Genomic DNA, 70,976 nt, shown 5'->3' with positions numbered 1-70,976 from the left:
ACGGGCGGGCAGGCACCAGGGCACCAGATGGCGGTGCCGGCCAAGGTCCCACCTGGGATGCCACCAAGCGGTTCTGGGTCCACGGCAGCGGGAAAGCGGACCCTCTGCACTGCGGCCGGTCTGCATCCACCAGCATGGGCACCGACGATAACGAGGATAACGAGGGCGCCATCTGCCCCGGGCTTCTCATTTGCACAGGAAGCTCGGCTCCTGCAAGTTCTTGAAACTCCCCTTCGTTTCATTCTGTATTTTTCATTTTCTCCTCAATGAAAGGCTGGTTTTGCATGTTTTGGCTTGCAGCTCTGTAACACATACACATAAGTGTGATCCAAATTAGTACTCACAAATGTCATCTTAATTACTTGTTCTGCTGAGCAAAACAGGAAACAATTATTCAAAACATAAAGAAACTTGTGAATACCTTTCTCTCCTGTCACTGACAGTCAGGTTCCTTTGACTGCATTCTTGTTTCAGCCTTAAAGAGACAGCAAAGAAAAGGAGGCTCGGGGGCACAAGGCTGCAGGCCGCCCCCCCTCCCGCCTCCCCCTGGGCTCCTTCCCAAGGTGCTGGGGGTGGGGCTGGGGACCAGAGTCCCCTCCTCCCTCACTCTGAGTGGGTGCCAGAAGTGCCAGCCTGCGCGGCGGGGGGGTGGGGGGTGGGGGGGTGGGGGGGGGTGGGGAGGGCCGCCTCCCCAGGGCCGGCTCCCCAGGCCCTACAACCTGGGGAGAAATTGTTTCATGTTTGTGTTTCGAATCAGAAGCAGGAACCGCATTCTCTCCAGATGTATGCCAATTATTGTCAGGCCGCCTTTTAAGGTCTTTCAAGCTTTTAAAGATTATTCAAAGCACTTGAAATGGGCTTCCGTCTAATGCCTCATTTCATTGCATTAAACAGCCTAGTTAATAAAGAATCAATATATTCAAAGGGCAAGGTTATCTTTTGTCTATAAGGGGTGGTGTCATTCTGAACCTTTTATAGTTCAAATGCTGAAAAAGGCCTCGCGAAATCCATACTCATCAAGTGGGTCACTGAGAGCAATAGAGAGGGCCCCTGAAAGGAAAGACGGGCCACTCTCCTTTAAAACAACTCAGCCTTATCTCCTCGCTCGGAGCGCCCAGAGAAGTCCTCCGAAAATGTCAATTTCTCATCAAGACAAGAGGCCGTGATGATCATTTTTTTCCAGAGAATACACACAATTAGGAGAATGCAGAGGGGCGGCTGGGGTGGCGATTTGTAGCGGCTTCTGTCCCCCCGAGCCGCGAGCCCCCTCCCAGCAGATAAGAGGAGTTGTTGATAACTCAAGTGCCAATATGCCAAAGAGCGAGTTTTGAATGTGAGTCCTTGTGCTCCGAGCGCGCCCGGCCGATCCCGGGCCCTGATAACAGCACAGCTTCTAACAGACATGGCAGGTTGGCCCTCACAATTAATGCGATGAATACATCACACAAAAGAGTCGGGAGGCTTTATGCTCGGTGAGACAATCCCCTGTTTTACCCTTCAAGGATTCCTTTTATGTTGGAATAAGGTTGCTTTTAATGAAATTTAAACTCATCAGAGGAAATCAGAAACCTCCAATCAGATTACAAATTGATTTTTTGGTCATTTGTCATTTCCCAGTTTCACAGAGAGCAAGTTGCCAGTCCGGCGCTGGGAGCCAGTGTGCACACAGCTCCCAGCCCCTGGCCCGGGGACAGACGGGAGCAGACTCACGCCGTTCTGACTCTGCCCCCGCCCAGGTCTGGCGAAGGGAACCCCCGACAGGAGCCGGCACCGCTGAACTTGGAAGCCAGCTGTGGCTTAACCTGGGGACTCACGGTGATTTCTAGGTCTGCACTCGTGAGCCACCCATGGCCCACGAGACACTTTCTCTTGGCAGCGTAGGAAGTTTTGGTTCGTACCCACCCACGTTCCGAACCGGCTCTGGGCCACCCCTGCACGGCGCCCCAGGGAGTGTCCAGGCCTTATCCACCAACAGCTGGTGATCTGGGGCCACGGTGATACCTGGCCAATTCCTACTCAGCCATCCGTTCTGAGCCCAAATGCTCGCTCCAGGGCGAGGTCTCCCCTTTCTCTCAGGCCAGTTGAGGGAGGCCTGCCCCCTGTGCCCCCCCCAACCTGGGAGCTACCCAAGGCCACCTGCTGCTGGCCTCCCAGGGGCTCTCCCATCATACGCTGGGTGGACTTCGAGGTTCCTGAGGACAAGACACAGCCGCGCCCTCCTCAACCTCTCCTCCTACGCTGGGCACCAGGCCCGGCCCAGGCCAAGGTCAGGGTAGGCACAACTTCAGGAGGAAAGTGAACATCCTTCCTGACTCAAGATTCCTTGGAGATACCCTTTTAAAATGTAATCTCTGAAGTGAGTTGAGTATGCCACACATTTCTGGACAGCACACAAGCACCGTCCCCCCCCACAACACCTGCTGGACCTCGGGGTTTGTAGGTCATTTTAGCAATCCCACGGGGCCAGTTCCTCCTCTTAGGTGACAAAACTGTGGTCTGGAGAGATGACATGACCAGCCTGAAGTCACAGGGCTGGAAGGACCAGGGCCAGATCTAAAGAAGTTTCTAGTCTCCAAACCCTGCTCTTTCCACTAACTGAGGTTGCCGACACCTGCAGGGAGGGAGTGGGGGCAGAAAGCGAGAGAGACACTGACCATCTGGAGGGAAGAGAGCCACTGTGCCCCCTGGGGAGTTCCAACCTCGGGAAGGACATGTGCTGCACCCAGGGCTTGACCCAACCAGGCCAGAAGCTGGGAAGCGGCCTGTCCGGCCCCTGTCCCCTGAGGCTCAGATGTCTCTGTGCACACTGGGTGCCCCTGGGGAGTTCCAACCTCGGGAAGGACATGTGCTGCACCCAGGGCTTGACCCAACCAGGCCAGAAGCTGGGAAGCGGCCTGTCCGGCCCCTGTCCCCTGAGGCTCAGATGTCTCTGTGCACACTGGGTGCCCCTGGGGTCCACACGGCATCTGTGGTGTAACTAGGGGCAGAGGGGCTGAGTGCAGGAGTCATTCACGTGGTGCAGGGACAGGAGGGGGACAGGAAGGGGCACTGAGGCCGGCCCCCAGGAGGCAGGGCCAGAGGACTGGGCTGTAAGGCTCGAGTCCTCGGCCAACTCCCCCACCCCAGCCTGGGCTTAGCAAAAGCTTCTGTTATGGGCGACTGAGGAGCAGGATGAGGGAGCAGAGGGAAAGACGGTCCCTAATGGTTTGGCTAGCAGGGTCCGAATGAGCCACAATGAAGTTGGAGGTGTTGGCCAGAAAAGAAATGAATGTCAGAGGGGACCATGGGCATCCCCCGCCCCCGCCCCGTCAGACCACACCCACTGCTGTGCTGATACTGGGACCGTGGACAGACCCTCACTCAGACCCTGACAGTGGGGTGCGACTCACTAGCTCTGATGAAGCCGGAAACTTGTGTTTCCATCCACGAGACACCGAGCCCTGCACTGGTACTATGGGCCAGCAGAGCCGAGGCTGGTGCGGGCCCGGGGCCACCAGTAGAGACAGAGAGAAACTTGCAACAATTACAACAAAGGGTTTACATCTCAATATACAACGAGCTTCTGCAAATCAATAAGACTAGATACCCTGAAGAAAAACAGGTGAAATTCACAGTCGGTTCACAAGGGAACAACACAAGTGATGGATAAGCTTAGGAAAATATAGTCAACCTGACCCAAAAATGCACATCAAAATAATGAGAAGAATTTTTTTTCATCTATTAAATGAGAAAGGATTTTACTTACAAGCTAATCTCAATCCTACTGGTGGAGAAATGGGCATTCTCAGAGTTGTCGATAGAGGAGTGAGTGGGTACAACCCTCTGGAAATCAATTCGACGTTATATCAATTCGACGTTATATCAAGAGACTTAACAATGTTCATATCCTTTGACTCACTAATTCCACTGGTAGGAATCAATCTTAAGGAAATAATCAGAGATGAGGCACGACTTTAAGCACAAGCTTATTCGCTGCAGTAAATATGTACTTAAAAACCCAGGAAGGACCCAAATACCTAAAAATAACAATCGTTAACTGAATTATGATATAGCCGTATAATGAATATTATATATTCTACTAAGCCATTAAGATCACGCTGTTAAAGTATATTTAATGAAATGGTATAAACTAAACTAATGGCATAAAATTAAGGTGAAGCAGACAGATAATAATGTACATATAACATAATTCAAAATTGCCAATTTCTAGATCAAGAGAAGGCAAGAAAGCAAATGTATAATATATATAATATTATACAATAATACATATTTGGAAAAAAATAGTAAAGTTCTAGAGGGACCAACGGTCGGTGCAGGTGGGGGGAGGAAGTGTGCACACCACACTGGAGGTCCCGGGGTCAACCGTGTCGCAAAGCTCCACGGAAGTACAGCTGAGACTGATGCCACAGGTGGTCAGAGACCCAGAAGCTGGCCGACGATCAGAGAGGGCCGGGTTGAGGACAGGTGCCCAGAGGTGTGCGGCCCAGTGCCACAGGCTCGCAGGGAGGTGGAGCCCGAGGGAGAGATTTCCACAAAGTCCGGCTGGACTCCCTGCTCCTGGCTTTCCCAGCATCCCCTGGGCCTGATTCTGACCTCACTTTTATTTGAACTCCCTCGAAGGGATTTCTGCTGCTAGCAACCAAACAATTTCTGACCAAATGAGGGAGAAAACTTATTTTAAAATCAGCGTCATAAGAAAATCCAAAAGAACTTAAAAAGCATTAAATTCAGTGAGTGAAATTTAGCATGACTGATGAATGCAAGGTCAACGTAACAACCATATTTCTACAACCATCACAGTTAACGGAACTTTAAAAACTAATACCATTTATATTACCATAAAAAATGCCAAATACCCAAGAAGAAAGCTACCAATGTTGTACAAGATGTCTGCCCAGGAAACCACATAATTGTTGAGAAATTTCTAAAATCTTCCTAAGTGGAGGCACATAACATATCCATGGATTGTTAGATCACGTGTTGCAAAGATGCCAATTCTCCCTAAAATGGCCAAAGACTCAGTCTCAATGTCAAATTCCAGTAGGCTCTTTACTTGAAGCTGATAAGCTGATTCTGAAGTTTACGCAGGAACGCAAATGACCCAAGAGGAGCCAAGGCGACGGGGAGGGAGTGGGAAGCTTGAACACTCACAGTTCTGGAGGCTGCGTGTCTAAGAACAAGGTGCCGATAGGTGTGGTTGTTGGTGAGGGCCCTCTTCCTGGCTTGTGGGCAGCTGCCCTCTCCCTGTGCTCACATACAGACAGCAGAAGGGCTTTCAGCTCGTATAGGGCATGACTCCCATCACAGGGGACTCACCCCCATGATCTCATTTAAACCTAATCACCTCCCAAAGGTCCAGCTCCAAATATCATCACACTGCTGGGGGTGGGGGGGGGGGCAGGAGGGCTTCAACATATGGATCTGGGGAGACAAGTATTCAGAGTCCCTAACACTACCCAGACAAGGTCTCTTAGGCCATAGTAAGTAATACAGTTTGGTATGAAGGCAAGACGAGACAAATAACTTCATGAGATACAGTCCGGAAACAGATCCATATGTGTGTGGCCACCTGATCTGTAACACAGGTGCCACAGCAATGCAGGAAGCTGAGCTGAGAGCAGTGGACATACGTGTGCTATATCAAGTGACTCCCTCTTACACATGTAGGAGCGCCAGTCAGGATGGCAGGGCACGCTGAGGCAGGACTCCCTGGCTGCGACCAGGGGCTGCTTAAAACCAACGTCAGGAGAACACCCAGGCCCTCTGAACCAAAGGAGCAAGGAGATGGGGTGACGAGCACCCATCTGCCTGGGCAGGCTGCTGAGGGCCGAGGCCCGCAGGAGGCAGGAGGCTGCTGTGGGGTAGAACAGAACCCAAACCTGCTCCCCTCCGCCAAACTGCTGGACGGGGTGGGGCCTCTGCACTTTGCTCTCACAGGGAGTTGGTAGAGGAGGCATTCTGAGAAGATCAGCTGTTCTGATGCACTCAAGCGGCTTTCAAAAAGACCTGTGGTTTTATTATCGGAAGGAATTAAAGACCTAAATACATGGGAAAACACCGCATGTTCACCATTGGAAGACAGTATTGTCAGGATGACAATGTTTCCCAGCTGCAGATTCAATGGTCTACAGATTCGAGGCAACCCCTGTCAGAACCACCACTGGCTTTTTCTAGAAACCAACCAGCGGATCCTAAAATTCATATGGTACTGGCACAGGACCCAGAACAACCAGACCCTCTCATAAAAGAAGAACAGAGTTGGAGGACTCCACTTCCTGATTTCAAAACTGAAAGAAAGAAAGAAAGAAAGAAAGAAAGAAAGAAAGAAAAGAAAAAAAGAAAGAAAAAGAAAGAAAGGAAAGAAAGAAAAGAAAGAAAGAAAGAAAAGAAAGAAAGGAAAGAAAGAAAGGAAGAAGGAAAGAAAGGAAGAAAGAAAGAAAGAAAGGAAAGAAAGAAAAGAAAGAAAAAAGAAAAAAAAGAAAGAAAAGAAAGAAAGGAAGAAAGGAAGGAAAGAAAGGAAAGAAAGAAAAGAAAGAAAGAAAAGAAAGGAAAGAAAGAAAAGAAAGAAAGAAAGAAAAGAAAGAAAGGAAAGAAAGAAAGAAGAGAAGGAAAGAAAGGAAGAAAGAAAGGAAAGAAAGAAAAGAAAGAAAAAAGAAAAAAAAAGAAAGAAAAGAAAGAAAGGAAGAAAGGAAGGAAAGAAAGGAAAGAAAGGAAAGAAGGAAAGAAAGGAAAGAAAGGAAGAAAGAAAGAAGGAAAGAAAGGAAGGAAAGAAAGAAAAGAAAGAAAGAAAGATAGAAAAGAAAGAAAGAAAATAGAAAAGAAAGAAAGAAAGGAAGAAAGGAAGGAAAGAAAGGAAGAAAGAAAGAAAGAAAGGAAAGAAAGAAAAGAAAGAAAGAAAGAAAAGAAAGAAAGAAAGAGAGAAAGGAAGGAAAGAAAGGAAAGAAAGGAAGGAAAGAAAGAAAAAAAAAGAAAGAAAGAAAAGAAAGAAAGAAAGGAAAGAAAGGAAAGAAAAAAAGAAAGAAAGAAAGAAAAGAAAGAAAGAAAGAAAGGAAGGAAAGAAAGGAAAGAAAGGAAGAAAGAAAGAAAGGAAAGAAAGAAAAGAAAGAAAGAAAAAAGAAAGAAAGAAAGAAAAGAAAGAAAGAGAGAAAGAAAGGAAGGAAAGAAAGGAAGGAAAGAAAGAAAAGAAAGAAAAAAAAAAAGAAAAGAAAGAAAGAAAGGAAAGAAAGGAGGGAAGAAAGAAAGGAGGAAAGAAAGAAAGACAGAAAGAAAGAAAAGAAAAGAAAGAAAGAAAGGAAGGAAAGAAAGGAAAGAAAGGAAGAAAGAAAGGAAAGAAAGGAAGAAAGAAAGGAAGAAAGAAAGAAAAGAAAGAAAAGAAAGAAAAAAGAAAAAGAAAGAAAGAAAAGAAAGAAAGGAAGGAAAGAAAGGAAAGAAGGAAAGAAAGGAAGAAAGAAAGAAAGAAAGAAAGAAAGAAAGAAAGAAAGGAAGAAAGGAAGGAAAGAAAGGAAAGAAAGAAAAAAAAGAAAGAAAGAAGGAAAGAAAGAAAGAAAGAAAAGAAAGAAAGAAAGGAAGAAAGGAAGGAAAGAAAGGAGTAAAGAAAGGAAGAAAGGAAGAAAGGAAGAAAGAAAAGAAAAACAAAGAAAGAAAAGAAAGAAAGGAAGGAAGGAAAGAAAGGAAGGAAAGAAAGGAAAGAAAGAAAGAAAGAAAGAAAGAAAAGAAAGAAAAAAAAGAAAGAAAAGAAAGAAAGAGAGAAAGAAGGAAAGGAAGGAAAGAAAGAAAAGAAAGTAAAAAAGAAAGAAAGAAAGAAAGAAAAGAAAGGAAGGAAGGAAAGAAAGGAAAGAAAGGAGGGAAGAAAGAAAGGAGGGAAGAAAGAAAGAAAGAAAGAAAGGAAAGAAAGGAAAGAAAGGAGGAAAGAAAGGAAGGAAGGAAGGAAGGAAGGGAGGAAGAAAGAAAGAAAGGAAGGAAAGAAAGGAGGAAAGAAAGGAAGAAAGGAAGAAAGGAAGAAAGAAAAGAAAGAAAAGAAAGAAAGAAAGAAAGAAAGGAAAGAAAGGAGGGAAGAAAGAAAGGAGGGAAGAAAGAAAGAAAGAAAGGAAGAAAGGAAGGAAAGAAAGGAAAGAAAGGAGGAAAGAAAGGACGAAAGAAAGAAAAGAAAGAAAGAAAGGAAGAAAGGAAGGAAAGAAAGGAGGAAAGAAAGGAAGAAAGAAAGATAGAAAAGAAAGAAAGAAAGGAAGAAAGGAAGGAAAGAAAGGAGGAAAAAAAGGAAGAAAGAAAGAAAGAAAGAAAGACAGAAAGAAATCAAGCCAGTGTAGCAGTGGATGCACGTCCAGATCAGTGGAGTACAACTGGGAGTCCAGAGATAACCCTGTGTATTTACGGTCAACTGATTTTCGACAAGGGTGCCAGGGCCATTCAAGGGGAAAAGAACGGTCTCTTCAGCAAACAGTGCTGGACGACTGGAGAGCCACACACAGAGACAGAAGTGGATGTCACCTCACATCGTACACAAAAAGTAACTCCAAAGCAGACCAAAGACCTACGCGTAAGAGCCAAGACCGTGAAGCCCTGAGAAGAACACACAGGGGCGTCTTCAGGGCTTCAGATTTGACAACGGCTGTCATGCGAAGTGGCAACTGTGTGCACGATGCAGTGCACGTGGTGTGCATCTTAGATGTGACACCGAAACCACGAATCACGGAAGTAACAACAGATACACTGAACTTCGACTCAACGGAAAATATCCGTGTTTCAAAGACATCATCAAGACCGCGAAAAGACAGCCCACGGGATGGGAGAAACTACTTGAAAATCATGTATCTGAAGAGGCGCCTGCATCCAGACTGTGTGAAGAATGCTTTCAAACACAGGCAGTAAAAGGACGAGTGACTCCGTCTGAAAGGGCAAATGATCAGGAACGGGCATGTCTTTCCAGAAGACACACCGATGGCCAACAAGCACACGCAACGAGGCTCGACATCACCAGTCACCAGGGAAATGCAAGTCAAAACCACAAGGAGGCGCCCCTTCACGCCCACCGGGACAGCCAGGATCACAAAGTCCCAGGGCAGCCTGGCCCCTCACGCTGCTGGTGTGGGTTCAGAAACTGGGGCGGCCGCTTTCCACAGACCAGCACCTTCTCAGAGGGGTAAGCCCTCCCCCTGTGGCCCAGTATTCCCATTCCTAGTTACATACCCGAGGGACACGAACTCTGCGTTGACACACAGACTGTGCACGCGAATGTTTACAACAGCATAACCGTAATAGCCAAAAGGTAGAAATAACCCAAAAGTCCGTTACGGATGGATTTTAAAATTGTGGTGTGCCCACACATTGGAACGTGATTCAGTTGTAAAGGGGACACAGATGAACTTTGAAAACATGATGTTTCTTATTATTTTTTTAATGTTTGCTCATTTTTGAAAGAGAGACAGAGTATAAGTGGGGGAGGAGCAGAGAGAGGAGACACAGAATCCGAAGCAGGCTCCAGGCCCCGAGCTGTCAGCATAGATCCCGATGCAGGGCTAGAACCCACAAACCGTGAGATCATGACTGAGCCGAAGCCAGACGCTCGATCGACTGAGTCTCCCAGGCGCCCCTGAAAACATTATGCTTAAGTGCAGGAAGCTGATCCCCAAAAACCAAGTTTCCATTTATATGCAACATCCAGAGTAGGCAAATCACAGAAACAGAAAATAGATTAGTGACTGCTGAGAGCGGGAAACACAGGGCGAGAGGGGGTGATGAGCCAAAGAAACATGAGGGCAGATTCTTTCTGAGGTGACAAAATGTTCTAAAATTGACTGTGGTCAAAACCACTGAATTGTACATTTTATTTATTTTTTATGTCTTTTGAGACAGAGTTAGAGAGAGAGAGAGAGAACGCGTGCACACCAGTGGGGGAGGGGCAGAGAGACAGGGAGAGAGAATCTTAAACAGACTCTATGCTCAGCGTGGAGCCCAATGCAGGGCTCGGTCCCATGACCCTGGGATCCTGATCTGAGTCAAAATCAAGAGTCAGGCTTAAGAGACTGAGCCACCCAGGTGCACCTTAATCGTACCCTTTAAATGGGAAATTAAAAAAAAATTTTTTTAATGTTTATTTATTTTTGAGAGAGACAGAGACAGAGAAAGACAGACTGTGAACAGGGGAAGGGCAGACAGAGAGGGAGACACAGCATCCGAAGCAGGCTCCAGGCTCTGAGCTGTCAGCACAGAGCCCAATGCAGGGCTCGAACCCATGAACTGTGAGATCAAGACCTGAGCCAAAGTCTGACGCTTAACTGACCGAGCCCCCCAGGTACCCCTAAATGGGTAAATTTTAAGGTACGTGAATGATCTCTCAATAAAGCTGTCATAAAGAAGTCCTGTGGTTTTATCAAAGCAGAAGAAGAAAAATCAACCTTCCATGGAGAATTAGTCTTCAGGCTTTTGGTTTTTTGAGGAAACTGCATTTCCTCGAGGATGTTGCTGGGACTTGAATCCCAGCTGAGTGTGAGAGCCACTGGTGCTGCACACATGCCCTCGTCTTCCTCCCACCTGCTGCTCCCCAGGACTTAGTGTCCACAAGCTGTAGGAGGCAAGGTGTCACAGGGGCCCCTACTCTGCATCTCCAGGCCACACAGGCCAGATCACAGCCTGGGTCCTACCTGGGGTGAGGTGATGCCTCACGTGACCCCCGGTGAGCCAGCCCGCCCCAGCCCAGCTCTGCCTGGGCTGTTCTGAGGCTGCCCTTGGTCCCCCGTGGAGCATACACACTGGGTTCCTCATCGAAGGTAATTTCCAGAAGTTACATTTTCTTGAAGAGAAAAAGCAGCCTTCAAAAGGGTGGCTTTTTAAAATGGCTTCATTGGGCGTGCCTGGGTGGCTCAGTCGGTTGCGTGTCCGACTTCAGCTCAGGTCATGATCTCACAGTTTGTGGGTTCAAGCCCCGTGTGGGGCTCCGTGCTGGCAGCTCGGAGCCTGGAGCCTGCTTCGGATTCTGTGTCTCCCTCTCTCTCTCTCTCTGCCCCTCCCCCCACTCGCACTCTGTCTCTCTCTCAAAGATGAATAAAAACATTAAAAAAAAATGGTTTTATTATTTTCTGAACATTCCAGAATACTCCTACTTTTTAAACGCCACAGTCCTGTGTATTAAATTTCCTCAAAACTTATGTTATTAAGCTGGATATCCAAAATCTCAACTGATCCCACTTCTCCACCCTGGTCTGAGCCACACCTGTGCTGCCCTGGCTCGAGGTACTAGTGGCCTGATATGTCCCTCTGCTTTTCCTCCCCCCCCCCCCCCATCTTTCTCAGCACAGCAGCCAGAGCATCTCCTAAATTCGGGGCAGACCACCTTCACCGCATTCTGTCTGGAGTTCTCCCAGTGGCCTCGAGGATGTACACAGTCAGCCCCACAGACCCCTCCTCTCCACCCCCCCCCCCCCCGCCAAGTGCCCCAGCTCCAGGGTATGGATTACAAGCATTTGCTGTGCTCCCCCAACTCAGGTCTTGCACCCTTTACCCCAGGGAGGTGTCCTTGCCTGCTCTGAAATTAACACCCCTACCCTAACCACCACCCACATGCCTTCTCCCCCTTTCTTTTACTCAGTGTTTCTCCCTACTACCCACACATTCAACTGGCTTCCATACTGTCATCCATTAGAGCATAAGCCCCTTGAGGAGGGGGGGCTTGTCTGCTTGGATCATCACTGTAGCCCCAGCACCCTCAGCGCTCGCAAACCAAACTTTCCAGGACCCTTGGACTGAGGCACCTGCTTCTATGCTCAGGATATGTGGTTTAGTATCTCTCCCTGTTGGCCCTTGAGAGCCCAGGTTTTGTCATCCAGTGTGGTTTTGCTCTGAACACATATTTTTTTTGTGTTAGTTTGTGGTATACACTCTTCAAAGTGACAGGACAGGAAAACAACTCCTGCTGGGGCACCTGGGTGGCTCAGTCGGTTAAGCACCTGACTTCGACTCAGGTCGTGATCTTGCAGTTCGTGAGTTCGAGCCCCGCGTCGGGCTCTGTGCTGATGGCTCACAGCCTGGAGCCTCCTTCAGATTCTGTCTCCCTCTCTCTCTGCCCCTCCCCCACTCATGCTCTGTTTCTCTCAGCGATAAATTAAAAAACATAAAAAATTAAAAAAAAAAAAAAAAAGAACAGAAGGCCTGCAAGAGACCCACGGCCCCCCAGAGGCCAAGGAAACTCCAGAACATCAGCTCTGTTGGAGTATTTGTGGTGGTCTCACCGTGGGCTGGGCCAGGTCCTGGGCCAACAGCAAGAGAGGGATTAAGCAGGTAAGAATCCATTTTCACTTGCTCTTGTAACCCAAGCTTGTTGTAAAAATCAAAGCCATGCACATGGAGACGAAGGAAGAGAGAATTCTCCTCCACCCCAGCTCTGCCTGAAGTCCTCTTCCCTGGTGATACACTGTTACCAAACAGCTGTCAGTCCTTCTAGACCTTGTTCAAAGGACTTCACAAGATACCCATTTCCATATAGTTAAAAAACTGCAACACCGAGCATGGCTTGTATATGTTCTGCATCATGTTTCCCCAATAATCTTCCCCTTGTTGGTACACGGGGTCCACTCCCTTTATTCTACTGGCTGTAGAGAAGGAAGTGCATTTATTTAATCTGCCCCCACCACTGAGAACATTTCACTTTCTGTGCTGTTAAAAACAATGGTATAGCAACAAAAAGGAGAAGATAAAAATGTTAAAGATGCCATTTTTTAAAGAAAGGTACCATTTACGATGGTAGCAGAACATCAAATATCTAAGGATAAATTGAGTAGAAATTGTTCCAAACTGGTACAAAGAAAACCACAAAACAGAATTGAGAAATATTTTAAAGGTCTAAATAACTGGAGGGATATGCTCTGTGGGCTTAAAAACATAATAAAGTAGAGGTAAATTTTCCCCAAATTTATCTGTAGATTAAACACAATAAAAATATCAGCAGGTTTAGTGTTGTGGAAAAGAACAAGCTGAACCTAAAAGTTATATGGGCAGGCAGATGTCCACCCATGGTCAAGGTAATCTTGAAGAAAGACAAAACTGGAAAAGTTAGACCACAAACTATCTAGACTTACTTTAAACTGGAGAGTATTACTGATGCAAGGATGGCTCAAAAGTCCAAGCAAATGGAACACAGGGTACAGAGACAGACCCACACGTGACCAGGTGGGGCTGGGCCAACAAGTGGCTAAGCTTCCTGTATAGAATTTTAACCCCTGTCTCACACCATACAGAAAAATCAAGTCCAGATGGATCTGTGGCTGAATGTAGCAGATAAAGTTTTCAGAAGGAAACACAGGAGAGTATACTTATAAATATGCCAGGCAAAGATATATTAAATAGGACACAAAAAGCTTCAACCATAAGTTGTTAAGTTGGACCACCTTACAATTAAGTAATTCTGTTCTTCAAAACAGTAACTTCAACAGCATGAAAACACAAGCCATAGAGTGGGAGAAGGTATTTGCTAGACAGATACCTGACAGAGAACTCATCTCAGAATATAAAGAAGTCCCACATATCAATAAGAAAAAACAGAGAGCTTAATAAAAAAAAATGGACAAAAGACTTGAACAGGAAATTCACAGAAATAATCAGTAAACACAAAAAAGATCCTAAAGTTCATTTATCACCAGGGATATGAAAAATAAACCACAAAGAGGAATGACTACCCTCTACCGGAATGGGCTAATTATGATAAATCAGGTAATACCAGGTTTTGGAAAATACATAAACCAAGAGGAACTCTCACACGCTGCTGGTGTGAGTATAAATCGGTACAACTGTTTTAGTCAATTCTTTGGTAGAACCTAGTAAAGCTGCACATTATGACTCTGCAATCCCAGTGCCAGCTGCACACCCAACAGTAATGTGCACATGTATACTAAGTCACATGAAAAAACATGCTAATAACAGCACTGGGTTTTACTAGCTTCACTGAAGCATAACTGACATACAGAAAACTGCATATTTAATGTACAGAACTTGACAAGTTTGGACATATACACACACCCAATACACCATCACCTCAATCAAGGTAACAGACATATCCTTCACTTTGCAAAGTTTCCATGAGCAGCACTATCTTTTTTAAGTTTATTAATTTATTTTGAGAGACAGAGAAAGAGAGCACGGGAGGGGCAGAGAAAGAAGGAGAGAGAGACTCCCAAGCAGGCTCAGCCTTGTCATCGCAGAGCCCGACGCGGGACTCAAACTCGTGAACTGTGAGATCATACCCTTCGCTGAAATCAAGAGTTGGATGCTTACTCGAGCCACCCAGGCACCCCCGCAGCACTATTTTTAATATCCCCCAAATGGAAACATGTCCATCAATAGTAAAATGAAAAAATAAAATTGTGGCATATTCATATAATATAAATATTCTATATAACAATGAAAACAGGTTTTCTTATTACTACATGCACTCACATGGATGAATCCTTCCTAACGCAACGTTGACTGCATGAAGCCAGACATAAAAAGAGAACACACTATGTGATTTCCATTTACATAAAGGTCAAAAATAGGCAAAATGAATCAGTGTGAAAGGTCCAAGTTGAGGTACCCTTGGGTGGGGTAGTGGTGACTAGGAGAAGGTAGGAGGGATCCTGGTATGTTCGTTCACTTTGTAAAAACCCACAGATCCCCATGCTTATGATTCTTGAACGTCTTAGTGCCAGTATTTCCCTTCAACAAAAGTTTACACTGAGAGATGCTACAAAGAACATCCTTGTAACTCGTATATTTGTGCATAAATCAGTATTTTTGTAAGGAATTGCTCCTGAAGTAGAATGGTTAGTTCACTTTTTAAACATGAACTTTAAATTTGGATTAGGTATTTCCAAATGGTCTCATTTACCCACATAACATGTAAGAGAGTATGTCTTTTTTTCTTTTATGTTTTGACAGTTACTTTTGTATATGTGTGTGTGTGTGTGTATGTATATATGTATGTGTATATATATATGTGTATATATATATAATTTTATATATATATACATATATATATATATAATTTATTGTCAAATTGGTTTCCATACAACGCCCAGTGTCCTCCTCAATGCCTATCACCTACTTTCCCCACTCCCCCACTCCCCCACCCTCCATCAACTCTCAGTTTGATCTCAGTATTTAAGAGCCTCCTATGGTTTGCCTCCTTCCCTCTCTGAAACGTTTTTCCCCCCTTCCCCTCCCCCATCATCTTCTGTTAAGTTCCTCAGGATCCACATAAGAGTGAAAACATATGGTATCTGTCTTTCTCTGCCTGATTTACTTCACTTAGCATAATACCCTCCAGGGCCCTCCACGTTGCTACAGACGGCCAGATTTCATTCTTTCTCATCACCAAGTAGTATTCCATTGTATATATAAACCACAGCTTCTTTATCCATTTGTCAGTTGATGGACATTTAGGCTCTTTCCATAATTTGGCTATGGTTGAAAGTGCCACTATAAACATGGGGGTACAAGTGCCCCTATGCATCAGCCCTCCTGTATCCCTTGGGTAAATTCCTAGCAGTGCTACTGCTGGGTCATAGGGTAGGTCTATTTATAACTTTTTGAGGAACCTCCACACTGTTTTCCAGAGCGGCTGCACCAGTGTGCATTCCCACCAAGAGTGCAAGAGGGTTCCTGTTTCTCCACATCCTCTCCAGCATCTAGAGTCTCCTGATTTGTTTATTTTAGCCACTCTGACTGGCGTGAGGTGATATCTGAGTGTGGTTTTGATTTGTATTTCCCTGATAAGGAGTGACGTTGAACATCTTTTCACGTGCCTGTTGGCCATCTGGATGTCTTCTTTAGAGAAGTGTCTATTCATGTTTTCTGCCCATTTCTTCACTGGGTTGTTTGTTTTTCGGGTGTCCAGTTTGGTGAGTTCTTTATAGATTTTGGATACTAGCCCTTTGTCTGATATGTCATTTGCAAATATCTTTTACTATTCCATCGCTTGCCTTTTAGTTTTGTTGATTGTTTCCTTTGCAGTGCAGAAGCTTTTTATCTTGATGAAGTCCCAATAGTTCATTTTGGCTTTTAATTCTCTTGCCTTTGGAGATGTGTCAAGTAAGAAATTGCTGCGGCTGAGGTCAGAGAGGTTTTTTCCTACTTTCTCCTCTATGGTTTTGATGGTTTCCTGTCTCACCTTCAGGTCCTTTATCCATTTTGAGTTTATTTTTGTGAATGGTGTAAGAAAGTGGTCTAGTTTCATTCTTCTGCATGTTGCTGTCCAGTTCTCCCAGCACCATTTGTTAAAGAGACTGTCTTTTTTCCATTGAATATTCTTTCCTGCTTTGTCAAAGGTTAGTTGGCCATACATTTGTGGGTCCAATTCTGGAGTCTCTATTCTATTCCATTGGTCTATGTGTCTGTTTGAGAGTATCTATTTTCGAAAGTCCTGGCTAGAGCAATCAGGTAAGAAAAATAAATAAAAGTCATCAGAATTGGAAAGAAGCAAAATTGTCTCTATTTGCGGATGACACAATTTTACAGAAACAGAATCCTAAGTTCCACCAAAATACTATTAAATCCAATCAATGAATTCAGTAAAATTGCAAGATACAAAATCAATACACAAAACCATTACTGTTTCTATACACTAACAAAAATTATCTGAAAAAGAAATAAAGACAATAATCCTATTTACAAAAGCATCAAAACCAATAAAATACTTAGGAATAATTTTAACTGAGGAGGTCAAAGATCTCGGCACTGAAAACAATAAGATACTGATGAAAGAAACTGGAGACACAAATAACTGGGAAGATACCCTATGTGCATGGATTGGAAGAATTGGTATTATTAAAATGTCCACATACTACCCCTCAAAGCCATCTACAGACCCCATGCAATCCCTATCAAAATCCCAGAGAACAAACAGTCCAACGATTTGTATGGAACCACGAAAGACACTGAGAAGCCAAAGCAACCCTGAGAAAGAACAAAGCCGGGGGCATCACCCACCCTGATTTCAAGCTGTGTTACAAAACTCGAGTAATGAGAACACTATAGGACTGGCATAAAAACAGACATGCAGACCCATTAAACAGAACTCAGAGTCCAGAAGTAACCCACACGTATACCATTGGCTAATACTTGACAAGGAAGTCAACAATATTCAATGGAGAAAATATAGTCTTTTCAAAATTAGAAATTCACATGTAAAAAAGTCAACCTACAGCTTATACCACTCACAAAAATTAACTCAAAGTGTTTGACTAAAGACTTAATTTGAAACCACAAAACTCTCAGAAGAAAACAGAGGGGAGAGAAGCATTTTGGCTTTGACAATAATTCTTTTTTTTGGATAGGACACCTAAAATGCAAAGAAAAAAAAATAAAAAATAAACAAGGGGGCCCACATTTAGCTAATAAGCTTCTTCACAGAAGAAAAAAAATCCATCAATGAAGTGACAAGGTAACCTATAGAATGGGAGAAAACACTTGTAAACCACCCATCTGATAAGGCTCAATTTAAAAAAATGTAAGCAATACATAAAACTCGATAGCAAAAAAAAAAAAAAAAAAAAATCAATTAAAAAGGGCAAAAGTCCTACACAGACATTTTCCCCAGATATTCAAATGGCCAACAGGTATATGAAAAGGTGCTCAACATCACTAATGATTGGGGAAATGCACACCCAAACCACAATGAGAGGTCATCTCTTGCCTTGAAGGATTCATCATGGAAGAGAAGAGGCCAACGTTGGTGAGAATGTGGAGAATGAGAACCGCTGTGCACAGTTGGTGGGAATGCACACTGGTGCAGCTTCTAAGGAAAACAGTATGGAGATTCCTCAAAGAATTAAAAATAGAACTACCATATGATCTACCACGTTTACTTCTGGGTCTAGATCCAAAGGAAATGATGTCACCTTCCCAAGGGGTATGTGCACCCCTGTGTTTACTGCAGCATATTTACAATAGTCACATCATGGAAACAATCTACGTGTCCAACAATGAATGAAGAAAATGTGATATATATATATATATATATATATATATATATATATATATACACACACATAATATACATACACACGCACACATACAATGGGATACTATTCCGCCATAAAAATGAAGGATCTGTGACAACGTGGATGAACCTTGAGGGAATTATGCTAAGTGAAATAAATGAGACAGAAAAAGATAAATACTGTGTGATCTCACTTCTAGGTGGAATCTAAAAAACTAAACTCATAGAAACAGACCAGATGCGGTTGCCAGACATGGGGGTGGGGTTGGAGGGTCTGGGTTACAATCTTTCAATTTGTAACTTGTAAGAAATGAGTTCTAGTAATACTGCTTCATATACTTGAAAGTCGCTAAGAAAGAAGATCTTAAAAGTTCTTATTACAAGAAAAAGTATGTTTTATAACTGTGAGGTGATGGACATTAGTGAACTTGACTGTGGTGATCATTTCACAATTGATACATGTATCCAATCATCATGGACACCTCAAACTGATACAATGTTACATGTCAATTATATCTCCGTGTAACTGGAAAGTAATTTAAAAATCTTTTGCTGCCTATCTTTACTCACAATAGTTCATTGCTTCATTTAAAAATAGTTGTCATAAAAGGATAAATACTTCATGATTCTAATCTGAGGTCCCTACAGCAGTCAAATTCACAGACACAGAAAGCAGAAAGGCAGTTGTCAGGGGCTGGGGTGGGGGGAGGGGACAGGCAGCTAGGGTTTCATGCGCCAGAGTTCCAGTTGCGCAAGATGGGGAAGTTTTGAAGATGATGGCATCGAAAGGTACAAAGCAGACGTGCTCATCTGTGCTGACCTGTACTCTTAGAAATAGTGAAAATGACAAATGTTGTTTATTTCAGCACAATTTTTAAAAAAATTTTAAAAATTACTTATTGAGTGGCTACTAGATATCAGGCAGTGTGCTATGTGCTGGGGACAAAGCTGTGACTCGAAGGACAAACATTTACTGCTCTTGAGAGACTTACATTGTGGCAAGGCTGCTGTTAGTCAAACTTTTTGCTAATCTAGAGCAGAAACAAATAACATAGAAACTGAACAAACAATAGAACAGATCAACAAACCAGGAGCTGGTTCTTTAAAGAGATCAACAAAATTGATAAACCTCTAGCCAGACTCATCCAAAAAAGAGAGGTGGCGGGGGGAGGGCCCTCGGTGGAGGTGGGGGGTGGGGAGCAAGGGAGGACTCAAATAAACACATTCATAAGTGAAAGAAAAGAAATAACAATCAACACCACACATATACAATTATATGAAATTATTATGAAAAATTCTATGCCAACAAACTGGACAATGTAGAGAAATGGATAAATGCCTAGAAACATACATTCTACTAAAACAGAATTAGGAAGAGATAGGAAATCGGAACGGACTGATTACCAGCAATGAAATTGAGTCAGTAATCAAAAAACTGCCAACACGCAAAATTCCAGGACGAGACGGCTCCACAGATGAATTCTACCATTCTCAAACTACTCCAGAAAAAAAAAGAGGAAGAAGAATTTCCAAATTCATTCTACGAAGCCCACATTATCCTGGTAACAAAACCAGATAAAGACACCACAAAAAAGAGAACTACAGGCCAGTACCTCTGAGGAACATAAAGGCAAAATTCCTCCACAAAATACCAGCAAACTGAATGCAACACTACATTAAAACGTCATTCACGGCAATCAAGTGGGATTTGTTCCCGGGGTGCAAGGGTGGTTTAATATTTGCAAATCAATGTGATACATCATATCAATGGGAGACAGGGATAAAAACCGTATGATCATTTTAATAAATGCAGGAAAAGCAGTTGACAAAGCACAGCGTTCATTTATGGCAAAAAAAGCTACAAAAAAAATTTAACAAAGTAGGGTTAAAGGGAATGTACCTCAACACAGTAAAGGTTTCACGTGAGAAACTCATAGCAAACATCATACTCAATGGGGATAAACCGAGAGCTCTTCCCTTAAGGTCAGAAACAGGACAAGGATGTCCACTGTCACCACATTTATTCAACGTAACATTCGAAGTCCTAGCCACAGCAAGCAGACAGTGGAAAGAAGTAAGAGGCATCCAAATTGGTACGGAAGAAGTCAAGTTTTCACTGTTTGCAGATGACCCGATTCTATATGTAGAAAACCCTGAAAATGCCACCAAAAAAACTACTAGAACTGATAAATGAGTTCAGGACACAAAATCAATGTGCAGAAATCTGTTGCCTTTCTATGCGCTAATAATGAAGCAGCAGAAAGAGAAATTAAGAAAGCAATCCATTTACAGCTGCACCAAAACCAATAAAATACCTAAGAATAAATGTAACCAAAGACGGGAAAGATGTGCACTCTGAAAACATAAACTGGCGATCAAAGAAACTGAAGGAGGCACAAAGAAACGGAAAGACATCCCACGCTCAGGGACTAGAAGAACAGACGTTGTTAAAATGTCTACACTCCCCAAAGCAATCCGCAGATTTAATGCAATCCCCCCAAAAGCATCACCAGCAGTGTCCACAGCACTAGAACAAACAATCCTAAACTTTGGAGCCAAGACCCCCAAGCAGCTAAGCAATCTTGAGAAAGAAAAACAAAGCTGGAGACATCACATGTTATATTACAAAGCCATAGTAATCAAAACAGTACAGCACTGGCATATGCACAGATCAATGCAGACTAGAAAACCCAGAGACAAACCGACAATTTTATAATCAATGAATCTTTGACAAAGGAGGCCAGAATACGCAGTGGGAAAAAGACAGTCTCTTCAACAAATGGCGCTGGGAAAACTGGGCAGCTACATGCAAGACAATGAAACTGGACAGCTTTCTCGCACCACACACAAAAATAAATTCAAAATGAATTAAAGACCTAAATGTGAGACCTGAAACCATACAAATCCTAGAAGGGAACATAGGTGGTAATTTCTCCGACATTGGCTGTAGCAATATTTTTCTAGATCTGTCTTCTGAGGCAAGGGAAACAAAGCAAAAATAAACTATTGAGACTACGTCAAAGTAAAAAGCTTCTGCACAGCACAGGCAACGATCAACAAAACTAAACACAACCCATGGAATGGGAGAAGACATTTGCAAACGACAGATAAAAGGTTAGTGTCAAAAATATATAAAGAACTTCTATAACTTAACACCCCAAAAAACAAGTAATTCAATCAAAAAAGGGGCAGAAGACATGAACAGACACTTTTCCAAAGACATCCAGATGGCCAACAGACACATGAAAAGGTGCTCACCATCATTCATCATCAGGGAAATACAAATCAAAGCCACAATGAGACCCCACCTCACACCGGTCAGAATGGCTAAAATCAAAACACAAGAAACAACAAGTGTTGGTGAGAATGTGGAGAAAAAGGAACCTTCTTGCACTGCTGATGGGGATGCAAACTGGTACAGCCAAGTACGGAGTTTCCCCCAAAACTTAAAAATAGAACTACTGTACCATCCGGCAATCACACTACTGGGTATTTACCCCCCAATGACAAAAACACTGGTTCAAAGGGATACGTGCACCTCGGTTCATAGCAGCGTTCTCTACAACGGCCAAATTATGGAAGCGGCCCGAGTGTTCACAGACCAATGAATGAAGAAGAAAGATGTGGAGTATGTATACGTACACCGAGCGGTATTATTCAGCCCTAAAAGGAATGAAATCCTGCCTTCTGCAACAGCATGGATGGGGCTAGAGAGTATGATGCTGAAACAGGGAAAGGCAAATAGCATATGATTTCACTCACTCACGTGTGGAATTTAAGAAACGAAACAAATGGGCGAAGGGAAAAAAAGAGGGAGAGACGCAAATCAAGACACAGAGTCTTAACTACAGAGAACAAAGTGGTGGCTGCCAGAGGGGGGACTCAGAGTACGCTTGTGACGAACATGTCACCCTACTATGTCACTCCACTGCACACCTGAAGCCAACACAACGTTGCATGTTAACTACACTGGAATTAAAATGAAAACTTGAATTTTTTTTTTTTGCCGATGTCATTAGTGAGAATGCTACCTTCCTGTTTCAATCCGCATTTTATTATTATTATTTTTTTTAACGTTTATTTAGTTTTGAGACAGAGAGAAACAGAGCATGAATGGGGGAGGGGCAGAGAGAGAGGGAGACACAGAATCGGAAACAGGCTCCAGGCTCTGAGCCATCAGCACAGAGCCTGACGCGGGGCTCGAACTCACGGACCGCGAGATCGTGACCTGAGCCGAAGTCGGACGCTCAACCGACTGAGCCACCCAGGCACCCCTTATTATTTTTTTTAATGTTTATTTATTTTTGAGAGTGAGAGAGAGTGTGGGGGGGGGCGGAGAGAGAGAGGGAGACACAGAATCGAAAACAGGCTCCAGGCTGCGAGCTGTCAGCACAGAGCCCAACGTGGGGCTCAAACCACGAACCGTGAGATCATGACCTGAGCTGAAGTCGGACGCTCAACAGACTGAGCCACCCAGGCGCCTCTCAATCTGCATTTCCTTAACTCCCAGTGAGGTTTAGTGCATTTCACATATTTGTGGACCATTTGTTTTCTGTGAAGCACCTGTGGTCATCTCCCCATTTTTCTACTGCATCGTCTGTTTCTTGTTAATTTGCAGCTGCTCATTGTATTTTGTGGCTCTTACCTCTTTCTCTGTCTATACCTTGCAATGATCTTCTCCAGGTCGACAGCTTTGCTTTGGGCTTCTGTCCCCGTACCCGCCGGCCTGTGCCCCTGGGGATCTGTGCGTCAGCCTTTCCCTCATGGCTTCCACATCTTTGCTTAGGATGATATTCTCCATCTGAAGATTTAAAAACAAAATTCTCTTACATTGCATCCTGATACTCTGATAGTTTCATGGGTCTTTAATCTCTCCAGAGTTTAATTTTATGTTTGATATGAGGAGAAATTTACTTTTTTTTTTAAATACGGGGACGAATTATACTCAAACCACATACTGAATTATCAGCGCATCCTTTCTGCTGATTTAAAGTATCATAGTGATAATTCCTTATTTTCCTTCCACTGACCTTTTTGGGTATTCCTTCCCAGACACCATTTATTTTAATTTCTGCAGCTTTTTTTTTTTTTTTGAAACGTATTTTTATCCCCAGAAGGGCAAACCTTCTCTGAGAACCTTTAAAATGTTTTTTCTTAGCTATTTTTGTGCATTTACTCTTCTAAATAACTTCAGAATCAGTGTGATACTACATAGAATTTATAATTTGGAGACTACAGACTTTAAGACACTGAATCTTCCCATTCAGGAATGAAAGAAGTGTCTCTACTGACTCCACCAGAATTTAAGAGCCACTGGGACAAGTGCCCCATAGGACAGGTGGAGAGAGCGCTTTGACAACTTGGGAGTTGGCAGACCTTGCTTGGCCAGGGCCAGGGCCGGGGCCACAGCAGGGAAGAGGAGGTTTGAGGAACAGGAAGGATTCCTTCCAGAAACCCTGTTTTGGTTCACGCGCCAATTCCAAAGCAAGCAGGCCTCTGCAGAGAGCCCTGAGCACCAGCTGACGGAAGGTTCTGGAGCCACGCAGGTGAGTCCACACAGACGCTCACCACTCTCCTGTCTTCTTCCGGGGGCGGCTCCCCGGTCCCACCGTGACTGCCCGTGCACACTTGCGGGAGACCTGCTCCCCGCCACCCCCTGGCAGGTGCGGAGGCCTGCTGGCTGCCCGACAGGAGACCACAGCACCTCAGGCACGTGGGTCTCCTTTCGAACATGGAGGTGGTGCCTTCTGCAGGGCGTGGCGGCTGCTTCTGGCCGCTTGGGGCCGGAAGGCTGTTCATGTCGCAACACTCAGAATGCTGAGCTCAGGCAAAGGCACAGCCAAGTTCAAACAGCATATTCCTCCACGAAGGGCTGCACAGGACCTTCCCTTGTGCTGTGAAGTCACATCCGTGTGAACTGGACAGGACTCAGGGTTTGGGGGGTCACAAGGCCTGGTCAAAATCCAGGCTCAAGACCAGAGACCTCAAGAAAAGCCTGCACTCCGACTTCTCATCTCTGAGATGGGAACGGTGTCACGGACCGCAGAAGCTGCTGCCCAGAAGGAGAAAGAGGCCATGTGAACTGCAAAGTGCTGTACTCACGTGAGGCATCAGAGGGCTCTGGGCTTTCTCTCTGGGGCCATTGGGCAGCCCCGAGCTGCCTGTCTGACAAGGTCTGATCCATGTGGGGAAACTAAGACACAGAGAAGCAAAGAAATAAATGAAGCGTCTGTATGGGGGAACTTCTAAGCCAAAGGCAGTTTTTACGGGGGCGAGAGCATCTCCTGGACATAAGTAAGTTTGTAACGAGGCAGCCGTGGAGCAGCGTATGGAGAGTGGGTGCTGGAAATTGTTAGGAATGACTGGTCTCCGCGAGGGTCATTGGAGGAGCTCAGGGATGAGCGGCCGAGACAGGGAACAGAAATAGAAAATACAACTTGAAAAACACAAATCATTCTTGGACACCGGGAAGCTGATACCATTTTCCCTTCTCCTTCCTCTTCCTCTTCCTCCTCCCCTCCCCTCCCCTCCCCCTCTCCCTCCTCCTTCTTCTTCTCCCTTTTCTTCTCCTTCTCCTTCTTCTTCATAAAAGTTAAGGGAGAGCCTGAGAACACGAAACCACTGAATCAGACGGTTAGGAACGGAGGAAACGGGAAGGACACTCGGTTCACGAGGCTGAGGTAGCCTGCAGGTCCGGGGACAGTTCTGGAGAGAAAGGGGGCGGCCAGGGGCCGGACCCTACGTGGCACCTGCTGTCTGTAGAGGCTCCTGCATGCAGCCTCGCTGGGGTGGGGACTGGAACCAGGCTGCGGGGAGGGCCGTGCTGACAAGCAGAGACTTTTGAAAAGAAATACAAATTGACCAGTCTATTTTCAGGTGACACCACCAGCAACAAACGGTCCACACGGAGATGTTTTCCTGGGCCTGCTTTACGGGCCAGACGGCTCATCTGACTACAGGGCTGTTTGTGCAAGGCTGACCTGCTGCATCTTCTCGGGACCGTTGGGCCCTCTGCGGCTTGAGCCAAACCTCAGGAAGAGCCCGTTGGGTCTGGCAGGGCCTTGGGAGCCCGGCGGCCGGTGTTTGCACCAGCGACCTCGAGGCTCACTGTGGAACTTGCTCACCATGACCCTGGCACCCTGGTAGGCTCAGAAAATGCCGGAAGGAGGGTATCTTAGGTGTATGCAAGGGTCCCGGCAAGAGCCGCCCACAGTGCAAACCAAGAGGAGGCTGTCCCAGGCCCTGCTTTGCCACTTTCTTGTAGCGGAACCCATCTGAACCAATCCAGGAGACCAAGCAATCGGTCGGCTTGCCTTGAACACACGAGCCTCCGCGTTACGCCCGGACACAAGCTTCCATGCCCGAGAGCCTCTTCTGGTAACTGCAGGAGAAAGCGGTCCCCGTAACTGGGGAGCAGGGGCCCCGTCCTAACACGTACCCTCATCTCGCCAGCAATCTTGGGTGTCTGCAGTAATTCAAGGGACAGCCTGGAGTAACTAGAAACCATTTTTGGAGGAAGGCCTTTGAAACATCAAACCGAAGACATCAGTCAACAGACCTCCCTGCCTTCGCTGCTCCTGGCCAGTTAACGGAAGCTGACTGCTCAGGTAACACACCGTGAAATTCTGGCCGCAGAGGACGCCGGACGTTAACTGTGTTTCATGAAACTGCACCACAAGTGGCCAACCTGAAGAAAATAGTTCACGGTTGGGTTTTCCTTCTGTGTTTAGTCACGGAAGTGGCGTCACCGGGCCTGGGACGGGAGGCGCGTTCTCTGCCTGATGTTTGCCGCCTCCCCCCGCAGTGCAATGTGGTCTGTGCATCGCAGGGGTGATCAGCGGTTCATTTTTAACCCTAACGGATGTCCACAAAGATCATTCCCTCCGTTCTGCTAAAACCCAAGCCTTAATTATCTCGGCGCCTAGAGGCCTCGGTGGTCCAGCGGCAAATACCACAGAGCTTTTCTGAAAATGATTTTCGTTCTAAAAGGACATTTCTTCCGTGGGTGGGATAGGCTCTTGGCCACGCTAAGTATCTCTCGGGGACAAGCGTCTGGGGGGAGCCTGCCGCCCTCAGCAGGGGTGCACCCCAGCACCCGGTGTAGAGGCCGTGAACGGGAGCGGGGGGGCGGCTGAGTTTGGGGGGCGACAGGAGAAGAGCCGGGGGACGTGGGCTCACGCTGGTTTGCTCTGTGCAGAAAGCTCAGGAGGGCAGGAGTCCAGCCGGTGTTTGCTGCAATGGAGGAAGTGATCCTGACCGTTGCTTTTTCTCCTGGAACTTTTCTAATCAGAATGGATCTTGCTGTCAGGAAGGCTAGAGGCCATCAGAAGTGAGCTATGGGGAAGGTGATTTCCTGGACAGGCAGACCGGTGGAGCCCCGTGCACTTGGACTTTTTCTTTTTTTTTTAGTCTAACAAGAATCAATATTTAAGATTATGCAATGTCCATACCAGCCCGAAGTAGCTGCCAAGCCAAGGACAAGGGCTGGATAATTTACAATGCAAGGAATCCATTCTTTTTGCGAGGGGGAAGGGAGAAATCAAGATTTAAGCTTCTTATCCTGGGCTGAACTTTTCTCCTCCGTTCTAAATGGCACCAGACGTAAATAAACCATTCATTTTGTTTTGTATGAGCAGTCTACGCTTGGCACACACTCGGAGGCAACGACAGGCCCGTCTGAGATCCTCGACCCCCACAGGTCTGGGCTACAACTGCCTTGACAACAGCAGCCGTTTACACGTTTCTGACTCACAACCCTTTGGTCCTTTGGCCCGAGCCACGCCTGCTGTTGGGTTCTGCCCCCAAGACCAGCAGAGAAAGCCCTTCTGTTGTCAGCGGCTGATGGTTCCCGGTCCCGTATTTTTAACGTGAAGATGAAATATTTATAAATGCCTCGTCAACAGCATCCCATAGCCGGGCCCTCCTGAAGCCGCAGATGTGGGCTGTGCTCACTCGCAGGATGGCAGGGGTCGCGGGCCGGGGGAGCGGGCAGTGGCACTGTGGACAGACCTGGGCCACTATTTACAGGCCGGGGCTTGTTCTCAAAAAGCCTGCCTCCGGTCCTGGGCCAGTTTCCTCTGTCTGCAGTGACTGGAGTCCCGGCCTCCACCACCCCAGGGCCGACCTGCCGGGAGCCTGGACACCGTCTATCCCAGTGGGAGGGAGCCATTTCCCGCCGCCTGGAAGTGAAGGGCAGAAGACGGGGTTGGAGCCAAGAAGCAATGGAGCCGTGCACGACACTTTCCTGCCTCCCACGGGGTGGGGGTGGCGTCGTGCTGGCTCCCGAGGGAAAGGGCTGGGGCCCGGGTGCCCCCACGGGTGCTCCCCCAACCCCAGCCGCTCTCCCACCCACTTCTCTCCCGTCTTCGTTCCTCCAGAATCGGCGTTGACGCTGACGTTATGGGCGTCTCCGCCCAGAAGGCAGGTGGCCTGCTCTTTACTTTCTGACCTCTGGCCGACAATGCACAGCTGGCTTCCTATGTGGCAAGCGTCCGTGATCTCAGGGCCGACTGTCCAGACAGCAGGACGAAGCCCCAAAGCAGGGGCTGCACGGAGGGGTGTCAGAGGTGGGGCTCTGAGGGGTGCACAGGCTCGGCCTCACGAAGGGGTGGCATTCCCGGTGACAGCGTGGGGCTGGGGGGTGTTGGGAGCTGGGGACGGCCAGGGTGACCGTGCCAGGGTGACGGGCTGTGCAGCCTGGCTGCTATGCTGCGGGAGGGCTTGGTGGGAGCCAGCAGTGGGTTTCAGACAGGAGCGTGTGGCCTGTGGAGTTCCGAACAGCCTGGTCACTGTGGGGACAGGCTTGAGGGGCCAGTGTGGCAGATGGTGAGCTGGCGTGGAGCGGGGGCAGGGCAGCCAGGGAGCAGAGCCAGGAGGCCGCCGCGGGGTGGACAGACGGATGCTGCAGACACCTTGGGAGACGGAGGAGAATCCACACCAGCTGCTCCTCATACGTCGGCTTGGGGAACCCTCTTCACGAGCCTCTGAGCGCCCCGGCAGGGGAGAGTGCCCCTCCCCCCCAACCCCCCGTGCCAGCCAGACCTCTTGGTCCAGAGATGGTGAGCAGGGAGGGCCTAGAGCCAGGAGCCAAGCAGGCACAACGTGGGGAACGCGACACGGCTCTCGGGGACTCGGCTCTCCTGCCTGAGAAGCGGGGGCACTGAGACTTGCTGATGGGATGGTAGGGGTCAGTGCGCTGGGACAGAACCCCAGGTGACACACCGGGATGGGGCACGGGGGATGACACAGAGGCGGAGACGGCCTCGGTGTGCTCCCCCAGCACTGGACACAGAAGAAGCCACGTCCTCGTGCCACCGTGAAGCCTGGACAGGAGGACGGGGGCTCGGCTGTACGCGTGACTCCCGGCCTAATACTCTGTCCAGACGTCCAGGCCGCGCTGGGCAAGTCCCACACCCCCCAGCTGACGCTGGTTTGGAAGAAAGCAAGCGAGGGCCAAAGTAGCCTGGCCCACTCTTCTGCCCTGAACTTTCCTGCGTGCTGTGCAAAGGGCAGAAAGGAGGAAAGTCCACCTCCCTTCCCGGCGGTGCTGCTGACCGGGTAAAGGCTCAGAATCCAGGCCGTTCTCGGGCTGCTCACGGGCATGAGCTCACCGAGCAGCTCCACCCGGCCCAGCCCCCAAAGTGGGAAGCCCCCCAACTGTCTGCCCACCTCTTGGGACTGCGAGTTTCCACGAGATGAATAACGTCTGGACAGCGGCTTTGCACACTGTAGAGTGCTGCCTACGCGTGACTACTATTCTCGTTTCCACACGTGAGTGATGCATGGGGCTTTCTTCGAGCGCCTGGGATCGGGGCGACCACATCCTTCCTCAAAATGGGCCAGATGACACCCACACGGAGCCGACATAAACGTGTGGACATCCAAAAACGGGTCTGGACCCCCAGTGGGCAGTGATGCTGCCCCAGCGGATGGCAAACACTGAGAAGGAAAGGCCCCTTCTTGGGTCTCTTGTGTGCCACCCCCCCCCCCCCCCGCCGCCGCCCCCCAATCAGCAAGGGCAGGACAGGAACGCACAGCCGTGGACCATAAATCTCCAGGTCTCCGAAAGGACAGCGAGAGGGCCAAGCCACTGGCACTAACGGTGACACGCTGACGCGGTGGCATTGATCATCACTGAGACACAACTGCGGGCCATCCGCGGGGAGACACAAAACGAGCCGAGCAGCGGGGGAGGACACGCATCCCTGGTGGGCCTGGCTCCGGGGGACGGCCGGCGCTCGTAACCGCCGCAACGATGATGAACACGTATTGATTTCTGGAGTGCCTCTCCGGAGCCCCAGAGCACTTCACGCACTTATTGGAAAGTGCCTGAAACCAAATTGAAGACAGGCCCAATGAGGAGAATCAATCCAAACGCTAAGGGCATCTGAGGGCTTCGGAGCAAATGGGGGGAGAGAGAACAGGTACTCCAAACGCTCAAGGAAGACACTTTGCCCCACGCTGCTCAACAGCCTGAAACTGAAACGCGGAGTCTGGCTTCTGCACACGGGTGGGGGGTGCACCCGGCTTGCAGGGAGGGACCTCGGCGCGGCGTGCGGATTCGTGTGCACGAAAGGGTGCTCTGGGGCCTGCGGGGGGCTCTCCTCTACACCTAGGCCCTTGGGAAACAAAACCATTTTCTAAAAACTTTCTCCCTGGAAACCACTTCGAGCTTCCAGGGAAGCTGGCGGAATGGAGAACACCCCAAGACCTAGGCCCAGGTGGCCGTGCCGCTAGGAGCATCGTTACTGCCCCCCATCCCCGCCCCCCGCCCCCCGCCGGCCAACGTAGATTTTTTCTGAACCGCTTGAGAGCAAGGTGAGCACCTCAGGGCTGTTCACCCCCAAATACTCGAGCGTGTGCTTCTCAAGAGTCAGAGCGCTCCTCCCGTGGACTTGGCAGTCAGCAACCTCAGCAAGTGGGATTCTGAGACGCGTTTCAATCGACCGCTCGTCCTCCGTTCTGTCACCTGGCCCAACAGCACCGACTGGCACCCCTTCCCCCTGCTACAGGTCTGGTCTGGGAGCAGCACTGCCCCCGGGTGTCCTGCGCCTTAGTTTCTTCTCACGTGAACATCCCCACAGTCTTCTCTGACATGTTTTGGAGGAAAATCCACAGCAGCTTTCGGCCCAAGACGCGGCTGGACCGAAAGAACCTGACTCCATCTCCCACAGACACAGGGGCCGGACCCAGCTTCGGCCCTCGCTGTGACCATTTCATAACCAACGGACCACACCATCTAGCACCGGAGGGATAAGGCCTGCGGCCGCCCATTTGAAGGTGCCCCCAAAGTGGAGGCGGGGAGGGCAGAGGGTACACGCCTCTCCGGAGGGGCTCTTTTTGGCCACCAGCCCCTTGGCTCACCGACTCATAATACAGTGTTCCCTCGGGGCGTGCAGGTGTCTGTGGGGCCCACGGACCGCTGTCTGGGTCAGGGCTCAGCGGACCAGCTCCCGGCTGGGCCGCACACCCAGAATCACCGAGAAGCAGGGACGCTCAAGAGCCCGTTTCACATTCGGCCGAGAGTGAACTTAACCAAGACTGACACTAAAAGCGACCTCACTCCCTTCTTGGGATCATCTGCCCTAAGAGCCCAGCAGCCCCGTAAACACAGAACCTGGTGAGGCCCAAGGGAGCCGAGGCGAGCAGAGCAGCCTCTGGAAACAGTTGCCTTTTTTCCCACCTTTGATAACGAGAGAGACGGGGGATCGGAGAGAGAAACGAGGCAGGGCCTGTAGGCGACGCGGGGTCAGGAAACAAGACCAGAAAGTCTGGCTGGCACGGCTCCCGCCTGCCACCTCCGGCTGGGCTGACCCGGCACACCAGACACCCCGCCAAGGACCCTGTGCTGACACAGGAACAGCGCCCTCCCGGCCGGTCAGACGGGAACAGCACCCTCCCGGCCGGTCAGCCTCCGTCTCCCGAGGAAGGGAAGGGCTCCCGTGACTGTGCAGACAGCAGAGGCTCAGGAGGGCCGCCTGCCTCCGCATGCCCCATCTCGGCCTTTCTCAAGCCACGCAGCAGGACCAGGTCCCCCTGCCAGAGCTGCTCTCAACAGCCTCCTTCTGGGCTCTGCAGCAACGCTTCGGCAAAGGCCCTCGGAAGACGCATTGCTATTCGATTCTCAACAGTTCCCTGAAGGAGAAAAGGGACGACCTGAGTGGTTCGGTCGGTTGGTCGTCCGACTTCTCCTCAGGTCAGAGCCTGCTTTGGATTCTCTGTGTCCTTCTCCCTTCTCCTCCCCTGCTCGTGTGCTCTCTCTCAAAAATAATATAAACGTTGAAAGAAGAAGAAAAGAAGGAAGGGAGGCCACAGGGAGGAGAGGGGGCAGGCACTTGAAGGGGGGGGGGGTCAGTGGAGAGAGAGGCAAGAACGAGCAAGCTGCCGGTCTGCACAAAATGAGCACAGGCCTTGTTCCCCAAAACGCCCCCTGCTGGTGCCCCAGTGTGAGACCCCACGGGAGAAGGGGCTTCGGTGGTTCCTGTGCAGAATCGAACTTTCAGAAGGTGCCAGTGCTTGTATTCTGAGCCTCGTATAGGGAGGAGGCTCCCTTTGGGAGTGACCCCTGTCGTGAACATTCTGTGACACAGCCTGGCAGGGTGGAGCAGTGGGTAAGACGATCAATGACGTCAAAGAGCTGCCAGGTCCTGAAAAGATCAACGAGGCTGAGACACTCTTGGTGTGACAGGCCATTTCCCTGAGTACCACAGCAGTCTTCCCAGGATCCTCTGCAGGGTCACTCGGCCCTGACCACACCGAGTGGCGGGGTCCACATCCCCTCTCTTGAAACGAGCCACCCTGTGACTCACTTTGACCCAAAACAGGGCGTGGTGGACGTGACGTCATGTGAGCTTGGGGAGCCTCACGTCTAGGCAGCCTTTGTTCTTGTCCTTCCGACACAGGGGCCTGACGCCAGCGGGGGAGGATGCCTTCTGGAGTAGTGGGGGGTGGTTGGGTGGGAGAAGAGAGGTGCCAGCTGAGCAGCAAACACTGGGCATGTGAATCAGGCTCTCCGGGCCATCGCGCCCCACGGAGCCTGAAGCTGAGCGCACCATGGGAGTAAAAACAGCCTGGCCAAGCCACAGAAACACGAGAAACAAGCCACTGTTGATTTAGGTGTCTGGGTCGATTGCTGGGCAGGAAGAAACGGCTGAAATGGAAATGGGCGTCTGGATGGCGGGGAGGACGCAGAGCACGGGCCCGGTTTTGGGGAGAATGCAGAGCACGGAGATGGCTTTGGGGAAATCGCAAAGCAGAGGCCTGGTTTCGGGGAGAACGACCCGTGCCAGGGGCAGGAGGACAAGGGGCAGGACTGTCACCAGTGGCTAACTTGGAACACGGAAGACGTGCCTGAACCCGTGCACACGGCTGAGACCTACTTCTAGGCAGACTGTTGAGAGTGCCTGTTAGGGCCCCACGACGACGCAGGATGGCGCGGAAGAGAGAGGCAGGAGCTAAAACAAACCCAACAAAAAAACCCAAACTGGCATCTGCAAGCAGAATTGACAGGATATATGCAGATCAGAATGACCTACCTGGTTCCAAAAGAAAGGAAAGTTGTTCACATTTCCCGCTTTCAACAGTCAGCAAAATATTCAGGAAGGAACAAATGGACTCAGAGTAAAGACTGAATCAAGGGACTGTAAGGCCTCAGAGAGGTATGAAGCAGTGCCTTATAGACTTTCTCAACAAGAGAAAAGGGGCTTCCAAGAATCTGTGGGGCACTGGTTCATCGAAGCCTGACATATCCAAAGTAGGGACAGGTTTGTCTTGAAAAGAGTTATGGTGATGGTTGTTGGGGGGCATAGAGGAGATTCCAACAAGATTCATAGGAGACCTAAAACATTTTTAAGAGAATTGCATCAGTAAGAGCACTACCAGCTTGGACTAAAAAAAAAAAAAAAAAAAAAGATCAAGATCATTGAAAATGAAAAGATGCTTCTGGGGCCCCAGCTTTCTTCTTCTTCTTCTTCTTCTTCTTCTTCTTCAAAAAAACCTTTATTAAATCTTTTACTTATTTTTGAGAGAGAGAAACAGAGTGAGAGCAGGGGAGGAACAGACAGGGAGACACAGAATCTGAAGCAGGCTCCAGGCTCCAAGCTGTCAGCACAGAACCCCGTGTGGAACTCAAACTCATGAACCGTGAGATCATGACCTGAATGAAGTCGGACGCTTCACCAACTGAGCCACCCAGGCGCGTGGGACTCCAGCTTTCTATGAGCAAGAATCAGACACAGAAACTTACTGACCTTCAAACATGGGCCCCTTCTGGTGGCAAAGAAAGGACCTTGAGAGAGCAGTATGAGAGAACAGTGGACAGAACAATGGATCAGGAAATCCTTCCTGAGAACAGAACTGGGCCTTAATCAGAGTATCTCTTGGCTCTGGAGTGGGGGCTCGGGCAGCCTTGTCCATCTGGATTTCAGAACCGGTAGGCACCAGGGACTTGCACGTGCCTTATGCTCCTCCTCTGTTTGATGGGAGCAGCTGGCCCTGCGTTTTTCTAGGTCCTGTTTGTGGGGTAACTTGGTTCGTTGGTTCAGAGGACACACACCAGAGGAGGGGTGTGTATGTGTTTGTGTGTGTGTGTGTGTGTGTGTCCAGATGGATGATCCTGATGTAGATCATGAGAACCTGGCCTGGGAGTCTGAGGCCCTAACAGGGATGAGAGTTTCGGGCATCCTGAGACGGGAGAAAGAATATGGCGCACGTAGGGAGAAAACTGTGGGCAGATTGTGGAATGTGACAGATTGCTTCGTGGCCACAAATTCCTTTGTCACAGAAGGCAGGGTCCTTTGTAGTGAAATTTCGCCACGTCTCCCCCACATTTCTCAAGTGTATGAAATCGGCTGGCCGAGTGATTCCATCTTGCTCAAGAGAACGTGGCAGAAGTGATGCTGTGTAGATTCAGAGCCCAGGACTCAGATGGTCTTGGGACTTGTGCCTTTGCCCCCTTGGAATACTGTCCTACGAGCAGGAAGCTTGTCTAACCCACAGGAGCAGGAGAGGCCATGTGACGGAGATCATGTGCTGAACATGTGAGGCTGCAACCATGTTCCAGGCCTGCTGACCTTCCAGCTAATGGCAGCCCTGTGGTGGGCCCAGATGGAAGCAGAAGCCATTCCGTGGGAGAGTAAAATAATGGTGTTGTTTTCAGCTACTAATTTTGGGGCAGTTTGCTATGTACTGACAGAAAATTATACTATCTCGCATGACTGATCAAAACACAAACAAAAAAGCAAACATGAGACACTAACATCAGGGATGGGGAAAAAAAGACTTTGCACATCGAGGGGTTACTAAAGGGCTGTTGTGAACCTCATCGTGCCCGAGATTTAACAACTTAGAGGAGATAGGTAAATTCCATGAACTATATAAAAATATAACTGGCACAAAATAAACAGAAAATGTAAACAGCCCTCCATCAGTTTTTAAAATTGCATCCATAAATAATGGCCTTTTCATACAGAAAACTCCAGGCTCAAAGAGCTTCACTGGTAAATTCTACCCAATATCTGAGAAAGAAACAAGACCGATGTTACCGCACTCTTTCGGAGAAGAGAGGAGGAGGCATCACTTCCCAACACGCCCCGTGAGTCCAGCATTAAGCCCAACACCAAACTTTGGTGATAATGAAAGAGAAGAAAATGATAGGCCAATATTTTTTCTTCAACAGAGATACAAAAATTCATCACAAGATAACAGCAAATTACATCCAGCAGTACAGACAAGGTATAGTATGTCATAACCAAGTGAGTGCACTCAGAATACAAAGTTAATATCTGAAGATTAATTGTAATTCACTACTTAGAGTAAGAAAAACAACCATATAATCATCCTAACAGGGGCAGAGAAAGTATCTGATAAGATTCAACTCATTCAACGCACTCATTGTGAAAACTCTCAGCAAGCCGGGAACAGAAGGAGGCACCCTCCATGAGGTAACAGGCACCCTGAGAAGCCTGTGCTTAGCAAGCGCCACGCTCGATGGCCAGAAGTGGAATGATCTTCCCCAAAGAAAGGGAACATGGCAAGGACGGCCACTCTTTCCACTTGTATTCCACAGCAAGTGGAGGTGATAACCAGTGAGATAAGACAAGAAAAAGAAATGAAATGTATAAAAATGGGAGTGGAAAAAGTAAAACTCTTTTCTCCTCACAGGTGATATGATTCTATGGGGAGAAAATCCTAATCTAAAGGAAAACTACTAAAAACTAGGTAAATTTTGCGAGGTTGTGAGATTCAAGAGCAAAACTAAAAAGGTTAACGAGTCAAGGTTGCAAAAGAAAAGGAAGTGTAAGAAAGTGTCACAGGTTGGAGGAGACTAAGGAGGTGTGACAAGGGAACGGACTGGATCCTGGAACAGAACAACGTTGGTGGAGAAACCGGAGTGAAGTCCACAGTTAATGGTATTTACCAGTTAATTTCTTAGTTGAGACCATGGTACGGCTGGAAGCTGAATAACATCCCGTTGTGTGGATGGATCACTATTTTGTTTATCCCTTCACCCATCACTGGACATCTGAGGTTGCTTCCAAGTTTTGGCTATTGTGAATAACGCTGCTGTGAACATCGGTATACAGATACCTGCTTCAAGAAAAGTTCTGTCTCTTGCCTGGGGTGTTAGTCACACAGGTATGCGTTTTCAAAGTTCATTCAACGACACACTGAAAGCCTGTGAACTAACCTAGTTCTGTCAAACCCCACCACCGCGGGCCTCAGGGATGGTCTTGTACTCCCTCTGTACCGCTGCCCTCCCCCACTCCTGACATGCACCCACTGGCCTGGACCTTGGAGGCTTGGGAGGAAAGCTACAGCCCTGAGCGGGGGGGGGGGGGGGAGGCCCACTCGCTCTAACACATCACTCAACCCACCCTCCGCGAGTCACTTGCGCGAGGGGAATGGCTGGCCTTCCCAGGAGACCCCGCTGGCTGGCCCTGTGCACCTCACAGGACTCAGGCCTTGGTCTAGTCCGCCCCGGGTGCTTGACTCTTTGCATCCAAGCCCCTGGATGCAGCCTGCGTCACCTAGGGTGGCTGTGCCTGCACTCAGTGGGAAGTGGCCTGTGCTCCTGGGCCGTCCCCACCCAGGGTTCCCCACACAGAGAGCAGCAGGCTTTTGAGCATTACGGGGAAGACTCTATTTTTTTTTTTTTCTTCCGACAAATAAACAATAGAATTGAAATAGGTTAATGGCCTTCTCACTTTCCTGGAAGAAAGTTCTGTGTTGCATTAATAAAGAGAAACAGTAGGAATCATGGCAAAAATAACAAACATGCACTCTGCTGGAGAGGAGGTGCTGAAGCGTTCTCTAGGGGCCCTCTGCTACTCCTGAGCTGGTTCTTCTCCGAAATAAGTTCGATCTGTCCTCAAAAATAATTAAAGGGCTTACATTTCCACGGGGACAAATGGAGCAGTGCAAACTCGGAAGGTGAGTGCCCTCTCCCAGCGCGCAGTGCCTACCTGCTGGGGCGCCTCGCCTGGCAAACCGGGACCGTGTGGTCTCCTGCTCAGCCGTTCCACATGCTGGGAATGGGATCCATGGCGCATCCCCAGTGTGCTGGTAGCGGGTGTGGGCGAGTCCCACCAGGCAGGCCCCTAGAGGCCCAGAAAGGGCAGCAGAACCCTTAACCTGAGCCCCCCGGGGCTTCCCAGGCTGGCCTGTGTCCCTCGTGCTGCTGGAGGGGAGCTCTGCCCTGAGCGAGAATGGCTGCCTAGCCTGCAGCTCAGAACAGAAGCCGCCCGCCCCAAGAGCACCTTGAACCCAGCAAAGTCCACACCCAGGCAGGTCACAGACAACGGTAGTGTCTGGAACAGGTTACCCTTCCTGCAGGGCCTGACAGGTGGTTTCCAAAGGTCACAGAATCTGTAGAGGCTTGCTGACTGCACAGCGTTTGGCCACCTTCTACCCACTCCCATCCCTCTGGGTCTCTCTGCCCGAGGTCAAGGGTCGGGGCCGCTCTCCACCCTAGGTCCAGTTGGGAGGATCTCTCACACACCCACTAGCGTGGACTGGCCCTGGGTGGCTGCGGTGGCCCCAGGCTGCCCTGAAGTCTTTCAGCCACTTGCTAACGTCCTGGCGGTTTCTCAAAGCTCCCTTCTTTTCTCCCCCATAAACTTATCTTTAGGAATGGCTGTTTGATTTACAAAGCACACAACCTGTCATCGGTTAATTCCTGCAAAAATATACCAGCATTTGGATGGGTAGACCAGTAAACGTTAAAACCTATACAAAAATATTACCATCGACAACATCAAAATATCATCAATCCCAACAGCATCGGCTATCTGGTGAACTGCAGCCACATTAGGGTTTAATTCAGAAATAGCCCCACGCGCGCAAAACATCCAAAGGAAGGCCTTTTCAGTTAAAAATAAAAGTAAAACGACTCAGTGTAAACGTGGGTTGTATTAATGCAGCGAGCCCAGAGAACCTTTCCTGAGGTTGCGAAAAAGAACATATGGTGCCCATTTAAAATTCACCAATTACACAGAAGAGGTCAGGGATGAAACCATTTACCGAAGTCAGAAACCTGGTGGGCTGGGGGGTGGGGGGCTGGGGCGGGGCCGCAGGCAGGTTCCCCGGGGGCCTTCTCCGCCACGCTGGCCGCACCGGGCGCGAAGCGAGGCCAGCCAGACCCACGTCCCCGCCGAGGCTGCCGCTGCCTCAGGGGAGGACGCCTGGCACAGCGGGCTCGCCGGACGGGAGTGTCTCACCCTCTGTGGCTGACGGCACGACTAAGCTGGCGGCCGACGCGGCGTTTCCCCCACTTTTCTCGCTGGCTTATTCAGCGGGTGGGAAACGGCAAGATGTACTCACCTCTAAGCTGGTTTTATTTTGTCACCACCATCTTTAGGGGTTCTTCCTTAAAAATCACCCAAAGACCCTGGGAGCTGTCTGGTTTTCAGAGAATCTGCTCCCTCCTCAGTCCCCTTCTAGGGCTGGTGACCGTCGGGCACGTGTGTAGCTTGCAGTCAACACACCTCTTAACAAACACAGGGAAGATATTGCTACTGCCTCGGGAAAGAGGTCAGGAAGCACCGGGGTTTAAGAAAATCTGTAAAAAGATTATCAAGCAAATCATTTCCAGACACCATTTCGGTTTAGAGGCTCCTGGTAAAGGAGAGGGACCACTGACCAAGCAAGGGACGCCCTCTGAGACCAACACCCAAAGACGGTGACACTCAGCTCAGCTCACCAGATACAGTAGCAGTGACTCTAAAAATAAAAATATTTGGGGGGAAGCACATTAAGCCTTGTACTTAAACTGAAACTTGATCAGAACGTTTGAGCTTACATTTTTTTCACGTGCTAAATTAAAAACGAGGGGCGCCCGGGGGGCTCAGTAGATTAAGCGTCTGACTCTTGATTTCGGCTCAGGTCATGATCTCACGGTTCGCGGGATCAAGCCCCACCTTGGGCTTTGCGCTGACAGCACGGAGCCTGCTCGGGGTTCTCTCTCTCTGACCCTCCCTCACTTGCGTATGCACATACTCTCTTAAATAAATAAACATTAAAAAAAAACCTGAACATTTTCTCACGGGGAATTTCAAACATCTATAAACAGAATACCACAATGAGCCCCATACACCTATGATCCGGCTTCCACATCCTGCCACCCCACCAGCCTTGCTTCACTTATGTCCCTTCCCCCCCGCCACCCCCCGCCCAGTCACTTCCCTTTCAGGTAAAAATTACATACCCTGAAACACACAAATCTTAACTGTACATGGTTGACAAATGATACACTCATTCACTTACATCGCCACGAAGATAAAGATCTTTCATCACCCCATGAAGCTCCCTCCTGCCCCTTCCCAGTTGACCCCCCCCCCCACTCCAGGAAACCAGCCTTCTGAAATTTTCAACATGGATTGGGTTTGCATCATCTAAATGACAGCGTGTGTATTCTTCTATGTTTGCCCTCTTGCTAGTTGCACATATAGATGGTTCATTTTTATTGCTGAGTAGTGGTCCGTTGAATGGATACCCTACAAATTTATCCTCCCTTTCATCCATTCTTCTGTTGGCTGCCATTTAGGTTGTCTCCAATTTAAAAACAAATTGTTTTAACGTTTATTTATTTTTGAAGGTGAGACCGAGTGTGAGCGGGGGAGGGACAGAGAGAGGGAGACGCAGAATCCGAAATGGGCTCCAGGCTCTGAGCTGTCGGCACAGAGCCCGACGCGGGGCTCGAACTCATGAACTGCGAGACCATGACCCAAGCTGAATTCAGCTGCTTAACCAACTGAGCCACCCAGGCACCCTGTTTTCAATTTTTTAATTATTATGAATATGACTGCTAAAATCTCCCGGCATTATTTTTCTGTTTTTGTTTTGTTTTGTTTTTAGATTGTTCTTTCTCCTTAGACTCTTTGCATTTCTAAATGCAATTCAAAAAATAGTCAACTTCTACAAAAGCCCTCTGGGATTGTAATTCCTGCTGGGATTGCTTTGAAATTTTAGATCAGTTTTCGGAGCACTGACATCTTAACGATATGAATTTTCCAATCCATAAACAAAGGATGTTCATTTAGGCCCTCACTCTCATTAAGAAACATTTTATAGCTCTCAGAATAGAGGTCTTGCACACTATTCATTCAGTTTACTTCTAAGTATTTTGTTTTTTAATGTCGTTATAAAGTGTATTACTTTTGACTTTTCCAGTTGTTTCCACTTGTTTGCTGATAATATATAGAAATGCCATTGATTTTTTGTATGTTGGCCTTACATCCATGACCTTGCTAAATTCCCATTATTTTGATAGTTTCTACTTGTTGGTTCATTAGGATTTCATAAGTGTACATTCAAGCTACCTGCAAATTAGAGACTTCTCTTTCCTTTCCATCGCGATGAGTTTGGCTATCCTCGTTTCACTGCACAGGCTAGAGGTTAAGATAAACGCTGAACAGAAATACAGCAGACATACTGCCTTGCTCATCATCTTGGGGGAAAAACCTGTAACATTTCACCTTTAAGCAGTTAGCTATGCACTCTTCATAGATGCTTTTCATCAGATTGAGAATGTTCCTTTTTATTCCTACCTTGCAGAGAGTTGTTTTAATGAATGTTGAAATTTTTTCAAATGATCTTCTGCATCTATTGAGATGATCTTTATTTCTTCCTTTGTCAATATGGCAAATTATATCAATTTTCGGCACTGAACCAACCTTGCATTCTGGGGATGTTTGTTATTGCTTGGTTTTCACCAGGTGATATTTTGTGAAAAAAATTCTTTTCGCGTCTATGTTCATGAAAGATTTTGGTTTACGAATATTTTTCTTGTAACATCTTTGTCAGGTTTTAGCACAAGAATTATTACTATTCCAAATCTGCTCTATTAAAATTTTCACTACATGTGCGTTAAATGCAAATAGAGTTAAAAAGGTGTACGCGCGTGTGCGCGCGCACACACGCACACACACACACTCGCCACGGGAAGATCGCTCCAGCAGTCAGCAGTGCTGGGGAGAGGCAGGTGACAGGGAGCCATTCAGGAGTGTGACGGACTGGGGCAAGTCTGCGGGGTTCTGGCTCACAGTCTGCAAGGAGCCTCACTCTCTCCTGTTCTGGGCTCCTGAGAGAGCTGGGCTTTGCTTGCCCTTCTGACACCTGCCACGTGGGCCCTCAGAGCTGAGGCTGCAGAAGCAGACCCCGCTGGAACCCGCTCTCTAAACAACAGAGCAGAATCAATCAGGGACTGAAATTTGGGTGACTTCCTCGCATGACTTCCTTGCACAACAGCTTAACATATTTCTGTAGGAGGCAACGTAGGTGGGTTCCATACTCTTGCCTAATGTTTCAGTGTGGAATAAAAGCACAAGGCCAATTTTTTCAAGTACTTGAGTCTCTCGGTTGAACCATGGTTATCAAGTCCACATGGGCAGACCCAGTCCTTGGAAGGACAGCGGGGTCATTCATTCTGGAGGTCAAGGGCATCTTTGGAGACATGTAGATTTCATCACCTGCTGAAACCACTCCCTGCTGTATCTCTACACCACTCTGTGATCTGAAGTGGTCTCACTTTCCTCTTAGGATAGTCTCCACTAGAATTAAACCCCACCGGGGTGGCAACACACCTGTTCCACCCAGTTAACATCCTGAGAGCCCAGAACAGTCTTCAGCACGTGGCAGACACTCAAACCTTTGCTGGAAGAATGAATTAATTAACCGGTGTATAAGGCAGCAATTGTGTTTTGTAGATTGTAGGTCCCTTTGAAAAGTGCCCAGTTCAATTCCTTTGCAGAAAACTTGAGACTTCAGTGACAAAAGGCCTGATTTGAGCTCCCCCTCTGCTGCCACAATCCACAGGTCTTGGCAAGTTTTAAATCCAAGCCTCAGTTTCCCTGTTGTGAACGGGTGGAAGGGTCCTCACCTTGCATGGCTGGCACGGCTCTGTGCAGATGCGAGGTGTAGCTGGGATTTTAACGCAGAGGAAACAACTGTCCAGCAAGATAACATGGCTGGCCCAGGACCCTGTGGTCTGTACAGAAGGTTGCTTGCTGGGACCCAGGTAGGACTTTTGTTATTCGGTGTCTTTTGTTTTGTTTTTGGGTTTTTTTTTTTGTTTTGTTTTTTTTTTTTGTTTTTTTTTGTACTGGAAATTATCACATGGTTAGACTTGCATTTTTAAATTGCTTCACTGTAGAAGTTTCAATATGAGCTATCTAGGAAGGAAAAGAAACCTTTTTTCTTTTGAAGCACCAGTTAGTTGGTGTTAAAAACTTCCTCATAAAAGAACTTGCAACACAAGAGTCCAAAAGTTGACAGGATTGGGAAGTTTTCTTCTACTTTAATGCTGAAACTCAGTTTCTTCTCAAGCGTGGAGTTCTCTTTGCTCAAGTTCTACAAGACTTTGTAGGAAGAACAGTTGTATGCGCTCAACAAAAACAGAAGGTAGCTGATGGGAGTGGACACGTTCAGTGTGAATATTTGTACAGGGGTCGGCGGCTTTTAAATTTGCATCTTGATCTAAATGTATCTGCTGATTTCCCATCTGCTAATATTTCCCCATCTGCTAAATACCTGCTACCAGGGGAAGCGGATGCCTTTGTCATTCCTCTGCTTAACCTCCACGTCCCCTTCACCTGAACTTGGAAACAGCACCAGCGTCCCTACCAGCACACACACAGATGCACGCACGAACCTGCACTCTAACCATGGACAACGCCCAGCCCGGGAGCCCCACTGGAGAGAACGCGGTCAAGGCCGGGATCTGCGTCCCCAAGGCCACACTGGGTGTTGGCCTCCGCCTCTGCGGAGCTCAGAGCTTAGGAAGCACTGTCTGCTCCGGGACATGAGGCCAGCCCTAGAGAAATATACTGTCTAATATATAGATTATATATATATATATATATTATATACAAATATATTTATATTATATATAAATATACTGTCTAATAAATATACTGTCTAAGATACTGTCTAATATCCGCTACAAACAACACAGCCGAGAAGGCAAAGATGTCACACCACGGGTTGCAGGTGAGAAAAGAGGCGTCCGCGAATACAGCTGTGGCGGCGAGAAGCCAGCAGGCATCTCGTGCAATTGAGACCCTCCCTTCCCAGGGCCAGAATGTTCTGGATGTGGCTTTGGTGCCCAGGAAAGGGCTGGAGCCTCAGCACAAGGGGCACTGTCTGCACCCCCAGTGTCTACACCATCTTCAGGACTGGTGCGGGGGTGGGGGGGTTGGTGTTGTGTGGACCACGCTGTGCCCTCACACACACTGCCTCTCTCCCGGAGTGACGTGGGTGAGCTCCTGAGCTTGCCTCGTCTGTGTCTATCATTCACGCCACAATAGGATTCCCTTTGTTTGTTTTTAAACCCTAAGAAGCCAGAGAGCTCCAGCCGCCCAGCTCGGGGGTCCCTGAGAAGGGTCTGACGGAGAAGGTAGCTCTCTGGTGCGGCCGCTGCCCCCCCTCCCCGGGTGGGCCAGCACTCCAGCGTCCAGACATCACAACCGACACCAGGGATGGAGAATGAAATGGCCCCAAAGAGCCAGAGTTCCGTTTTGTGCTTGAAATCAAGTCCGTCCCATGAGGTGCCAGCTGTGTAGACACTTGATTGATGGTGGCAAATAATGGTTCTCAGTTTTGCTGGGATCCTGCCTTCGTCGGAAGCCAGAGATGAATAAAATATACGCGAGCACATCAAATATAGTGCAAGGACAACATATACAAACAGTACATTAAGCATTATGGGAGACAGTAAAGACCTGGAAAAACAGATCTGAGTTGGCAGATGGGCTCCAGTTCCGGGTCTGTCTGCGCAAACGGGGAAACCGCGCAGCGGACTTCTCCTTGTGGCCCTTCAGTTCCGGGAGCAGGTCATTAGGTGGAAAATCCGAACACGTTAATTCCGCCACCCCTCCCTCGCTGACTTCCCGGCTCCCGCGGAGGGGCTTGGCCACCGCAGCCCCTGCTCGCCGGGCCCTGGGCTTCCCTCCACGCCGAGTGCAGTGTCAACAAAAATGCTACAGTGACATTTCTTTCCTGCTCTCAATTACATGTAGGCTTTTCACTGCCAGTGTAAAATACATATTGTGCTCCGGCGAGATCCACTGTACTGGGGTCAGCGGGAACTCATTGTCCTTTTTGCTTCAGAACAAGACAATACTGACATCTGTAAGATTCGTTGTAAATAATCCGAGCGTTCCAGGCACAGAGTGGTGGGCAGGAGCGGGGAGAAGAAAGCCAAGAGGGAGGTGCGGAGAGAGAGAGACAGGGATGCTGCCACTGACTGGATTCCAAGACACTGGGAACCCTGGGGTGTCTGGGGGAGGCGGCACTCGAAGGTCTGCATCATTTAGGAGGAAAACCAGCATCTGGCGGATACCTGAACGACGACATTGGCTGAAACGCCTACCGCGGACAGCCTCTGCTACCAACGCGGAATTCATCCCGAACAGTGGCACAGAGCGGGGACCTGGACAGGGCTCGCTGGTGTGTCCGTCCTCCAGCAGGGCCACGGGCCGAGAGCCGCGTGTGGCCTCCAATTCTGACGGGGGCGGCAGGAGCGCGGGATGCTGACGAGGTTCCGTGGAGTCACCTGGCAGACGGTTCACGTCAATAGGCTCGAATGGGGTGCATCGGCCCGCACAAGGACCCGGACGCCCCAGGGCCGAGTGGGCGCGGGCCTCACCGCAGAACCGCCTGCCCTTTAAGGCGGTGTGTGAGAAAACCAAAAGCGTGTTTGGTAACCAGACGGCAGCTGTTCTCCAAAGGAGAGCTTTCCCGTGGAAGAGGAGTTTGGCTGCAGGCAGGGTGCTGCGTCGAGATGACAAAGGACTACAGAGGAGGAAGAGACTCCAGCGGAGCTTCCCGCCAGGCCTGGAGCCCATGCGTCTGCCCGCGTCAGAGGTGCACCTGTGCCCCCGAGGGGGCACACGCACGCGTGGGCCCGAGTGCGCGTCTGTACACGCGTGTGTGTCCCAGGCGGCGCCCCGGGGCTGTGGTTTGGGAGCCCGTGGGTAGAGTCGACGGCGGGCTGTCTGCTCAGGCGCTCGGCGGCGGCCAGCCAGGCTTCTCCGGGTGTGAGGGGACCGAGGTGCGTCCCAGAGTCACAGGTGGGCCTGACGGCGCCGCGGCCTGGCCATGAATTCACCCGCACTCGGGACTTCTGACCTTCAAGACGAGCGCTCTTCAGCCTGTGCCTTTTCCCTTTGGTCCCATCCAGAAAAGTGAGCATGTGATTCCAATTTGAAATTAAAAGTCATGTCTGAATAACAGAACTGCATTCTCATTTCCTAATACCCTGGTTTTTACTACTTTGCATTCAACTGTGAAAAGTCTTTTAAAACTCGGAACAGCAGTAAAACTTGAATGAATTTTTGACCCATTATTGCATAGCGGGTGTGCCTTCCAAGTAGGAGAGACTGCCAAGTTCTCCCCACCTAATATTTCCACTTTAATTGTGCCACTTGAGAAATTTACGTGCCTCAAAATATGGCATGAATCTTCGGCTTATTGCAGTATCATTAGCAGCAACATTTAAGCAACATCTGTGTGCTATAGAACTAATTGAAGTAGCAGAAGTGGCAGCTGTAAATCCACAGGAAGACGGCAGTTTGTACCCAGCACTGCTGAGTTAGCTGCTAACTGTCAGCCTGTTCCCGCAATCTGGTCTCGAGCACCACGGCACAGGCACACAGTGTCCAAAACAATACAGCGAGTAGGCTAATGATCCCATTAACCACTTTGCTGCACTGATTTGGCTGTTTTTCCCGTTTCCTTGTTGAATTTCATTATAAATTTCTCCATTCCTGTAAAAAGTCCAGCGTGAGACGTGTCTGACTTTAAACTACTTACCTGAGCCGGGAAACGCTTGTCTGGCCAGACCGAACCGAGGATTGATTTTTTTGTTATTTAATAATTTTGCTCCCCTCACTCCTTTCGATTGCTTAAACATTTTTATCACATGCGTCTCTGTAAAAAATAACTTTAAAATCCCTAGTAATGTTGATATTTAAAGCAATGGCATTTTCTTCCCACGGACATAACATTTTCAATAATCAATACAAGATGGCAACCATAATTTATTAGCAGTAGGGGGAGGAGGGTGGGGGCAAGCGCTTGCCTGGTGTAAAGGGACCGGGCTGTCCGAGAGACTGGAGGGTCTGGTCTGTCTGTTGACTCACCAGGTTGACATGCCAGGGCCGATGACTGACAGGCCGGCCGCATGCTGGTTCAGACCCAAAAGGCATCGACTGTTTTCCTTTCTTCGATATTAAGAAAAACGATACCGAGTCTTCCCTATAGAGAGTAAGCTAAGCTGGGAGTGAGGAATTACCAAGATGCCTCTTTCTGCAGAGGAAACAAGGGTGTTGGAGCCACTGTTTGTATTCAGGATATTTCCTCCATCAAGCACAACTGGAAAAAATATTTCTGACACCTCTCACCAAACCCAGCCCCGTCTTGCTTTTAACTCTGGGTTTGCTTGTTTCTGTCTTGGCGGCTTGTGGATGGCTCTCCCTCGGTGCCTGGCCCTTAGACAGTGATGTAACTGGTATCTCTCGAAGCACTCGCGAGTGTTGGATATACACAAAAGAAGATCTCCTTCAATATACGATGACTGGTGTGTTTGCCAACAACCCCACTTCATTAGAAAATTGGCACGTCCGGCCAGCTGCCATGTGACACGCCGTTAACTGTGGACATTTGCTGTCTTAATACTCAAGTACTCAGGGACTCGACTGATAAGGGAGAAAGTGTTTGGAATCTGCTGAACCCCACGCTTAGGGTGCCACGCCACCTCACGTTATTGAAAATCAATAGCCACGTGACTGCGGGAAGGTCAGAGGTGCCCAGAATTAACTTCCTAGTACTAAATTACTATCCCTTGTTTCTTGGCTTATTTTCTAACAATAACACGTTTTAAGGGGGCCTGGTTAGAAACCACTCACGGGCACAAAGTGGGAAAACCAGAACCGCCGGCCGACAGCTGCCAGTGTCTCCCGCCAGCCCAGGAAACATCAGGACGCTGAACGCTCCATCCATCTGTAACTCGGGTTCTTTAAAATCTATTTCGTTTTTAGTGGTGGCGTTTTAATCCTCACGTGCAAGGATGGAAGCTGGTGTGGAATCCGTCCATCTCTGACTCACCACAGAGTGCAGCTTAATAACAACTTGGGTGCTGTCCCCACACCAGGATGGTGCTCGGGAGGTCACAGCATGACGTAAAAAGGGGACAGAGATGTGCTCCTGGGAAGATTATTTTATCAGGGAATAAGCTCCAGCACCTAACCACACAGAGTCACGTCTTCGGGTGTCACTTCTGAATGAGACTCGGCCCCATCCCCAGCCCTCACGGCCCTGTCCCCAGTCCTCAAGGCCCGTCCCTAGACCTCAGCCCCGTCCCCAGCCCTCACAGCCCGTCCCCAGCCCTCGGCCCCGTCCCTAGACCTCACGGCCCCATCCCCAGACCTCACGGCCCCATCCCCAGCCCTCACGGCCCTATCCCCAGCCCTCACGGCCCCGTCCCCAGCCCTCACAGCCTGTCCCTAGCCCTCATGGCCCTGTCCCCAGCCCTTGGCCCCGTCTCCACCCCTTGGCCCTGTCCCCAGCTCTACCTGCCAGAGCATGAGCTCTGCTCACCTTTACACTCGGGAAAGGACACATAGTTGAAAAGAGGGAGTATTGTAATAGCTTTTTTCAGAGAACTGTGGATATTCTGCTTTGATCCTACATCCGAACTGTACAAGTGGGAGTTTCTTCCGGTTCAGCTACAGAGCAGAATCTGAAACCCTGTCCGTGAACTTCCACTGCCCTGACCTCACCAGTCCATCTTGTGCTATAAAAGGTTCTCTGACCAATGTGTGATTTTGGTCATTTGGAAATCGGGTTCACTGAGGCCGATCTTCCAAATGTTAATGCGACTCATTACCTAATACTAAAAAAAAGTAGTATTTGTTTATATCACAGTCTCATTAGAAAAATCTATTCAGAGGCTGTAAAGCTCATAGTGGTAGACATGAATTTTCAACTGCACTGAATGACATCCTTCAACAACCTGCCTAAAATGTTCAAAGTACGGAATATGTGAAGCAAAGAAGCAAATGCAACACATACGTTCGCGAACTATTGTAAGGATGCTAGTGAATGTACCGGCCAGCCTAAGTGGAACAACACAGGACAGGACCTGAGTGTGGCTGAACGTCGAAGTTTCCTACAATATTCTATCTTTCTTCCTCTGCCCCGGAGGCAACAACTTAGTATTTATCATCCCCTTTTTCCCTTTGAAAAGGTTTTATTATGTACACGTGCATGTTCCTATGTGTGTGTGCATAGGTGGTTGTATGTGTGCATATATATTTAAAGCAACATATATCCCTCAAGACTTGAAGTTTATCGAACGCAGTACTAGAAGTCCTAGCCACAGCGATTAGACCACAAAAAGAAATAAAAGGCATTCAAATTGGTAAGGAAGACGTAAAGCTTTCGCTACTTGCAGACGACAAGATACCATATACAGAAAACCCTGAAGACTCCACCAAAAAACTACTAGAACCGATAAATGAATTCAGTAAAGTCGCAGGATACAAAATCAATGTTCTGATATCTGTTGCATTCCTATACGCCGATAATGAAGCAGTGCAAACTGAAATTAAGAGAAGAATCCAGTTTACAATGGCACCAAAAACAATAAGATACCTAGGAATAAACTTAACCAAAGAGGGGAAAGGCCTGTACTCTGAAAACCAGAACACCGATGAAAGAAATTCAAGATGATGCAAACAACTGGAAAGACATTCCCTGCTCTATTGTTAAAATATTCATATTACCCAGAGCAATTTAATGCAATCTCTATCAAAATAACAACAGTTTTCACAGCACTGGAACAAGCAATCCTAAAACTTGTATGGAACCACAAAAGACCCCAAGTGGCTAAAGCAATCTTGAGAAAGAAAAATAAAACTGAAGGTATCATAATTCCAGACTTTACTTATCCTACAAAGCTGTAGTAATCAGAACAGTATGGTACTGGCACAAAAATGGACACACAAATCAATGGAATACAGTAGACAACTCGGAAATAAACCCACAATTCTATGGCCAATTAATCTTTGGCAAGGCAAGAATACGCAATGGGAAAATGTCTCTTCAACAAATGGTGCTGGGAAATCTGGACAGCTACATGCAAAACAATGAAACTGGACCACTTTCTCACACCATGCACAAAAACAAACTCAAAATGGATTAAAGACCTAAGTATGAAACCTGAAATCATAAAATCCTAGAAGAGAGCATAGGCAGTAATTTCTCTGATGCTGGCCGCAGCAACTTATGTCTCCTGAGGCAAGGGAAAAATAAACAAAAGCAAACTATTGAGACTTTATGAAAATAGAAACTTTCTGCACAGCGAAGGAAACAATCAACAAAACTAAAAGGCACCCTAATGAATGGGAGAAGGTATTTGCAAATAACATATCCAATAAGGGTTTAGTATCCAAAACATACAAAGAACTTCTACAACCCAAATAACAATGCAGTTAAAAAATGGGAAGACAAGGGGCGCCTGGGTGGTTCAGTCGGTTGAGCATCCAACATCGGCTCAGGTCATGATCTCGTGGTTTGTGAGTTCAAGCCCCACGTCGGGCTCCATGCAGACAGCTCAGAGCCTGGAGCCAGCTTCGGATTCTGTGTCTCCCTCTCTCTCTCTCTGTCCCTTCCCCACTCAAGCTCTGTCTCTCTCTGTCTCTCAAAAATTAATAAACATTAAAATTTTTTTTAAATAAAAAAAATGGGAAGACATGAGCAGACATCTTTCCAAAGAAGACGTCCAGATGGCCAAGAGACACATGAAAAGATGCTCGACGTCACCCATCATGAGGGAAATGCAAAGCAGAACCACGATGAGATCTTCCCTCACACCTGTCAGGATGTGGCTCAAATCAGAAACACAAGAAGTAGTAAGTGTCGGCGAGGACGTGGAGAAAGGGGAATCCTCTTACACTGTTGATGGGAATGCAAACTGGTGCAGCCACTCTGGAAAATGGTATAGAGGGTCTCCAGAAATTAGAGGGTAAAATTACTCTGCTTTCCAGCAACCGCACTACTAGGCGGTTGGGCGGTTACCCAAAAAGTACAAAAACAATGATTCAAACAGACACATGCACCACAATGTTTATATAAAGCAGCATTATCTACAATAGCCAAAATAGGGAAGCAGCCCAAGTGTTCATCAATGGATGAATGGATAAAGAAGATGTGGTGTATGTATACAATGGAACGTTATTCTGCCATAAAGAACAATGAAACCTTGCCATTTGCAACAACATGAATGGAGCTAGGGAGCGTAATGCTAAATTAAATAAGTCAGAGAAAAGACAAAGACCATATGATTTCACTCATATGTGAAATTCAAGAGTTTATTTTGAGAGAGAGCAGGTGAGAATGAGTCAACGTGTGAATGGGGGAGGGGCAGAGAGAGGGGGAGAGAAAGAGACTCCAAAGCAGGCTCCGCACTCTCAGCACAGAGCCACACGTGGGGCTCGAACCCATGCACTGTGAGATCACGACCTGAGCTGAAATCAAGAGTCAGATGCTCAACCAACTGAAGGCATCCCAGGCGCCCTTCATATGTGAAATTTAAGAAGCAAAGAAGCAAAGGAAAAACAGAGAGACAGAAACCAAGAAACAGACTTTTAATTACAGAAAATAAACTGGTGGTTGCCAGAGGGCAGATGGTGGGGGGAAAGGGGAAACAGGTGATGGGGATCAAGGTACATTTGTCATGACGAACGCTCGGCAATTTACGCAAGTGCTGAATCACTAAACTGCACACCTGAAACTGACAGAACACTGCATGTTAACTATACTGGAATTTAATCTAAAAACTTAATAAAAGGGGCACCTGGGTGGCTCAGCCGGTTGAGGGTCTGACTTCGGCTCAGGTCATGATCGCATGGCTCGTGGGTTCGAGCCCCGTGTCGGGCTCACTGCTGTCAGTGCAGAGCCCGCTTCGGACCTTCTGTCCACCGCCCCCCCCCCACCCCTTCCTCACATGTGCTCTCTCTTAAAAATAAATAAATCTTTTTATAAACTTAATAATAAAAAAGCTCTTGTTTGTGACCTTTACAAAATTAGTACCGTGCCCCAGGCAGTCTCCCGCAGCCTGCTTTGTGGACTCGTGACCCTGAGACTCGCCCACACTGTGGCACGGAGCTCTACTCACTCTCCAAGTGGTGCGATTTCCACTATGCACGTACCTGTCCTTCTCTGGACGGGTGTCTGGACTGACCACCGTTTTCACTCTTGCACCCAGGCCTGGCTTCTGGGCACACACCAGACTCCCTGGGGAGTGTGCCTGGGGGAGAAATGGCTGGGCTAGGACACCAGAGGGTAACCCCACAAGACCGTGCAAAGTCACTGCACACACAGCACAGACTAACTGCCCTTTTCCAGGTCTTACAGGGGCTCTTCTTCAGGTTCCTGGAACGTTAACCATAGTCAGCTCTTAGCGTGCACGGACATTTGTGGGTGTTCAAGAGTTGATTCTAGAATGAGAAGTAGGAGAGCTTCGCTGCCCAGTGGGATCAGGACCGATGTTGAGGTGGTGGCCTTGGGCTTCACGTCTTCATAGCTGGATTGTTTGGGAGCAAAACACTAATCCTTCTTGTGGGGGGAAATGCAACCTATCACGGCGTGTTGTAAGGATCGCAGCCCCCAGTTCTGATGAGGGATGAAAATGTCAGCGTTTTGTTGGTAACGTCCTGTATTTACTAAAGTGCTCTCTGAAGAGGCCTGTGACAAAGAAGGCTCCGTCGTGCCAACACAGGGACCGCCATTTGACCAGACCTTACAAGGTGTTGGGTCTCAGCGCTCAGTGTGCAAAGTGCCAAGATGGACGATGCCCAGGGGAAGGCCCCACAGGGTGTTGGAGGGCACCCAGAGGTCTCTCTTAAAATGAAGGACTTGCCAGAAGGTTCCCAGAATGCTCAGGAAGCTGGCTTTTCACCTCTGCGAGTCCCTGGTTCTTTTCTGTGTTGTTCGGGCACAAATTCTAGAAACACTTCTTTTCAGAAACTTCTCCTTGTAGTTGGTTTGTCGAAAGCAGGTTCCCGCAAGCGTGGCCAGAATGCCCAGCCACGAACCGCGTGGCTCAGGCTTCACAGTTCTCGAAGCCGGCTCCAACCTGCGGACAAGCTTCCGTCAGATGCCTGCTTCCCCGGGCAGTGCCCTCTGTAAGTGTGGGTCTCCCGGACCGCCTCGTGGTCACTTCTGCCCCGGCAACGGCTCTCTCTGTTCACCCGCTGCCGTGTTTTTCCAGCTGCGAGAAGAGCTTCTGGGGGAGTTCTTCCAATAACCATCATCTTGATCTTAAATGTAAACATTGTCACCGTGGTTCAAAGAGAGATTAATGGTTTGCTGACGGCTCCATACGTCCTGAGGAAATGACGCGCCAGAGGGACACGCCATCGCCATCTTATTTCCAATGCCAGTGGAGAATCCACACCCACACGTGGCCGCGGGTGTCCCTGGGACTCACGGTAGGTGCTGCCCAGGTCTGGGGCTTGGATCTATTTTCTGAGCAACTTGCCACCTGAGAAGGAAGTGTGGCATTTGTCCCCTAAAGAGGGACACAGGAGAAAGGGCTGAGTGCCAGCTCTGCCCTCGGTGCAAACTTTGAGGCCACGGCTGGAGCTCCGTTCCAGGGACAAGATGGCAGGAGGCTCACACAGGTTTGCGTGAGACGGCCTGTGGCACTCAGCCACTCGTGATCTGCAGCCCAGCCCCAGGCCCCTCCGGCCCACTCTCTCTGGTTCCCCGAGCTGCTGCTCACACCAACTCCAGGTCGTGTGCTAGCAAGGCAAATCGACTCTGACCAGTTCACCCACTCTTGAACCCACGCCTGCTTCCACCTGCAAAGCAGCGCGGGACACGCTGTGGGCGGCCCTGGGGCTAGGGACGGCCCCTCTTGCTTAGGTCTGGGCCTCAAACTACCACACCGTCTTGACAAAGCCAGGCCCGCGGCCCCGTCAGGGCTGTGGCCTGAGTGTCAATACCAGGAGGACCGGCCAATTATACTCCACATCTGAATTCCTTATATTTTCTAAGTGTTCTACACTAATTAGTGAGTCCTGTTAGCTCTAAGGGTTAGTAGCTTCTCTAAGAAGACACAGCGACGTTAAGCGACTTACCTAATTATGTAAAACACGGGATGCAGAGACGAGCAGGCTTCTCCGCCAGGCAAGACGCCTCCGTTCTCATGGGTCCCCAGGGTGCCGGTGATGCAGTCCTGGCCTCGAGGACAGCGGGGTGCTAGGTGAGGTCCCCGTGATCTCCTTGGGGCCTGCGCTCCTCACAGCCTATCTCCCCTGGCAGGAACTCGGGTCTTGTGGCCGTTCCCTGCATGGGGCGCTGGGCGAACTTCAGTGACAAAGGAGGGATTCAGAAAAGTCCACCATCCCAGGGCAGTAAGTGAGGAAAGGCTGTAAGAGGAGGCAGGTCTTTGCAGACCTAGGGGGCTCCCGCCAGACAAAGTCAGGGCTGCCGGGGCCGTGGTGTCCCCTGATGCCTGTGAGGCCTGCCATGCACTGCTCTCCTGATTGCCATCTGGAACTTCACCCAGAGCTGACTCCACACGTCACCGCACCCCCGGTGGCAAGAGTGTCGGCCCTCCCCCTTGCCCGACCATCACCACTGCCCTCTGGGCCCCTGGTTTCCTCTGCTCTAAGGTGCTTGGAGCTCCTTCTACTTGAAAGGCCTTCCATGTCCTGTCCAGCAATAACAGGTACAGTGCATGCCCTGCCTCCTCCAGGAAGCCCCTTTTGATTTTCTGAGAAAGCATGCCCTGAGCTGGGTCCTTCTCATATTGGTGTCACATGGCCCATCTATGTGGAGGCTGCCTGCCCTCCCACCGCCCCCGCCCCCCCCGCCATGACCTCATCTGGGGCATTCTCATCTACCGGCCCTGAGAAGTGTGACAGGCATGTCGTCTTGAGATTAGACTGCAGCAACCAGTACGGTCTTAAGACATCTGTCGGGGGGCCCTTCTTAACCCAGTAAATACACTGTTCTTATAATCAGAGCCATTAGCACATTTCCGTTGCAAAAATTTAGAATACACAGAGAAACACAGAAAAGAAGTTTCAACTACTCATGCTGAGTGATCACTGTAGTGCCTTGCTCCGCAGACGGTTTTTTTTTTTTTTAAACAAGATCTACCATTTATGCATACGTCATGTCTGCGCATCATCGCCATCTTTCCCCAGCACGATGGGCACGAGATTCCTGGCTTGAGGAGCTTCTGGGAGAGAGTTCAAACGTGGTGCTGTTCTCGCAGCAAGGAGGATGCCACAGCGGCTCAAGTTCAGAGGCAGCGTTATGGACGTCGGCTGAGTGTAGCCCGAGGCCCCTTGCTGGGAGGGCAGGCTTGGAGAGACCCTCCTGGACTGGGGTGCCGGTGGGATAGGGAAGGGGCAGGTGGGACCCACAGTCAGCCACAAAGGCACCTGCGACGCCCCGGCAGGTTCGGGCCGAGCCCACCACAGGGTTCCATCCCTTCCCGGGAAACCCTGCTCATCTATATCTGAGACCCATTCGCTGGAAACTACAGAGTACCTGTCACGCTGCCTCCTGGTGCAGAAGTCCGATGTTTGCGTGGAGAGGTACCGACAGCTACATCCCTCTTGGTGTTGTAATGTTCAGATGCGTCACGTGGAAGAGAAGGCAGCTTTAGGTAAATGCGGGTTCTCGGCCCTGCGTGGAGCGTCCTGGTCTGGAGACGGAGCGGGAGGAGTCGGGTGCCTCGGCCGCAGGGGAGCGGAGCCACGTGCTCAAAGCAAACGCCCTCCCTGGCGCTCGATGTGCCTCTGGCGGAGGTCCCGTGGAGGCCCAGATGTGCGTCTGTCTGGAGCCGGGTGACTCTGAGTCCACGGCTGGAGGACACAGTCGGCCCTCCAGACAACGACCACACACACTTGCACGTGCACCCTGGAGGCCAGCAGGTGGCTTTGCTTCTCTTCCGGGGTTACAGGTAAGAGAGAACTGACTTTCCAGCCCCCGGGGTGGGGGACCCCTTGGCGTAACGTAGAACATCAAACGTGTGAGCACTCTGGAGTCAGAGTGGTAGGGAGGAACCGGAACTCTCCTCCCTTCTTGGGGAGAGAGAGAGGGAAAAGATTCAGCAACTGTCAGAGGTACGATCTCTAGCTTTTCTCAGCACCACTACATGTTTAAAGTAACTTGGTCTGCATTACATAGAATGTGTTTTCTGTCATAAAATCGTAGAATAGTTTATCCTAATTTTTTAAATTTTTACTCATTTATTTATTTTAAATTAAAAAAAATTTTTTTAACGCTTATTCATTTTTGAGAGACAGAGAGAGAGAGTATGAGCAGGGAAGGGGCAGAGAGAGAGGGAGACACAGAAACAGAAGCGGGCTCCAGGCTCTGAGCTGTCAGCACAGAGCCCGACACGGGGCTCAAACTCGCGGACCACGAGATCACGACCTGAGCCGAAGCCGGCCATTCAACCCACTGAGCCACCCAAGCAACCCTGTAATAGTTTATTCTAACAAAATTATAAAGTTCTTAGCTGAATGTCCCCCCTGCCCGCCAGGCACCATGCTGCCTACCTCTGTCTCAGCCCTTGTTGTCACCCAGAGTCAGAGATGGGGCAGGTCCTTCGTGGTCTGCAGGGGGGGCCGAGGCAGTGGCGAGGGCGGGGACATGGACCCCGGGCGGCTCTTGGCCACTGCTCTGGACGCACCTGTTTCTGGGAAAAGCAGCAGAGTCACAGGCTTCCAGTGCAGAAAGCAATGAGGCTGGCACATCCCTGCCTTTCACATCTTCCACTGTTGACAGCTTCTGTTTTACAAACGCATTGAGAAACAGGGGAAAATGCCTCCTGCCCTCATGGGGTAACCTGATAAACGAGATTTTAGTTGTTCTGTCCCAATGTCTGTACCGCCACCACCCCCTCCGATGCTCCCGGCTGTGGGCCCTTGTGCTCGGGCCCCTTCTCCACTCAGATGGTGTCTTGCTTTACACCCCTTCCCCCCTGGCCTTCAGGTGTCTGCACACAAATGCCCGCGAGGAGGCCCCAGACCAGGGCAGGCTCCCAAGGTGGCCCTGGAGGGTCGGCATGGCCACGTGCGGTTGGCGAGGACCCATCCCAGGGCCCCGCGGAGGTGGTGGATGAGTGAGGGCCTCTTGCCAGCACCCCCGCACCCCCGGTCAGCCCCGCGTGGTGCTGGGACCGGCTCTGGCCAGCCAGGGTTTTCTGGTAATGTTCATCCACTGCTGCTTTCGGAAGCCAGCTGGGAAGTAAATGATGCTGGGTGGTGATTTCCAAATTCCCTATCAGACACATTCTCTGCCACTCTAGAACTCGAAAGCCATACTCTGGACAGAACCAATGATGACACCAGAATCTCGAGGAATCATGCCCAAGAAAACAGCTCCTCCCCATTCCTGAGGCATGTGCCCAATGCATGCAACTGTGCAGCACAGACCTGCTCTGATGCCAGCGAGAAAAGTCCCCTGTCACCCACAGCTTCCCGCGGGGCCCCTGAGCCAGGCTCTTGGGGGAGTTGGCACAGCCTCAGGAGATGGGATGGAAAAGCAGGTACGTAAATCAGAATGCACCCAGGCGGAGCCCTCTCCAGATCCTCCCATGTACCTGCACGCCCCCCTCTGCCAGGGCTGAGGCCTGACTCGAGCCAAGAAAGCTGGTGGGGAGACACTAAGCTCCACCTAGGAGTCTGCTGCCCCTGTGATCTGCTCCCACAGGGCCTAGTGTAGGTAAGTTAAGCCATGAAGACCCTAAGAAAGAGAGCCCTTGGCCAAACGTAAGGTGATCCCATTCTTTTGGGCTGGGGACAGACAGCTGTTCCCTCCACGTTATGGACTCTGGCCTACAAGCACTGCTTCACAATGTCTCATCAGAACCGTGACTGTCCCTTGAAGACAGCCCGTGGGGGCTGGCATAGCATAGCTGTGCCCACCCCTTCTATGAACCAGACACTTCAAATGTCACTTCTTCTTGGATCCTGTGCTTTTTCCAGGAAAGCAAACAAAAATCAATAGAAACACTCCTGGAAACTTCCTTGGGAACACCCTCTTCAAATGGAGAACTTCCTTCCTGAGCAACACAGGGTCCCCTGTCAGCCTGTCTCTACCACGTTGTTGGCCCAGACCCAGGGGGCTGTCAGAAGCCAAATCCCACCCGTGGGGTCTCAACTTGGGTTCTAGAGGTCCTCGGAGAGGCTGGGGGTCACAGGACGGGCACCCACAGCACCAGGCGGGAATTGCAGATACCAGGGCTCTTGAGTTTCCAAAACACTGAGAATGGCTCCTCTCTCCCTCCTTGCAGAAGTCACACATGCCCCCAATCACACCGGTGTAGCCCCTGGTGTGAGGAAGGGGCTCAGAAGACCCCTTCTGCAGAGAAAGCGGTCACGCACACACAGTAGAACCTTCCAGCCCCTTCTTCTTGGGGCAGGTACATACACTGTGAGGCTTTGTGCCAACTTTCCTTCCCTGAGCCAGAGGCGGGCCGTCCAGGAAGATACACAGAGGATGAGGCTAATCACCTCACCCCTTCCCGAATCAACGTCCCGACGGATTTGACCCGGTCTCTTACTGATGGACCGTCGGAGTGATTCCTTTTTTAGTATCATAAGCACAACTTTGAGGAACGTTCTCCACCACTCCTGTTTCTTTGGAGGGATGATTCTGTTACTGCTACCTTTACTTTTATGTGGCCTGGAGAGTCTTCTGGGCTGTCACACAGGACAGTCTCTCCAAGGTGAGCCCCATCCTGGCTGCGGTGCAAACTCCACCCCGAGGACCTGCCTGCGTCAGGTTGGGTGCTGACCACGCCTTCCCTGGTCCTGTTCTCCCCCCAAGTCCCTCTTCTGGCTCTGCAATGCACTTGCCTGTAGCCTTAGACAAGTCCTGAAACCTTGGGCCTGTTTCCCTACCTGTAGGACAGAGGAAGTAGTGGGATCAGCTCTATTCAAGGTAGAGCCTGTCTCTACCAGCTCATGGAACGTGGGCCATGGGATCTGCTGGGCTCAAGAAAGGTTAGGAAGCAGGTAGGAGATGGGGGTCTGTGCCAGGAAAGGCTGTCGGCAGAGGGTGGGGCAGGGTGGGGCAGGGACTATGGTGCCAAAGCATGAGGCATGGGCGGCTCCGGGTGAATTGAGGCCCTGCTGATTGGGGTGGCAGGTAGAGGATGGCCTTGCCTGTGGGCCTGGGGCCGGCGTCCAGGCCTTGCTGTCCCCAGGAGCTCTGCTCAGCCTACGAGCAGACAGACAAGCAATCCTCGGCAAAATGGTGGCTGTGCTTGGAGGAAAAGGACAGGACAGAGGATGGAGAGCTGGCTGTCCCAGCAGGTGTCTTGGGAGGCCTCCCCAGGGTGGGGCACAGGGGGCAGAGCATTCTGAGGGGAGCACTCCTGCAGGGAGGTCCATGCGGACCCCACCTCCTGGGAGAAGGGGCAGAGTGGCCATGGGTGACAGGGACACGAGAGCCTGCCTGGCAGAGGAAGCTGGGAGCCGTGTGTCTGGGCGCACACCCAGGGGCTCTGCTGAGGTCTGAGAGGCAGTCGGGTGCAGGGCGGGCCCGGCGCATGCTGGCCCGTAGGTTCTGGGGAGACCATGCTCATGGGCAGTCCCAGCAGAATGCCACGTGCAGCCAGTGCCTCGCTGGCAGGGCTGGTTTATGCCACCTGAGCCCAGAGTACCTGTGCACCTGCATGGAGAGAGAGGTCCCGGCTCCAAGAAAGGGTTCCGGCAGTGCCGGGCGTTTCCCAGGAGTCAGGGCAAGATGCGAACCCACGCCAGGAGGGAGGCGGCGTCCCAGCAGATGCGTCCTAACAGGAGGAGACAGGTTGCCTTGGGCCTTGGTCAAGAGCTGGGTCCAGCCACGAGAGGAACACGGGACGCCCCCGGAGGCAAGCGTTAACAGGGGCTGAAGGAGGCCCCTCTGTGGGGCAGCCAGCCCCCACCTGTCCCAGGCCGGCTGCACCGGCCGCTCCCCCTGCCCTCCTCAGCGGCAGCTGTGCACAGCCTTCCGGTGAGCCCCGACGTCGCTCACGCTCCAGGCTCGCTACCTGACACCTGTCCGCGGCTGGGACGGGCTGAAAGGCACCTTGTGGAGATAGTGCAGGGGGTGCCCTGGCGTCTTGGGCCCCAGGCTCACCGCTGGCTTCTGCACCTGGTCACTCAGGACCGAGACCCTGGAATCAGGAAGGAGACCCTGGACTGGTGTCCCTAGATAACCTGGACCAAATCTAGTGGCAAGGAGTGCACGGAAACCCGCACGGCAGAGCTGGCCTGAGGTCCCTGCTCCGTCCTTTCCTCTCACTGGGCTCCCTGCTGCCCCTCACCTGCCCTGTGCTGCTGTGCGTGGGGGCTGAGGAGTGACGATCTGCACGAGTGGCTCCCTGATCCCCACACTTACCCGAGGGCCACGCCGCCCCAGGCCTTTCCACGTACGGGCGGTGAGGCTGGACCATCTGCACGCCACCTGGAACAGAGACACACCCTCTGGTGGCCAGGAGGGGTCCTGAGGAACAGACTGTGGTTCCTGGGCACAGCCCTCCTCGGGGGCCTCCTCTCTCCTTTCCAGACGCCTGTTCCACCCAGTTCAAGGTTGGCACGGACATCTGCAGACACCGTCCTCACAGAGGTGGAGGCTGTGTGTCTGGGCGTGGTCATGTGTTCAGTGGACTGGGGCTCTGTGACCTCTGAAGGCACAGGGTCAGGGGCTGGGACACTCTGGGCCCACACTCTCTGCCCTGGGTGTAGCCCTTGGCCAGGCTAAGATGCTCCCAGGCACGGCTGGAGGAGGGTGAACACAGAGACGGAGGGCCTCTGCTGGGGACAAGGGAGGAACCACAGCCTGCTGCTGTGTCCCAGGAGAGGGATGGGGACCCACTGGCATGGGGCCCGGGGGCTCTGAGGACCACCCACAGTGGAACAGGGTCTCTGGAAGGCACTGCCCTCCCACCCCAAAGTGGGAGGCTGTCTGTGCACCTGTGTGCAGGGCCTGGGTGGCCTCTTCATTCCACGACCAGACTGACTTCCAGCCAACAGCTCTTCCACCGGCTCTGTGGGAGCTAGCTCCAGAATGTTCTAGAATGTTCCATTTCTGGCTCAGGACTTTTCTTCCATCCACCTCACCTGACTGGAGTCTCTGACGGGGCCAGTAAGGTGGACAGTGTGGTCAGGTGTGGTCATGGCTACTGCTCTGCCCTCTTCAGCAAGGGTCTCAGCTGAGGCGAGTAACCTGTGAGCCCAGACTTAAGCTGTCCCGCACATTTGATGGGGTCATCAGGGCAGGGTCACCTGGGGAGGCTGCATAGGAAGAGAGGATCACAGCCAAAGCCTGTGAAGCCACGAAAGCCCTTTTCCCAAGAAAAATGGTCTAAATTGTGGTACAGAAGACCACTTGAGGGAGAATACTGAGATTCTAGAAAGAGCAGAACTACCGTGAAGAGAACCTCCTAGGAACACCTGCCCATACGAGGTTTGAATTTGAGTACAGCAAAGGGTGGGCTCCCCAGGCCGGTGCATCCAGATGGCAGGTATGGGTTCACGGGCCTGCCAAGCCACAGCCCTCTTCCCAGCTCACGGGCTGTCCCCCGGCTCACGTTCCTGCCCTCGTCTTTCAACGTGCCCAGGACCCCGCTCTCGACTCTTGCTGATGAGAGCAATGGGGCCGAAGCAGCCCCACCCCACCACCTCCTTCCGGGGGCGGGGGGACTGTCTGGGGGGTGCTGGGAGCTGTGGGCTGTGTCCAGGGATACACAGCGTGACCCCATCCCCGGATGCAGACGCCCCGCAGAGCGCAGCAAGTGCGACAGGAACTCAGCAATACCTGAAGGACAAGAGGAGGAAAGATGGACCCGGAAGGCCCACCCGGAGCAGCGAGAACACAGAAGGGTGGAAGGGCCAGGTCCCCGTAGTCGGCACCCAGACAGGTGTGAACAAGAGGACACAGATGTTCCCCGTTACAGGGGAAGGTCCCCAGGGGAGGCGGCTGCAGGGAGGCCCACAGGACATCCAAGAAGGGCCGCTCCAGCGGGCTAAGCACAGCAGCCACGACGGTGAGGGCTCTGCCCAGACGCGGCCTCTCACACAGAGGTTTCTGCTCAGAGTACTTCCCCTTTCTGGGAGCAAAGCAAGGTGTGTGAAGGAAGCATCCGGAGAACGTGCTGGGCCCAGGTCGAGCTTGCTCTGGCTGGACTGGAACCATCTGGCACTGAGGATTTGCGTTCAGCAGGAGCACCGCACGCTTATCTGGAAGGATCTATATCTGAAGGATCTCCAAGCTGTCACAAGTTTCACACTACCGGGGGGGGGGGGTCCTGTCTCACTCCCCAAAGGAACCCATCCACAAGGGCTGTGAGCTCAGCCCAGCCCCCAGCCTCCTCTGTCCCATGGGCCTCCCTCACCTGGTGGGCCACACACGGCACAGGATGCCCCTCGTGTGGCTGCCAGGTGAGCGGGTGGTCAGGGCTCTCTAGCCTGCTCTCTCGGGCTCTCGACTGATTAAATCCCAAAGATGGCCAGGGCTGGCCCTTCCGTCCTGGGCACAGATTCAGACTCTCCTCTGAAGGTCCCTCGGAGATGTGCCTGGGGCTGGGGGTGCCCCAGGCTCCAGGGCTTTCCCACAGGGCCCGGGGCCCGAACCGCCTGCTGGGGAGTGCAGCCCAGCCCTGCATACCTGCCCCTGCACTGCCTGCCAAGAGCCTCACACAGGCATCCACTTCTGCTCGGAGCCATGGCCGTCAAAACATGCAAAAGCAAGACTTTTTGCACAGTATCACATGTTGCTTAATGTTTGGACACTGATATTTTCTCCAGCTGGGTTTTTCTTAATTTAAGTCAACAAACCAATCTGGAAGCAAACATATTGCTCATGTTTGGGAACCGAACAGAAGTGATGTGTAGCGGGAGACTTAAGGAAAGCCTCAGGTGTGTGTGTGTGTGCGGTGGTGTGCCCGCCGGGGGGGGGGGGGGGGGTTGGACTCCACCTCTGAGAGGCAAGGAAAGAGGGGAGACAAAGTCCCTGGCCTCTCTCCTGTGCCCCTCGCACCCCTCGCCCCAGGAAGGGTGTGCGTGGGCAGGAACCACACATACGAGGAAAAGCCGTGCAGAGCGATCTCCAGGATGGCTGGCAGCCAGCAGAGTCATTTCCGCCCCAGTGGCACCAGAGTTCACAATGACGAGGGCACTGAAGCTCCTTCTCACGTCCTCAGACACGGGGCCCCTGGTCCGGCGGAGCACCGACACCCACAGACGAGCTCGGCTCACCAGGAACCCAGGAAGGCAGCTCAGAACAGGGTGCTGAACACGAGGCTCTGTGAAGGTGCCCTATGGCCCCAGTGCCGCATTTTTCGTGATCGATCTTAACTTCTTCTTCTTGTGGCTTTTTTTCCATGAAAAAACACTGAGACAACTTTAAAGACTCGTTAACGACGTCCTTTCATCAGGCTGGGCTCTGCGTCCTGCAGCGCCTTGCTGTCCGGGCCCCTGGCCTGCGCCTCGCCCCCCAGCCCGCGGAGCCGGCCGGCTGATGGAGGCCAGACGTGCTCGTCTGTCGGCAGCTGGAGCCACGGCGTCCGCGGACCCTGCACAGCTGCCCTCAGCCGCTCACAGACGCGTCGGGACCTGCACTTTCTCCAGGCTCTGGGCCTGCCTTTCAACTGTCACCCCCTTTCCTTCAGACAGACGGACGGACAGACAGCCAGGGGCTGCATGGCAGGGTTCCGTTTAAATCTCCACGTCTTTCAAACTGATAACGGGCAAAATTGATGTGAACTTCAGTTTCCTAAACACAAACTCTCCATCAAACGCTGGCGAACGAGAAAGCAACCGCACACGGGCCGAAGGAGACCAAGCCAAGTTAAATCCCCTTCTGTGACCCCACGGCCAGCACAGCAGCAAGAAAACACGCAAAGGACGCACCGGGACGCCCAGACACGTGGCGGCTCTCGGACCACGGAGAAGGCCTTAGTTTCCCGCCCTTACAGGACAGTGTTCTGAGTGAAATAAACTCTTTCTGTGTGTCCCACGTGAAGTCTTTTGTCACTTCAGAGTCCTCTGTGTGCGGCCTGAAACCCAAATCGCACCAAGACCTCCAGCAAGCTCTGAACAGTCTTCACGTCGATTCGGCTGTGACATCCCACCTGCTCCAACCGTGGCCGAGGCTGGGGCCGGCGCGGCCACCCGTGGTCATGGCTGTGGGTGCCGATGGCAGGAGACACGGCCAGCAGTGCCCGTCTGCCCCTGCCGGGCCCACAGCAGGGAGGACAAGGACATCTGGAGCAGCACGCAGACCCCGCTGGGACCCGCTGGATCGAGCCACCACTTAGGTTTTGAAGCAACCCCCTTGAACAGGGTTTTGTTCCCATATTACAGTTTTGAAGGAAGTTCTGGGACAATGTTGTTGTTCATGACCCAGTTAGACGATGGTTTTGACATAAACACACCTGCACTCGACACGCCTGGCCACCCGAAAGAGGCGACCGTGTGCAGACAGGAGACTTGGAAGAAAACTTGTTCCCAAAGACATTTGGGTTAGAAACGGCTTCAGTCTCTCTAGGTTGTTCAATCAACGCTTCTGCTAAGAAGCAGACAAGGATTAAAAGCCCCAACTAAGTCGCGTGCAAGGTGAGCTTACCTGCGTTCTCCGGAATGGGCCCTGCCCGCACCCTCTGTATCTAGAACTGGGAGCAGCCGACCCACGTGGTCTGCGGCTCTGTCTTCTGCCACGTCCCCTCCAGCCCCTGCCCGCACAAGACACCGCGAGGTTTCTTCTCTGGGCACAACGGCGGCAGACCCGTGCTGTCACTTCGGACCTCGATGCAGCCAGAGGACGCGGTGGACGATGGTGGGCTTCTCCACACGGAAAAGGCACCGGAGAACACAGCCACCCGTTGGAAACCTCGGCTCCTGCGTGGCCAAGGGCATCCGTACCGTAAGCACGTGGTTCCGCAAAAACAACCGTTTTCTCCAAACCTTTCATCGTCCTGGTCTCTGGAAACGGGGAGAACAGCAAGCAACGGCCGCTGCCCGGAGCCAGCTGTCCCGCCCCCGTGGGTCTCCGTGTCTGCGTTCAAAGTACCATGCACCACGTTAGTGCAGGGGACCCGAGGCTGAGGCCGAAGAACACGACTAATTCTTGTTTCCACATTTCTTTTTATTTGGAAAGTATTTTTGTGTTTCTTTGTGCCTTTCCTTTTCCTCCTCATTTCCATAAGCCGCACTGCAACCTTGAGCAGCAGTGGCTCTAGGCGACCGTGCTGGCTTTTCATGTGGGCCCCCGCACAGCTTGTCCTTGGAGCGGTACACGGCCGTGCCTCTGTCAGCGGGAACCTCGGGGCATCTATCAGGCCCGTTCTGACAGGGCCGAGGAAGCCCTGGGAGGCAGAAAACAGGACGCGGTCTGTACTGCACCAAGGGCACGGCCCAAGCAGGCGGTGCCAGGCCACGAGGGGCTGCGGGGTCACCTCGGTCTGCTCTGATGGGCGGGTCCCCGGCCGCAAGTGGCCGAGCCCCGCCGGGGACGTGGGCCTTGTAGGCACGCCCGCGTGTGGCCGTCCGACTCAGGAACCCTCCCTGGGAGCCCACCCGGGGATCTGGGGATCGGTGGGAGGCACGCGGCGTGTCAGGGACCCACACCTTCCTGGCCCGGGAGGTGGCTGGGGTGCACGGCATGCGGGCGGCACGGGACACGCGGAGCATCGCCAGGGTCTGCCAGCAGCACCGACGGCACCCCGTGCTCCGCGGGACCGGCACAGAGCCGATCGCAGAGCTCCCTCTGCCCCCACTCTCAAGTCCGTCCTCAGACAGACGTGGCGACTGGGGGTCTCCCGACCACAGCCTAGTGCACTGCTATGGTGCCCTCTATTGGAAAGCGCTCGGACGAAACCCACACCCGGGCCAGCGAGGCCAGAGCTGCTGCCTGTGAGGACCACGGTTTTCCGGCCCGTTCAGGGCAGAGCACGACCGCATTTCTTGGTGACCGTCAGTTCCTGGAGAAAAGCGTTTTCCTCACAGAATTTACAACACAACCACTTCCACAGTCCCCAAATGCAAAGCGCACCCCGGACCCCCACTCGCCTTCCCGACACGTCAGAAACACAGAAACGGGCCCCTCTGCTCGCACGCGGAGACGCCGGGAGGGCGTGCTTACAGCTGTCGAAGCTTGCCAAGGGGCTCGGCGAAGCAAGGTGGCCCCGCGGCCTGTCCGGAAATCAGACCTCCACGTGGCCACTGCGGGCGCCGGATGGCGGGCTTTGAGACAGCAGCAGGGAGAAGGATGGAAATCAGAAGGTGATGCAGTAATGGTCCTACCACTTTATTTTTGAGGGGAAAGACCCAGAATTTGGTTGACATAATAAAAGGATATAACAAATTGCAAATTGGTCAGAAAAGCCTAAAGTCTGTTTATATCAGGCACCGTTCCTTTACCGGCGTTAAGGTCACATGGAATTTAAAATACGCCCAAACCATGCGCATTACAGGCTGTATATTTACCCAGGCTCTCGGTGACACATACAAAGCACCTGAGCTTCCCTGCTGGGGTTTGCGTTGTCACAGGAACCCCTGACAAAAATACAGCTCTCTCCTGCACAGTGGGGTGGAGTTTATTTTCTCCATACATCATACGCTCTATTCTCATGTATCCACACGCACAGCTGCACGTTTTTCCCTCGTGTTTCTCAGGTACGGTTAATTATAAAGAGAAAATGACAACGCGATAATGAAGCATCGGACGGTGGCACTTGGTTGGAAACACTCTTCTCTGCTGCCAGCGACAGGAGCAGACCCCCCCTTCTTGTGTGACCTCTGACTCTTAGGCTCTTTCGTCACCTTCCATTTGGAGCGCACAAAGGTCAGCAGCGGCAGGAGAGGGGCTAGGGCCCGAGGAAGACCCTCCACCCTCCGCCCTCGGGAAGGAGCCATTTCGACCAAACTCATCTCAAGGAGCTACTTCTTTTCCCAAATTGCTTTGGTAAGTGGTTCGTTTCCATTCAACCGATACAACCCAAAGGGTGTGCATCCTGCACTGGTTTTCTGGCGGTGAGAAGAACATCGCTAGAAAACCTCCATGAGCACTGGTGTCCGCGGCCGGGCCTCCCTCAGGAAGGCCTGAGTGGGAGACACCGTCCCGGCAGCCTCAATGGCTAAGCAGAGAGGGGAGCCGGGGAGGCCAGCTTCTCAGGGGGACAGGCCTGCGTCGGGAGGGGCCAGGGCCCTGGCGGGTGCCGGATGCTCCCACCTGCCCGGACGGTGGCTCTCAGGCTTGCCGGGCCCCCCACTTTCTTACCCCTGTGTTAACAGATATTAGAAATGGAATGACGACGGAGTGAGAGAGAAACAAACGATGAACAACGGCCAGTCCTCTGAACTCACTCTGCCGCAAAACGTGGAGACAAGAAAAGGCACACACGCTATGTCCCCCAGGACACGTTCAGTTCTTTTAATACCGCACAGACCACCTCCAATGTGCTAGAACCTTTATGTGTCACTCAAGTATTTACTCCCACAAGTCCTCCGTTCCGCCAGCAGGCTGGGGGCGGGGGATGCCACCCCCACGGGGGCCTCCCGGACAGCTCGGCTTCTCTGCCAGGCGGCCCTCGTGGGCGAGAAGCCACTCCTTGGTGGCCCGGCCTGCGGAGTAGTTGCCCATGGCTCCACTGCTGCAGACCACTCTGTGGCACGGGATGAGGATGGGAAGCTGCAAGACAGAGAGGGGACCCTGTCAGTCTGGGCTCGGGGCCCGCAAGGTCTCTCGGCATCCAGAGCAAGGCCCTTGACCACAGTGACGTGCAGGCCCCCGGCTGGCCGCCTCAGCGCTGTGCACCCCTTGGTCTCTGGGGGTCTTGGCACGGGCCAAGGATGGACACGACGCTCCAAGGCAAATGAACGGCATTTTCCAGAGAATCCCTTCATACCAACATTCGGAAGGAGGAAACTGTGTTTGGCAAGTAATTTGCGGCATATGCTTACAAATTTCAAAATCACATTTCCAAGTTACGGGGCGGTAGGTAAAATTCGCAAACGTTTCGAGAAGTGACAGGAACCTTCAGGGAAGACCATACTCACGCAAGGCACTGGAAAAATGTGGCAAACTGGTACAGTCCCTACCTGCTTTTGTAAATAAAGTTTTATTGGAACACAGCCACGCTGTCTGGGGCTGCTGTTGCAGAACAAAGTATTTACTACCAGGCCCTTCATAGGGAAGGTTTGCTGACCTGCTTCATGCTCTGCATTGCACTGGGAGTGCGTCTCCCTTCCTTAATCCCGGGATACTTGGAAGTTTGAGAAACTCTAGTCCTCGTCTGTTCTCACCTGAGCAGCCGCTGCCACCATCTGGCCCCTGGATACCTGGACTGGGACAGGCTGGCCAACAGCATCCCTGAGGACTCGAGACCCAGGGCCGTGCCCACCCGCAGCCCTCCCCAGGGCGCTGGGGCCTCCCTGTGCACCCACCTCTGGAGACAGACAGAGGAGTCAGGTGCTTAATCAATACAACGACTTCACTAAAAGCAAGACCACCTCATGATGAACATCCAAATACAATCCTACAAAGAGAAGCCAACCCGCCGTTAAAAGGACCCACTGCCAGGACCAGGGACGGTGACGGCTGTCTAGGTGCCGTGCATCACTGGGACACACCAGGAAACGGAAGTGAGGGCTGGGCTCTGCTCGCCCAGGGCCTTCGCCAAACCCTGCCAATCCAATTTACCGGCAGCTCGACGTGCTGCGATCCTAGTCCCGGAGGAAGGCAGGCTGGCCTGCAGCCCCGGAGGAGGTGGGCCCACATCGCAGGCAGGTCTCCCTACCGCACCCTGATGCCCCAAGGACAGGACTCTTCCCCCCGTGCCCTGCAGTCCTTCTGCCCTTGCCTGGGGCCGGCACAGGGCAGACCCATGGGTGTCTGGTCCTCCACATCCCAAACTGGATACCAGAGCTCACAGGTCCTGGATTTGAGTAGGGACCACGGTCACATGGGTGGTTCATTATTCCTGCAGCCACACGCAGGCCGACAATCCCATCTAACACACTCCCTGGAGTCAATTCTCCCAGCAGAGAAGACCTCTGTCCTCCCCAAGGGTAGGGGGGTCCCTTTCAGCAGCGGTCCCCAGGGGAGCGCCTGGGTCGTCCCGCCACTGGCCTGGGCTGCACCGACAGGAGCTCCAAGGATGTCCGCTGGCAGACCTGCTCAGGGTCTGTTCTCAGGACGGAGTCCACTGTGGAGGGTGGGCACAGTGTGCCTTGCCCCTGCTTTTGATTTCCATGGGGTGGGACACCCACCGGAAGAAGGGACCCACCACCGCGTCCTTTACCCCCGGCCCGAGGCGGGGAGGAGTCCCTGACCAGCCATCCTGGGATGAAGGCACGGGAATGCCCGGCACCAGGTGGGGTCCTGCGAGGGGACCTGTCTGCCCTGCAGCACAGATGTCGTCAGCACCTGCCTCTGCTGGGGCTGGTAACAGGGAAGGGGGGCTCATTCCAGCCAGAATTCCTGGGAAGCCCACTGTGGCCACAGCACCTCTCGAGTTGAGCTTTTATTTGAATAAAGCTAATACCCTGCTGTCCTTTATCCACTGCACAGCTGGCCCAGGACACCGGAGGAAAAGAAAGGGAAAGAACTCATGGCCCCTTAAAGCCAGAGTGGACAGGAGCCTGTCTCAAGTTGCTGACCTCGCCTCCCTGGTGGCCAGTGGGCACTATTTAGAGCATGCCAACTGCAGGGGGCACACTGTGTTCTGGGGGATGAATGGTCATTTTGCTTAAAGGCCCCGACAAGCAGTTACTCAGAACCCAAGACTTCCCAGGACAGGACATCTGGTGGATTCTCAGCAGAGTTCAAACCTCTCAGGAGACGGTCTGCCCAGGGGTCCCGGGTAAAACAGCCCTCATTCCTAAGTGGCTGAATCTTGACTGGGGTGCAGGGACGTGGGTGGTCAGTCACAGAAGGCCCAGGACATGCTAGGGTGATGGTTCTCATTGTTGTGCAGATCACAGCAGTGCTCTGTGAACAGCCAGCCAGCACAGCTATAGGAACTGGCCCCGCTCTGGAGACAGACCCTCAGCGGACACCACCCTGGAAGGGAGCCGGGTGGTACCCAGGGACCGCTCAGCTCCCATCCTGCCTCACCTCCTGAAGCCCCAGACCTGCTGTCCCCAGCCCCTCTCCGTGCACTCACATATGGCTATCGTGCTCCAAATGTCCTGCAAGGAAAAACGGCCACTCCTGCAGGGCCCTGAAGGGTGAGGGTTTCTTAGAATCCCTCTACTAAGTCTGCAGCTCAACAGAGAGAAGGTTCACGTCCCCTACCCCCAAGCTCCAACTCCAAAGACCCGAAGTGGACAAAGCGACCAGCGACCAGCCACCAGTCAGCTGAGTTTCTAGGAAAGTGGCTGAACACACGTACCCGGGGTCTCTTCTCATGGCGTCTAGCCGCCCTGTGGCCATGCACCCACCTCAGCCCATCACACAAAACAACCCGCCTAGAGTGCCCCCCAGTAGGCCCCGAGCCACACCTGTCTCTGGGCAGAGGGCACGTCCCCAGTCCCATCCCGGACCCAGCACTCAACGACACCACCAGGGAGAACGTGGCCTGTGCCTGCTGTGGCACATCACACAGCCTCCAACAAGCCTCAGGCCAGGCACGGTCAGCCTTGGGTTACATTTCCCGCCCAAGTTCCCACGGAGGTTTAGGGGCAAGGAGGGGAGTCCAGCCCAGCGGGGGCGGAACCTGGCGCCTGCACATGGCCTCTCCACCAGCTGCCCGAGGGGGATCGCTGGCCTTGTGGGTAACCTGGCTCGGATGCTGAGAACCTAACTTCTCCCGCATCACAAACCAGTCCCTATTCTGACTGCAAGTTTGGGTTGCCATGGGAACGCATGCAGTCTCAGGGGATCTAAGGACAAGTCGCAGGGTCAGGGCGGGTCTGGGGAGAGCTGGCTTCCCGTCTGTGCCATTTCACACACCGGGAAAGCTCCCGCTGCCGCCCCGTCCCGCAAGCAGCCTACCATCCCCGTCATCTCGGGGGGGAGAATCACAACATTTCAAGTCTGGAATATTGACTTTGATTGAGGGTTTTAATCAAATACAATAAACAGTCACATTAATAATTGCTTCGAGGACACAACAATGTGAAACTCAAGTTTTGACCGATAAAGATTCGAGCTAGTTTCACAGATGTTTTTAGGTACCGATTCAATTTCCCCACCCAACGCTGACTTCACGGGCGGGCTCTGATTTTCCTCCCTGCTCCGTGTGTCCCACAGACCACAGCCCTACTCCCGTGGAAAGGCAGTGACGGCCACCGCCCCGGCCAGGCTTCATCTTGGGCAGCAACGGCGGGACAGCAGGTCGCTTGCCAAAGACGCACGATTTTTACACAAGAGGCAGGGAGCACCGCTTCTGTCCGTGTTAACTTTGGTGGCGGATCTCAGACGACGAAAATAACCAAGGCCGCCAAAATGTATTTGCGCCCTATGGACATTTCAAAGGATCCATACCCTCTAAACCCTCTTCTTGAAAGCCTGTACTGCATAAAATGTAATTTTTATCAATAACCAAGCAGCTCATAATATCACAGCTGCATTGAAATCTTCACGCTGTGAAATCTAGTTCATCCAATACTGAATCCATCACTTACACAGACTGTTCCTCAAGTGCTATAAAACTTCCAAACCCATAGATTTGTCTCCAACAAAAATAACACGAAGGGGCCTTTCAATCAATAATGGAATCCCTCTGATTCTGGTGCTGGCTGAATATTTTTTCCAACTTCGCCTTTGTTCTTGTGGTAGCAGCCCACAAGGGAGAGGGCTTGTTTTCACTCGCGGCCTCATCAATACCTAAATCCTGGTGAACAAGTGACACCGGGAAGCTGTAATCAATAGCTCCCTGTGCGTTTTTTTCTTCTGGTCAAATGGTTCAGCCCCACTGACAGCCCTGACACTTAGAACATGATGCTAAATCTTTATCAACAGCCATCTGGGTGACTGGCAGAACAAGACTCGGGGGGTCATTAACGCTCGTGGCAATCTGTGAATAAACTAACTCCTCAGGAATGCGTTTGTTTAGAAAAAAGTGGGGAAACTCTCTGTGCGATGTATTGATCGCCTTTGAACTGCATTTAGCAAATTCTGTCTGAGGATGAGCGGAAGGGTGCTCTTGTGGGGGAGGGCCACGAGGCGTCTCCAGACTCACCTACAGGAGGCTGACCATCCTCCGTGGTGAATGGGGGGGGGGGGGCGCACCTTCCAGAAGGCTGCCGAACCAACCATCTTACGTGGGCTAGTGAGTCCTCTGTGGAAAACCTGGAAAACCGAGCACTTGGGAAGGGACCAAACCCCCACACGGCAGCAAGCAACCCTTCCTCTGGTGGGGAAGAGAAGCCCGCCCCGCAGCAAGGGCTGCAGTATGAGCCAGCTCGTATTCGCGTTTATTGCAAGCCACCTAAGGAATGAGTGCACAGTGAGCTCCGTGGTGTTTTGCCACATTCCAAACCCATTTTTTTTACTCTCC

General features: G+C 50.8%; 1 protein-coding gene and 2 long non-coding RNA genes across 6 annotated transcripts in view; all 3 read right to left on the bottom strand.

The window, feature by feature from the left end:
* The window catches only part of LOC123577223, a 6,296-nt gene extending 24 nt beyond the window's left edge, over positions 1 to 6,272 (bottom strand). The window contains exons 1-3 of the long non-coding RNA XR_006701772.1: positions 5,152 to 6,272; positions 422 to 475; positions 1 to 302 (exon numbers count right to left, since the gene is read on the bottom strand). The exon at positions 1 to 302 is cut by the window's left edge and continues 24 nt beyond it. This is a non-coding gene — a long non-coding RNA (uncharacterized LOC123577223). The remainder of the gene's footprint in view (positions 303 to 421; positions 476 to 5,151) is intronic.
* Positions 6,273 to 22,464: 16,192 nt separating this feature from the next.
* LOC123577221 lies at positions 22,465 to 61,744 on the bottom strand. 2 transcript variants are annotated; one of them, XR_006701770.1, is made up of 6 exons: positions 58,874 to 61,744; positions 55,042 to 55,181; positions 52,603 to 54,561; positions 50,671 to 51,847; positions 24,068 to 24,158; positions 22,465 to 22,766 (listed from the first exon to the last, which is right to left on the bottom strand). It is a non-coding gene; the product is annotated as an uncharacterized LOC123577221 (long non-coding RNA). The 2 variants fall into 2 exon arrangements; XR_006701769.1 differs by lacking the exon at positions 58,874 to 61,744 and having other exon boundaries at positions 55,042 to 57,381.
* Positions 61,745 to 65,881: 4,137 nt separating this feature from the next.
* MGMT (O-6-methylguanine-DNA methyltransferase) overlaps positions 65,882 to 70,976 on the bottom strand; it is a 300,898-nt gene continuing 295,803 nt past the window's right edge. For all 3 annotated transcript variants that reach the window (XM_045439249.1, XM_045439250.1, XM_045439251.1), the window contains one exon: positions 65,882 to 66,163. In XM_045439249.1, coding sequence (XP_045295205.1) covers positions 65,963 to 66,163 — 201 coding nt within the window. In that variant the 3' untranslated portion in view covers positions 65,882 to 65,962. The remainder of the gene's footprint in view (positions 66,164 to 70,976) is intronic.

Source organism: Leopardus geoffroyi, chromosome D2 (genome assembly GCF_018350155.1).
Source record: "Leopardus geoffroyi isolate Oge1 chromosome D2, O.geoffroyi_Oge1_pat1.0, whole genome shotgun sequence".
Lineage (NCBI taxonomy): Eukaryota > Metazoa > Chordata > Mammalia > Carnivora > Felidae > Leopardus > Leopardus geoffroyi.
Note: the sequence above shows the minus strand (reverse complement) of the source record. Positions and strands in the feature narration are given on the sequence as shown.